Source organism: Genypterus blacodes, unplaced genomic scaffold (genome assembly GCF_046128005.1).
Source record: "Genypterus blacodes isolate CSIRO-AG114 ecotype Tasmania unplaced genomic scaffold, CSIRO-AGI_Gbla_v1 ptg000043l_1, whole genome shotgun sequence".
NCBI classification, from domain to species: Eukaryota; Metazoa; Chordata; class Actinopteri; order Ophidiiformes; family Ophidiidae; genus Genypterus; species Genypterus blacodes.
In genome coordinates this window covers 437227-508168 of record NW_027466856.1, presented here as the reverse complement: position 1 = coordinate 508168, position 70942 = coordinate 437227, and the positions used below count along the sequence as shown (strand labels likewise).

The 70942-nt window shown below is 47.3% G+C and overlaps 3 protein-coding genes across 6 annotated transcripts; 1 reads left to right on the top strand and 2 right to left on the bottom strand.

The window, feature by feature from the left end:
• Window positions 1-30403: 30403 nt before the first annotated feature.
• On the bottom strand, window positions 30404-36980 carry LOC142999289 (uncharacterized). 2 transcript variants are annotated; one of them, XM_076148765.1, is made up of 9 exons: window positions 36863-36980; window positions 35134-35267; window positions 34621-35048; window positions 34494-34535; window positions 34311-34402; window positions 34030-34224; window positions 33843-33942; window positions 31034-32257; window positions 30404-30936 (listed from the first exon to the last, which is right to left on the bottom strand). In XM_076148765.1, the coding sequence occupies exons 2-9, from the start codon at window positions 35202-35204 to the stop codon at window positions 30929-30931; spliced, it is 2160 nt and encodes a 719-aa protein (XP_076004880.1). In that variant the 5' UTR covers window positions 35205-35267; window positions 36863-36980; the 3' UTR covers window positions 30404-30928. The 2 variants fall into 2 exon arrangements, with proteins under 2 accessions (XP_076004880.1, XP_076004881.1); XM_076148766.1 differs by lacking the exon at window positions 36863-36980 and adding an exon at window positions 35737-35992.
• A 6576-nt stretch (window positions 36981-43556) lies between these two features.
• On the top strand, window positions 43557-62334 carry LOC142999307 (sodium channel protein type 2 subunit alpha-like). Of its 3 annotated transcripts, none has more exons than XM_076148794.1 (26): window positions 43557-43823; window positions 44478-44596; window positions 44761-44850; window positions 44933-45061; window positions 45808-45899; window positions 47038-47316; window positions 47954-48017; window positions 48225-48366; window positions 48808-49014; window positions 50735-51022; window positions 51218-51415; window positions 51707-51839; window positions 51935-52173; window positions 52257-52430; window positions 52513-52869; window positions 53044-53577; window positions 56567-56702; window positions 57135-57289; window positions 57397-57570; window positions 57693-57815; window positions 58701-58976; window positions 59384-59437; window positions 59523-59660; window positions 60582-60686; window positions 60779-61049; window positions 61142-62334. In XM_076148794.1, the coding sequence occupies exons 1-26, from the start codon at window positions 43557-43559 to the stop codon at window positions 62332-62334; spliced, it is 5937 nt and encodes a 1978-aa protein (XP_076004909.1). The 3 variants fall into 3 exon arrangements, with proteins under 3 accessions (XP_076004909.1, XP_076004907.1, XP_076004908.1); XM_076148792.1 differs by having other exon boundaries at window positions 51218-51559; XM_076148793.1 differs by lacking the exon at window positions 45808-45899 and adding an exon at window positions 45492-45583 and having other exon boundaries at window positions 51218-51559.
• A 4851-nt stretch (window positions 62335-67185) lies between these two features.
• LOC142999314 (uncharacterized) lies at window positions 67186-70526 on the bottom strand. The gene is made up of 5 exons (XM_076148806.1): window positions 70514-70526; window positions 69940-70101; window positions 69579-69850; window positions 68667-68978; window positions 67186-68238 (listed from the first exon to the last, which is right to left on the bottom strand). The coding sequence occupies exons 1-5, from the start codon at window positions 70524-70526 to the stop codon at window positions 67186-67188; spliced, it is 1812 nt and encodes a 603-aa protein (XP_076004921.1).
• Between the last annotated feature and the right edge of the window lie 416 nt (window positions 70527-70942).

Genomic DNA, 70942 nt, shown 5'->3' with positions numbered 1-70942 from the left:
AAACAGCTTTGAAACGCCGCCGCGCCTCCTCTAATCAATCATTTCAGCGAGCAGCCACAGCATCCTTTCCTTTCTCTCCCTTCCTTTTCTCTCACAATCAAAGACGAGCGAGTCGTTCCGCAGCGTCAAGCCAACGCCGCCGCCGCCACAGCCGCCGCCGCCATCCTCTGACCATGAAAATGTTCAGAGCCTGAATCTTAATATCACTTAAGCGATAATTATTCCCGCTCGCCACAAACCTGACTAACAAAATGGAATTCAATCAGAGCCCACGCATAATGACAGTCATTATGAAAATAATGAATAAAAAAGTATTAATGACATCCCTATCTGCATTCAGACCCCTTTCCCTCACACATCTCCATGGTGATCTGAATTATCCCCTCCCCTGCCACCCCCCCCCACCCCTCCATCTCCACATTCTGGCCAGGCCCAGCCCGCTTTTACCACATTGTTTATGGTAAACCAAGCGTTGTGTGCGCCCTGGACTCGTCTAATTAACCACTTGAGAGGTGTAGCCGAGCCTGCAGTAGTCCGGCGTTCCTGTCTCCCGCCGTGGCGAGCGCGGGGTTATTGTTGCTGACCGGTCCATCTCGCAGCAGCTCTTCCCCGCCGCATCCCGTGCCGGCTTGCTTCTTTTGAAATCAGACAAATGGCCCCTCCGAGCGGGAATTTTTGTGCCTTTTTTCTAAGGCTGAAACCAGTCAAAACAAAACGACAAAAAGAAGAAGAGGAGAGCGGCGTAATTGTGAGGAAAACATCTCGCTGGGTCGGTGGAGTGACAGATTACACATGCTGGGATTAAGTGATAAAACACAGTCTGCTCCACTCCATTACAGCGTCTGAAATGAATAAATGATGACTTTGTGTTGTACAGGGTTTACAGAAATGACTCTTCCGAATTTATTTCATCGCCAAAACGTTGTGTACAATCACGGCCTAGTATGTGTGTGTGTGTCAGGTGTGTGCCGGGAGCGTTTTCCTCCTTTTGTCTGAGCCTCCACGCCGTAGATGTGTGTGTGCTGGACCATGTCCTTGAGGTTTACTCTTTTGATTCAATAGCGCTCCACATGGATGGACTTAATCAGATACCTCAAACCCAGTGAAGGGTGATGCTCAACGGAGCCGAAGTTACGCCGCCGCAGCAGCAGCAGCAGCTCCTCAGAGCGACGGAGGGCCCCAACTCGGATGATGTTTACATGTTAAGACGCTTCATACTGTAAAAAACACACACACACACACACACACACACACACACACACACACACACACACAGACACACACAGAATCATGCACCAAGCGTGTTTCATTTCTAACGAGTAAACAAAACCGTTTTTGTCTCTTTGACACAACGCCACTTTGGTAAATTTCAAAATTATCGTAGCTGACAGGGAAAAAGAAAAAAAGATTTGTAACTTGACAGAACAAACAACTTATTTGTATGCATTTTCTCCTGCTCATTGGTCTCACGGTTCACTGATTGTGAGCGAATGTGGAAGTTTTCTCGCGTGTGAGATCCAAAAGCTGCGTCTGCAGACATCTAAGCGCGTTTTAAAGCAGAATATTCAAATGCGTGTTTAACACAGAGATCACATCCTCGTCGAAATGTGATTTAGAACAGATGTACAGCTGAAGGACGGCATTGAAGCTTCCACAACACTGTGATTTAGACAATGTATCATTTTACATTCTTTCAAACATCAGCACAATAAGGAAAATGGCTGAATCCTGTTTGAACAGGATGGTTTTATGTGGAGAGGTGCGGTTGTGTCTGGAAATTTGTCCGTTTCTCTCTCTCAAACACTCGCACCGTCGTTCCTGAACAATAACATGCAGTTGAAAACGGCCAATAGGTTTGCAGCCCGAGAAGCCATTTACTGTCCTTCTTGAATACCTGGAGGATAATGAAACTGGGCCGAAGGCGAGCGGAGATGGAAAACGGTGCTGTTGGTGTGCAGTCAGCCATCGCAAATTTCAGTTTGAACCCATAACACCACAGTCGTGTGACAAATGATCGCCAACCGCGAGTGATTGCAGGTGGCCGAATCGAAGCTGGAATGTTTTCCTGTGGAAGTCTGTTCATGATTGGGTCGTGATCATCAACAACATGTCAAAGTTAAGTTCCTCCACCTCATAATAAAATTGCATCGTACTTAGAGAATTAAAGATTCGGCTGCTCCTTCTGCTGCGAGTCACATAATGTAGCAGCTCCGTGTGAGAGATGAACGCTGGCTGGGAGCAGACTTCCTGATTGGTCATTTCCAAACAGAGGAGTCTGCGTGTCCTGACCTCTGCCCGTTGCTTCTTCATGCTCGACTGTATAACAAGACCATCACAAGGCACCGACGGGTAGAGACGAGGCCTCAGCTGCTCGCGGTCTTATCAGGAAACGGGCAGCGCGCGGAGTGAGACGCCTGGAGGAAGTATCAGTAAACAGCGCTATAGGGTTCCGGTTGCTATACGCTCAGGCGCTCATGCAAAATTCAGCAGTTGGGATGCAGACGGAGAGGCAGAGGTTACGCTTCAACTGGTGAACCCTCAGAACTCAACAGTTCCTTTTCTAATTCTCTCGGAAATGTGTTCAAATCTGACCCGCGAGTGTGAAACAGAAATGTTAATTGCCGCGCTCACGCATAAGGAAATTCAAGCGGTTGATGTTGCAGAGCTTTAACTCAAAACCAGTTATTCCTTCACTCTCTCTCTCCCAGTCTCTCTCTTTCTCCCTCTAATGGTGCGATCGGCCTTAACTCCACTGTAAATCTCTCCCAAACGGCTTATGGTTCAAATTAATGGCCCTGCCAGAAGTGTTTGAATTTCATGAATTGTAATAATACTTACATCACAAGACACATGAAGTCATGTCTCCTTCTCTACAGCGGAGATGTGATACATTTTAGAGGGATCCACAAAGTGCTCCCCTGGTACAGCAGTGATGTATTCTAATAGACTGAGCTGGCCAACCCCCGAGTGCATATATTCATGATTCATATTGAGAGCTGCGGAACATTTAAATGGGACATTAAGTGGCGAAGAAGATTAAAACACTGTGGGCTTTGCGGAATAACTGGGACGTCCACCGGAGGGAAAATACGCCTCTGTTGTTTTTGCCTCTCGCTCGTTCAGTTTGGCTCAACACAATGTTTTCACTCCTTTGGACAAGGCATTTAGTGAGTACAGTGATAAATGTGGATGACAAAAAAAGCTGCTCTATCCAAGTATGCCACAATGCAAACATACTTGAATACAACCCTCAAAACCAGAGTTTAGTTTCATAATCTGACTCCTCATTGTAACTTCAATTGTCTCTCTGTCTTTACTGGTTTCGAAGAAATTACTGGTAACCGATAATGGCTGAACAGTTATGAATGAAGCTCTGTAGCTTTTCAAGATACATTAAATCTGTTATGGCACTCGGCTGTACCGCGATACCATCTAGTGGTTGCCTAGTGTTAACACAGGAGAAGCCATTTAAACGGTTGTCTATGGCAGAAAGGTAATCCAAAAATTTTTTGTAACTTTAGAAATATTGTCTAGATCCGCCTCAAAATCGGCGTTCATGTTCTTTGGCCTGTGACAAATATGCACACAAAATATCTTTGAAATCTGTCAAAGAAATGTTTGGGTTATGCTCACACATGCAGCGGCACACACACAAACCATGGCAACAGTGTCAATTATCCAATAAATGCAATATTTCATGAGATTATTTTCAGTCTAAAGCATTCAGATAAATGTTTTGAGGTAAAAAGTAAGATATTCAGAATTATATACATATTATTATTATATAACTTAAATGTAGTCAAATAAAAGTCAAATAGTACAAAGAAAAAATAAAATACCTCCGGCAAATCTAGTGATTATTATTATAGGTGCATTGTGTGTATGTTTCTTGATGTATGCGCGCGTGTGTGTGTGGTTTCGGGGGAGCCGGGCGACAGACTTGATGATCCCCCCCGTCTCCTGGTGACTGTGCGCAGCCAGCCAGCCGTGGCGATGCTGCCATAACTACCAGTTGAGCTCTGTCAGGGAGATGACCCACTCTCCATTCAACAAGACCTGCCAGCCTGACAGACAGACGGACGGGCGGCTTGACAGACAGCGAGACGGCACGGCGGGGAGACAAAAGACAACACGGATGGTGAATATTCTAACCGGCGGATCTAAGACTAAGCAGAGAAAAGCTCTAGGTGTAATTGGACGGCAGCGGCAGGGGTCAGGAGTCAATGGTCCTATTTGAGGGCTAACACCATTTGAGACTAATTTGAGACTAAATGTTATTGTGCCTTTAACTAAGTTTCTAACCTGATCCGTACAGAGGTTCATTGTGCTTTTAAAAGAGACCCGGCGCCCCGCAAAAAGGCCATCTAATGGGTTTTCAAACCCACAGCGCCGCTTTAATGTACCGCAGATCAAAGGATCAAACAAGCACTTCTTCTTCAGATGAAAAACAGTTGAAGTGCAGGGTGGATTTCCTGTCGTTTCCATGAGAAATCTGTGTGTGGGCTCTCGCTCGAACACACGACCGCACACGCAAACAATTAAGACAATCACAGCTCATTTATTTCCTTTCTTTCTTTATCTAATTACAATGGAAAAACATTGCTAATATAAACAACGAAGAGAAAACGTTGATGTCTTGATTTTAGATGTGAAGATTATATCAAAGGGGAATTACATTAAGGGGAAAAATAGTATAGATTAAGAAATAAAAGCCTGAAATACAGTTAAGATATTTATTTTATATATTAAGTGTTCAGTTTCTGCATCAATCAGAGAAGATTGATCAAGTGATCCTCACACAGATTAACACACATACAGGCACTAACCATTGAATGCAGACTAATTAACACAACCTCATGCAGTATGTTTTCAAGTAATGTATCATTATCTGTTAATACTTGATTGATAGTGATTGATTCATTATGAAGGACCTGGCCTCATGTTTGATCATCTTATCTACGTACGTCATTTCTTGTTTACGAAGCAGCATCGACACACAAACTTTTATAATAAACCCAGCTTATATGTTGTATATACAGACTGTAGGTGTGTGTTTATGCGTGTTTAGCCACCGTGGCTGTGTGTGTGTGGCTGTGTGTGTGTGTGTGTGTGTGTGTGTGTGTGTGTGTGTGTGTGTGTGTGTGTGTGTATTGTCGTATATGCGCTGGGATGTGTGTGAGTAGCGAGGTCAGGACCTGGGCTGGAGGCCTGTCCCCGGAGACATAGCCTCCAGCGTGGCCAACAAACACTACAAACAATTAAAAACCACTGCTCTCCCTTAGACCCCCCCCCCCCCCCGCCTCCTCCGGGCGGTGTGGGCTCCTCTTCGGGCCTGAGAAAACGCCGGCGAGTCCAAACTGAGCCCGAGTTTGCGCGCCTTGTAATGATGCCGGGGAAAGAAGAAGAAGAAGACGGAGAGGCAGAATCGATACGGCTGCAGCCTGTGGAGCAGTTTGAGACGAGCGGCTATTATTAGGACGTCCTTTCTTTACCACCTGAGCCACTTACACACTTAGTATAGTCACACACACACACACACACATAAACTATTCCTCAGGTACGCCAACGCCAACGCTTCGCTTGGATTTCAGTTGAGATGTAGAGTGTTGAAAAATTTATCGCAACTTTGACAGCAAACAAATAATTCAGATGCGCCGTCCTGCCTGATGCAATGCAGAGTTCACAACATGAAGTACATAACTCAGGTACTGTGTCTGCTATCTTATTTACATTCATCCAATGGTTGTTAGTTACATTCCGAATTACGTTTACGATACAATTTGTGACTCACTATCGCCACCAACTGCCCCAATGTGGAGTTGTATGTAGATGCCGATTAGCCAGAGGTTAATTCCAGTTTCATGCCAGCAACTGATTGGACGATTCCTGTCACGAGTCTGAAGGTCATTGTTACTTAGTGTGCATGTTTGCCTTACAGCGCCACCAATGGTCAAAAACACCACATGATATTATTAGATACAATTGCAGTTAGAGTATTTTATGAAGTAAAATATTTATCCTTTTACTTAAAGAGAAACTAGAAGACATTCAACCACTGGAATGGACACGATTTGAACAACTGGTCAACCAACCAACCAGTCAGCCAACCAGTTAACTCCCTGGACATATGCTGCGTCCACTCCAGGGCGCCGCTGTCAAAGCCATTGTGAATCCTAATGATCACAGTGCATCCACAACGCTCCACACACACACACACACACACACACACACACACACACACACACACACACACACACACACACACACACACACACACACACACACTCCCCAGTCTTCGCTCCAGGGGTCCTGACAAAACAGGAGACGGCGGGGACTCGTCAGAAGACAGCGCTGCCGGTGCGCTCCACCTGCTCACTGATTCTTACGCCTGGAGGAGCCTGAAGGCACTGCCATCACACTCCCTCCCTGTCCATGGCATGCACACACACTCGCAGATACACAAATCGATACACACACTCACACAGATGCCCACATACTTGCCGAACCCTCTCAGACACACACAGGCGCGTCTACACAATCTACACAGAGCTCCCCTCCTCTCTTACTTACCTCCCACCTCTTTTCTTCCCAGCATTCTTTCCCTCGCGCCCTCTCCAGTGTTCGACCCTATCCATATCCTGTTGTTTGTCCTCCTCCTCCCTCTTCACCCTGCACCTCCCCAACCTCACTCACCCCCACACAACTGCAGAAGGCATGAAACAACACACACACACACACACACACACACACATACACACACACACACACACACACACACACACACACACACACACCTGTCAGGTAACATCAGAGATGGGAAGAATTGAAGAGACGTGACAGCGCGCTGAAGGAATGGTGTGCCAGGAACACAGACCTCTCTCCATTCACCTCTGCCGGAACACAACAAGATCCAACCCCTCGCCCTTTGTTACACAGCACAGACCTGCACAGAGCTGGAGAACCTCCAGCAGTCACAGGGGGTGTTGTGTATGTGTGTGTGTGTGGGGGGGGGGGGGGGGGGGGGGGTTGTACAGGTAAAACATATCAGAGGAAGTTTTGATAATCAATAGGTGTAGCGTATAAGTGATAGACAAAGAAACAAAGAGAGAAAAAGAAAGAGAGCTTGTAACACATGTAGCCCAGAGGCCTTTTCACTCTCCATCAGGTCCAACAAGCCGGCGTGAAAGCTTCCAGCTGACATCCGGGGCCCAGCATAAAGCTGGAATCCACTGAGCTTCATTCCACTTTGGGAATGAAGTTGGAGCTAAATCCATCTCCTAAGACAGAAGCACGTAGCTGAAAATGATAATGTGTGCTTGTAATATTCATATGAATATTGAAATGAAGACTTACTTTAATCTACACTATGTATATGTTTTTATTTTCATCACCATGACAGACAGCACTAAATACTCCAAATCCAGAGAGCAGAGACTCTATCATCAGCCTATCACAGGTCTAGTCTACACAACACAGTGAGCCGCCTGCTAGCTCAATAGCAGTGGCGCTTTGTGTGGCCTGTAGCCTGTAGCCTTTAGCCTGTAGCCTACCAGTGCTTACCCTGACTTCTTGTCCATATGCAGTCCACTCTAATGTGTAAGAGTGCTTGTCTATATGGAGTACACAGCTGTACTTTACAGACCAGTAGAAAAGACAAAGCAATAATAAGTTCTAACACGACCGGAGCTAAATCGCAAGCTAGGAAAAGTTGGAGAACGGCAGCCGGAGGAAGGAGAATTCAGCCACATGCCTTGTTCACATTTAGTGTCTTGAGATCACAGGTCAGACTTTTCAAAGGGGATATTCCAGCTTCTTCCACGTTAGCGGTGTCTCATTCAACAGGTTAGCATCCTTAACAGACAGGCTCTTGTTTCAGGAGGTGCAAGGCCTTATTCTCATTCAAGAGATGCCACGTTTATCTGCAGCTTCAGTCTCTTTAAATGGGAACTCTGGTCGTGTGACACCTTCAAAGATACACCATTGTCTCCTCGACATCGTGGGAGGGCATTGCGGAAAATGTAGGAAATCAAAAACGCACATGAGCATGCCTATGAATTCTCACAGTAAAAGCAGACACAAAGCCGTAAATAGCCGCGGGGTCGGCGAGGGTCGCGCTCGCTTCCTTTGACTCACGTCTCCTTTGTAATGAAGATGAATAGACTGTTGAAATTAATAGACTTTGATTGACCCCTCTGATGGACTGGCAACATCTTTCTGTTTGCCCAGGGCATGCTGGGAAAGGCCGCGGTACTGACGACCCCGGAGAGAAGACGATTACGTGTGGGAAGAAAACGAGCGAATAACCACAAATTGGAGGCTATTAATAACGGTGTTAATTACTCAGAGTTGATCATAATGAAACCGATCGTACTCGGAATTATCGGAAATAATCCGTGGTGTGATTCTACATACATTAGCTGTCACCCGCCATGGAAACCTCAACGTATTCATGATAGCCGTATGAATTAATAATGCGTCAGCCTTTGGGAAAACAGCTTCACTTTATAATTAAGCCATCGGCAGACCGGAGCGCAAACCCCAAACCCTACGCGTCCCCCTCCCCTCGACGGTTTGAATGTTAAAAGCGATCGCCAAACTAATTGGTTCCCCTGCCTCTCGTTTGTCACGGGGAGCGACGCGAGCCATCGACGTCCACCACTGCCAACGAGTCCCGTGGAAAGATCGGGGGAAGTTGAACATCGAACAAACGTGGCGGTTTGTCTCGTGTCGTGGCAAATAAGACGGAACTGTCAGCCGGATGTTAGGGGAGACTGATGTCGAGCGTCAGACGTCTGTTACCATGGCGAGGCACACTCGAGTGACGACCTCAAGTGACGTTGATCTCTTCCTCTTTCTTTTCCTTTCTTTACCTCTTATGCCCCATTCCCCTTCATCCATCCTTCCTCCTTTGTTTTCCTCTTCCCATCTTTCCATACTTGCTCCCTTCTTCCACCACCCTTCCTTTCTACCTACATCCTGCTCCTTTTCTCCATCATTCCTTTTTCCATCTCTCCTTCTCTCATTCCCTCTGACCGTCCTACTGAATTATTCTTCCTCCCTCCTTTCCTCTATTCAATCCCTGGTTCCATTCATCCTTCTGTCCTCACACCTTTCCTTGCACTCTTCCTTCCATCTTTCCACATCCTTTTCCTGAGGCATTTTGTCCTATCTCTATCCTTCTGTCTTTCCTCCAGACCTCCCTGCCAGTTTTGTAGTTAATTCTTTCATTCTCACTTCCTTCTTTTGTTCCCTCTCTCATTTCCTCCATCTGCGCCACCTTTGCGTCTTTGGTGTGATAATCAACAGAATGCTTTGGTCACTTTGGGTACTTTTTACTGCTAATATTAGATCTTTTTTACCTCACAGTGATTGCTACTTTTACTTTAATTGGAGTACTCCTTCAGCCTCTGTCTTTACCTCGACGCTCCTGTATTTATATTAACCGTAATACGCTCCTCCACGCCGATTCGAGGAGCCACGATGGCCATTTTCAAGTTAAAGAACGCCTCTTGAACGATAACGACCCATCTGTAGTGTTGGTTCTCCTCTGGATCCATGAGAGCCATTTCCATGAAGCAGGATGATTTGGCTTCATCAGGAAGAAGTGGATCTTCTAAAAACAGTCATTTTGTCTCCACATCTTCCCCTCCCTCCCTCCCCGTTACATCTCAAGAGACCCTCAACGCTCTCAAAACTTACATCATCCATTGTTTCGCCCGCAGGCATGTTTCGCAGGCTCTCGGCCCATTTGGGTGCCGGATTGAGTGTGTGTAGGTTAGCGGGTGGGCAGCAGAAGTGGGTTCTCTCCGAGGGGGCAGTGGATGCTGGAATTCCTAATAGATGGTAATTGAAAATGAGCACTTAGAAGCCGTTGGCTTGTGTTTTCCTCGCGCAAAATGAAGGGCCGCGGCAATCATGTGCTAGACTCTGTTGTGCTGCAGTGGAGGGGCTCATTAGCGGATTGTATGCATTATATAGGTGTTATACATTCTACACACACTTAAAGCCCCTTTCACACACGCACTCCAGTCAGGAAAAGTTTGTGCTATTGTTCTCTACAGCTGGACGTGAAAGACTCTGGTGAGAACGCTCGGGGCCGAGATGTTTGTGAGTGTGACAATGACGTACTTGTTCTGCGACTCGCTTGTGACAAAACCCTCCGTATGGAAACCTTACAAGAAGACATGTCCAGGAATGTGTCTTTAAGACTCTTTGTCGCCACCTACAAGTTTGGACAGAGAAGAACAGTGCCCTTGCGGTGATTGTGGTGGTGGTACGCATGTGTGGAAGGATCTCAGTGAGAGCGTGAAGCTACTCTGACCCCGCGGCTTTTTAGAGGAGCAGCCGTGAAAGTTTCCACAAAATGCTACGACACTCAACAGTCGATGGAAACAAACTTGAGCACAGTGCTTGAGGACGCAGGAGAGGATGCGAAGGAATTATTCCATCGACTCAAACTCTCTACTCAAACTCTCTACTGTGAGAGGTGAGAGCCTCTACTTTACCATTGTCTCTCTGTCTCTCTCTCTCTCTCTCTCTCTCTCTCTCTCTCTCTCTCTCTCTCTCTCTCTCTCTCTCTCCATCGTATTCTGCTGCTCGAGCTTTCAGGACAAACTGTGCTCTTAAGTTTGGAGTTTCCACTTTTAGAAGATGCTTCACGCTCCATTTTTTCCAAAATAAAGGCAAAAATGGATGTGTTAACTCAGAGGTGAGGTGAGCCCATAGTACCAGGAGGCAGGTGAGAGGGAGGAGGCAGGTGAGAGGAGGAGGCAGGTGAGAGGGAGGAGGCAGGTGAGAGGGAGGAGGCAGGTTAGAGGTCACTGGATCCTGTATCAGTTGGGGTAATCCACAGATTTAAACGCTTGGGCGGCGACGGGACTGAAGCTCTATGGCTCCACGTCACTTCGCTCAATCAGCCACAATATCTTGCTTCAGCAAACAGAAGCTGCTGCACGACCGCTTAGCGCCAGGATAATGATCAGATTAAAAGCTTTGACTGCCGAGACTTGGACTAATGCCAGGTGATGGGAGCAATTTGCCGCCCAATCAACGATGAAAAGGAGGGTGGGGAGGCTCGGGATTGGCCGCCAACGACAACGAGGAGGGGTTATGTGAGCGAGGTTTGGAAACATCCCAACCCCAGAACCAGCTGGTGATTCAACAGCTCTCATTGTCAGATCCCATTACATTCTTTCTCCCCCCCCTCTCTCTGTCTCTCTGTCTCTCTCTCTCTCTCTCTCTCTTTGTTCCTCGCTACCTCCCTCTCCCCTCTTCCCCTCATAATCAAGTTTTTCTTCTGTCTCTTTCTCTCTCGCTTTCACTCAAAATATGGACGGTCAGCACAAGGCCTTTTTCAGCAGAGAATATTTCTGTTTTACACACACAAGCACAAGCACAAGCACACACACACACACACACACACACACACACACACACACACACACACACACACACACACACACACACACCAAAGCCAAATCAGACCCCTCTCAGATAGAAAAGACACACACAGAGCGGGATGAAAGAAGAAATCAAGAGAAGGAAGTGGGGATGAAAAACAAACTGAGATGTCTTTGTCAGGGAGAGAAAGACACGAGTGGGCCGAGGCGCTAATCATCGATCAGGTGATTAAAGCAGATAAGGAGGGCCCCCCCCCCCCCACCCGCTGTAGGATCTGATTGGTGGTCTCCTCCCCCGCCCAGTGTCCCAGGAGCAAGCCGGCGGCGGCGGCAGCGTCGGCGGCTCAGGGATCGATACACTCAATCACGGCTGAGAGAGGCAGCGTCAGTCACGCTGTGCCAGACTATTAGAAGCAAGTAGGCAGACAGTGAATAACTCCATGCCTCCCTGGTCCCACCTCACACCACGGGGGGGAGGCAATGAACTGGCTGGCTGCTTGGCTGGAATGTGTGTGTGTGTGTGTGTGTGAATGTGTGTCTCGTTGTCACACCTGCACCAATGCCAGAACTCTTTAGATCTGTAATGGTTCTTCCAGATCCTTCACCAGGCCCCAAAAACAAAACATGTGCGCCTCCTATAGATGACATCGTCCGCACGTGGGCAGGCGAAAAAGACTTTTTAGCGGCGTGGAGAAGTGAGGGAAGGGAGGGTGGCGCGTTCCTCAAGACAGCTGTGTCCCTGACAGACAATGGATGGCCCGGGTCCATCTGGATGCAGCAGCCCTGGACCGACATGATGTATACGTCTTCACTAGCCAATGGGCGCCATCAATCGCTCCTTCACCATGGTGACCGGCGATGACAGCTGAGCCGAGGACCAAAGGCCTCATCTATCCATCTATCTATCTATCTAAATTCGATATCATCTTTGTAGCGCTTGCCGCTCGGCCGTTGAGTGTTCCTCTCTAATCTCTGCCTCGGATAAAAAATAGAAAATCACAGGCAACCTTGTCAGGCGAGCGGCGGAGATGCAAAGAGGAATTGGAGAAACGGCCTTGCTACAGGACCATTCTGAATATGTTAACAGCTCCCCGCTTCCCTTGAACTGTCACAACTCGAGAATCTGCCGCGCTAAGAGCCTCCGCATGAATATCCCAGACTTGGTTCTCAGAGAGGCACTTGTTGTAATACACGAGCAATTTCCCGGGGGGTAGCAAGTGCCGGGGGGGGGGGGTGGATGGCCAGGCGGGGGGGGGGTATTAACATGTCCTCAGCCTGGTTTCGAAGGGGTTTTAATGTGATGGAGACGTTATTAGAGCCATCACCCGTCCAAATGAATGGCCGGTGGAAGGCACCACAGCAGGAGAGGGAGAGGGGGGGGAAGGTAGGGGGACGCATCGACCTTCGCCTTACCAAGGACAAGGACACTCGTGCTCGTAAAAAGGGGTGGTCCGCCTTGTTCGTACCGCCACGGCCGCTGAACCGACGCTTTAAAGTCAAGACTTCATGTTCCTAACGTCTCCGACACTCCGACGCTTTACGTTTCAATCTCATCGTCCTTGTGCTCATTTGTCTCGTTTTCATATTTGACCCCGGTCATCGCCGCGCCACCTCTTTCCGTTTATAAATCAATGGCGAATATTCAGCAAATTCAAGGATGAAAACGTTTTCAGCTTGTACAAATCTGCGAGTGATTCATCTCCAGGAAGGACGTTTGTGTGCCAGTCATAAAAATCTTAATTTGTAGATAGTAATGTCAATTATAAGTACGAGTAGCAAGGGCTGTAAATTATTAAACCATTTGTGTCCATAAAAGTTAATTAATATGTTGTACATATGTGTAATTTTTTTTTACGATTTACCGTTTTAACTTTCATACTTGTGCAATCTGTTTGATTAATTTGGGCGTCCGGCATTGTTCCCAGCCACTAGAGCCGCTCTCCCTCTCGTCTTTGAGGGTCCGTCCCCGCCTCCCTCGTCCTTTGAAGTATAATTATTTCACTTTAATTAGAAGCGAATCATGCTTAGTAAACACAAAAACACGGTCTCTTCAGATTAATAAGCCGGGGTAATGCGTTAGGCACGGGGAATTGGTTTGAATGGGCTTTGGCTCCGCTCCAATTCCAGCGTGATTCTCATTGTGTAGCTTTCCACAGCCTTGACGAATAGACCGGCGACGAGCGGGTGCAGTAGAGAGAGAGGGAGAGAGGGAGAGAAAGAGAGAGAGAGAAGGGTGGGGGGGAGTGAAGATAGAGCAGAAATGCAGCTCAGGCTCATGTCCAACACGGAATTCTGCTATTGTTTCAACACAAAAAACATGTTGTTCTTTGTTGTGGCGTATTAATAATACATAAATCCAAAATCTGTAAGTCAAAATAGTGCAGAATTTGGAATGAGGCCCGAACCCGACGAACGCGCAACCTGCTGACACGCAGGAGGAGACGAAGGAGACGAAGGAGACGAAGGAGACGAAGGAGACGCATCCATGTCAGAAAAGCACTGATTTGAGATTGATTTGATAAGAGTTAAAATTAACAATTTATTTGCTGCATCTAGACTCTAACGCGCTAACACCAGGCCTAATTATGGACGATCGGGTGCCATAATTCCTGACAGAGCCACACAATCCACCCAATCTAAACATTATCATTACCGCCCAGCCAATGATCTTCATAAGAAAACTGAATCCCAAACCATCTTCCCCTACAAAAACGTTCAATTACACCATCAAACCGAGGGGATAGAAAGCATTAATACAGTATTTGCTTGGCAGTTTTTTGTAACTGCAATGAGGAGGGAGTGAGGGTTTTTGGGGGGGTGGAGGGTGTGTGTGCGGGGGGGTTGCGGATGTCGCTCTCCCAGCAACTAATTACTTAAGCAGTTGTCAAAGGTTTGAGGCTCGCTCTTGAATTCCAATGAACGGCGTCCATGGACAGCGGTGGTTTTGCATATATTATGAATATTTCAGCTTCTCCCAGTAACCTTGGTGTCGTTTGGCAGATAGGAGCTGGCACGGAGCCATTTAAAAGCTTCTCTATTGCAGGAGGGAGGAGACAGGGTATTAAGCTTTATCTATACTTGACATTTCGAAGCATTTGTAATTAATTCATATAGAAAATCCTCCCCCCCTTCTCTTTCTTTAAACGACTGGCCATGAACAGTCCTTGCGATTTAAAAATAAAAAGGTAGCGGCTATTGTCTCGGTGAAAAGGACGCCGGACACAAAACGTGCACAACACAAGCACATACAAGGAGAACGGTTGTGCTGCTTCTTTTTTTGGGGGGGAGCCGGCCTGAATTTCACTCAGGCTCAAGGTACGAGCACACAAACACACACACACACACACACACACACACACACACACACACACACACACACAGGCAACACACAGGCACACAAATGCACAAGTGAGTACAATAACGGTTTGAGGTTGGACATTCTGAGTGGTGAATAAAGACGCAAGTGTAAATGTTCAGCAAGCCCCAAAAGCCCAAACAGCCAGATGGTAAAAACTATAGTCCACCGTCTCTGTGTCACCAAGGCTGGCAGGGAGCCAAAGACACTGGTGTGTGTATTTGCTTGTGTGTGTGTGTGTGTGTGTGTGTGTGTGTGTGTTTGCAAATGCCGGGTTGATTTAGAACATCTGAAATTAATCATTTAATATGAAGATGATCAAGTGCTATTTGTGTAAACTCTGCACACAGTTCTCGGGATTAAACTGTCAGACACTCTTCAAATGAGCGTGTGAGTGTGTGAGTGAGTGAGTGGGTTAGATCACAGATGGATTTTGCTATTTTTCCCAATCTAGATGCCTTCACTGTTTTCTGCTAAAGTTATTTTATATTTCCCGTATCCTAAAAATACTCCCTGTCTCGTCTTTTCAAGTCCATTTTTACCGCGCAGGGTGAGTGATGAGTCACTGCATTTCTTTCGAACCCTTCTGTTCCAATATAGCACATATATTCCAATACATTTCTTTTTGCTAACCTTTTCCTTTTGCTGCTGCCGCCGCCGTAACCTGGCGGGTGAAGGAAGTTGGAGCTTTCGCAGGGGAAAATACAACACAATATCTTAACTAATAACTTTTATATGTAAGTAAAGACTGTGATGCTGCTGCTTTACAGTGGAAACGGAGCCAACTGTCCTTTTTCCTCAGGCCAGTTTCGGAGCCATTCGGTTATATTTCACATTTCATAAACATTCTCCATATATTCATGATGCATTGTGTAATTTTCGTTATGGAGGAAACGCATGCGGAGGTGGCATCCTCCAACTCTGACAGTTACACGCCTGGATAAATCAATAAATCAATAAAAAGACATCACGCTTGGATTTATGCTGATTTAGGCGCCATGGCGACGCCTGTTCATTCTTTTAATAAAGTCGATTTGTTACCTCAATCGGAGTATAAGTGAATGGTAAAAGTACTGAGCGACGAAGAGGGAAAATGCCCGACAGGTCTGGAGGAAGAAGCTCTCCATTGTTCATGTTCCTTCGTTACGTACGGAAGATATGGGTCCTCAGGATGGCTGTGATTTATGTGTCAGACCCTTACACTGCCCCCTAGTGGATATCGTCCTGAATCCTTTAGTATTTGTCCTCCAGATTGACGTAAACGCTTAAATGTATTCACTAAAATATTGCACATTTGAGCCTTTTTAATGAGGTTTGGCTTCATTTACTGCTTGATCTGTCAAATCTCAGCTCTTCTGTCAATCAATCTCAAATTTGTTGCGCATGTAGAAAACAAAGGGGGAGTTTGTACAATTCAGTGAATCGTGTTATCGCCCGCCATGTCCTCTTTATTTAACTGCATCATCCGTGTCTGTCTGACGTTCACATCTGAAGTTATTAAAGCTTAACGATGCCAAACGGTACAAACTATTTTAAGTGTCAGCGAATTGGTGGGATTCACTTATTCAGAATGTGAAGGTACCAACACTATGGAAAACTCTGCTTTGGGGAAATCAATACGGAGTGTATTGTGGGTTCTCCCGGATGCAGAGAGAGCCTGCAGATCTCCACAGTGGCCTCTATCCTGGAGGTGATGTCAATCCAGTGAGACGGCCGCGCCGCTGTAAAGACTTCAATCTGTGGCCTCGCCTCGTCTAAAGCCGGACCCATCCACGCTATTGTGTCCACTTTCTGAAAGAGCTAGTGAGTAAGAAGAAGAGAGCTCGGGGGTAGTGTGCGGGGCTGAGTGTGTGTGTGTTTGTGTGTGTGCGTTTGTGAGAGTGTGTGAGTAGTGAGAGTGCCTGTCCAAGAGGTTGCCAACTGGGATTAGGGGGAATGTGAATCAGTGAGGGACCACCGCGGTGGTATCCAGTAGTGCCTACCCCCCCCCCCCCCACTTACACACACACACACCCACACACAGCCCTCCACCGCCCCTTATGTTGTCTCTTTCAGGAGTCCCCACACCCCCGCCACCCCTTCCTCATCCCTTGTCTCTGCCCGCAGCTTTAGCACTTCCTTGTTTAGTTCTGCCTGAGCGCAGGGCGACTCTCTCTACAATTTAGTGAGCGCCGGCAAAGATGCAGACTGACACAGTACTGATTCAGTGTGTGTGTGTGTGTGTGTATGTGTGTGTGTGCGAGAGAGAGAGAGAAAGAGAGGGAGAGTGAGAGAGTGTGTGGGTGTGTATGCATGTGTGTGAGAATGTGAGGATTGACTGAAGACAGCAAAGTGTAAAGTAAGACAGATTACAAAGTTACAAAGCTAGGATCTGCGTGTTTCCATATCTGTTCACTACATTTGCATTAAACCTAATTAAACGCTTTAATGAGCAGAAACGGCCGACAAAGCTTCTCATCTTAATGATTTTGTCATTATTGTTGGCGCTTATGGGGATAAAAAAGACTTTTCTGCTTACATTTATTTATGGCTTAAGATACAAAAACAACAACCTTAATAATCTGATTTCACTTCACTGACTTCGATTTATGATCATTCTGAAAAGAAGAATCGATTTATTGCCTTCATTAAAGTGGAATCAAAGTTTTAGTGCACATATAAACATACTGATCTTAAATGAACCTTTTTGTCATGAATGATCTTTTTCTTAGCTAGCTAATCACCTGTTGCTGCGAAAAGCAACGAGGACCAAACCGCGTTTCCTCTCCTCTTATCCTATCCTATCTCTAAATCTCCTCTTTTCACAGCGACGCCAGGCTGCTGTTCACTCACATACACACCGGCCCGCCGCGTGCAGTGGAAGCTTCGGCGGGCGTGCGAGAAGGCCACGTCTCGGTCTTCAGGGTGCCATCCCGTGGCAACATCAGAAGAAATGTCAAAGATTTTGAAGGCTCGGTTAAATACGACTGGATTTCTTTGCCTTAAACCTTCAATGACATTTTTGGCTGTGGGAAAGGTCAGTGCGGCGCTCCTGTGAAATGCTAGCTCTTTTGGGGTGAACTTCAATGCAGGATAATAAATCCCTCTCTCCGCTCTGCCCTCCATACTTCCCGCGCTCGCCACAATAGCCCCGTCAACAAGTCGCAAAACAAACCAGAGGTGATGGATATTTTTCTACCTGCACTGTTGTACAGCCGAGTTATTAATAGATGTGTAACACTCATTAATACATGAGAGGAAAGCAGCGTTTTCACATCCAAACTGAGGTGAACAACACATCGTTCATTATTTCCTTCCAAAAATGTAAAGGGGACATTATCTGTCTTGATTTAATTCGAGGGAGTTTTTGGGGACATTTGCAAAGTTTTATCATGCAAGAAACCCTTCTGGCAGCACCACTGTGCACACTGATTAAACAGTTTTGCGCTGTCTCTTTAGGTACAAGCTTGATACTGATTGGTGGAAAGGGTGAGGGCGATAAAACCGAACACCAGCTGCATGTGCGATGGTCTCAGACTGATCCTGAGTGCAAACAGCCAATCGAATCCATCGATACATTCTGACCCATGTAAACAAAGGCTGCACTCGGCGTACACACAAACACGGTAACCGAGAAGGCAACCAAGGTCTTCCTCGCTTACCTATCCAGTCCACACTTTGACGGATGATGTCCTGCCAAAAGCACAAATCCGTGGACGACCTTGATATGAGTTTGTCTCCGAACGCCCAAAAAACGGTGTAATATCCACAACTCTGAATTTGTGGGCGTGTGTTACATGACATGGACATAAAGGAAGTAAACACAAAGCATTCAGGGCCTCTGGGTCTGCAGTAAAAACCTCCCCTCAGCTTCTCTTCCTCATTTACTTTCCACTCCTGTGTGAGGAGCCGTCGCTGCTGAAGGAGCAGCAGCACAAAGCTTTCCGCAAAGATGTAATTAAAATATTGATCATATAGCCAGGTATTGGTTTGCAGTCACTTCTCATTAGTTGCAGTTGTTTTCACTGCAGTGGCCGCCGTCCACGAGTCACTTCCAGTGAAAAGGTACATTAGAACGTATAGTCAGAATTCAGCCCAGGGGCGAAGACGCCCGCGTTTCCTCAGATACTGATTCACTTCATCTGGATGAGCTAATACTGAGGTGTCGGGCTGTAATTTTACCTCAGATTTTACCAGAGGATGTTGCTCTCTGCCGTCCACCCACAGCGATGCACAATTACTCCCCCCACACAATATGACGCCGCACAAAGACGATTTGAAGAGATGGAGTATCTGATGAAAAGCATTGAACAGGAATTAAATCATGTTTTCCACACCATAGGTTCAGAAAATGGTGCTTGAGACACTGGAGGGCCCAGCGGCAGATTCCAATCTGCGGGGCTGAAATTGGAAATGAACAGCGGCGCCGTCTCCATTCTGACAGCCGCGTGTCAATAAAAGTCAGTTTCCCTCCATTGCGTCCCATCGCTGACCACAAAGGGACTTTTGTCAGCCGCAGTCCGAGCGGCACGGGGCAGAAAATGGCGATTGTATACGTCTATAATAAGGAGAGATAATAAAAAAAAATACTCTTTAAATCCACCTGTGCCCATAAGTGCCAAATTGTGGCATTATGCGGCGCTGCAGCGGCGTGGTGTTTGCACGTGCAGCAGAGTGAACAGTGCACGTCAGCGTCTCTGAGCACAGATCATATAATGTGATTTATGGGTCCGGGGTGAATTATGGAAACACTGACCTTCCCTTTACATCCCATCAAACAGATAACTGGCCGGTAAGTCGCTGTTATGATAGGAGGAGGAGGGGGAGGAGGGTGTTAGGGGCGATGGGGGGGTTGGTGGAGCCACGTCACGGCTGTTTACATGCGTCCGACGCGGCCGGATGGCAAATGGGACTAGATTCATATCAGACGGCGCCTTTGATATATATACGAACGGGAGTCGCCTAGATTTCGTCCGCGCTCAGAGACTCACTGGGATCTGAGCGTCGACCCCCGAGTGCTTTGTGTCGCGCCCACACGCTCGCAGCTCAGCGGCGGCGACGGGCGGCCTTGGTCTCACAATGACGGCGTTAATGGTGGTATCTCGCGCTTTATCCCCCCCCCCCCCCCCCTCCTCCTCCCCCTCCCTCAGCCCGAACAAAAATGTCATGACAATACCGATTTCTGTATTTTATTTAGAAAGCAATAAAAAAAACAAAAAAACAAACCTTCATCTCTCTCTCCCCCCCGCCCACCTTTGTTTGCACTTTCGATTTGCATATCAAAGAAGTCCCACGGGGGCCTGCTTTGCATATTTACATCTGATTAGTAACTTTAAATGAACACGTCAAAAACGCTTCCAGTTCTCTCCCTCTCTCTCTCCTTTTTGGGCGGGCGAGCGAGGGCTACCTAGCTTGTATAATTAGCGGCAGCACGTGTAATGCGGCCCGGAAAAAAAACAAAACAAGTGGATTTCAAACAGATTTTCTATTGCCTTTCATTAGGCGCGCTCAAATACTCCTGTCTCACCTCTGCACCCCCCCGCGCTCGCTAAGTGATAACTCGCGTCCGACGATAAAGACAAAAAAACGCCTACTGTATATTTGCGGTAATATTTCTTTGCGATGACATCGGGTCTCGCAAATTCTATCAGTTTTCCCTCTGATGGGAATATTTTTAGATGTGCGGGAGAAGGAGTTTGAAAAGAGAGCGGCGGGGGTTCAAGGTCACTTAGTTCTGTGACAAAAACAATCTGTCTGCTTACCGTCATATAGTTCAAAGTCACAATAGGGTAAAGTGATATTCTGTCTTCTTACCTGACAGCCAAATGCGTCTCGGCGCTGACATGTTATTCCTCTAATTCCACAGACCACAAGCGAGATCTGAAACGGGATTTAAACATTTTATTTGGTGTGTTTTTGTCACATGTATGAAGTGAAGGGACGCACTCGAGGGTCCCGCGGCTTCTTTTCTCCCCCCGTCAAGTTGACATGTTTGACGCGCCGCATGTGTGTGTGTGTGTGTGTGTGTGTCTGTGTGTATGGAGGAATTTAAACAAGAGTCCAAACTTTATTTTTTTCCCGGAGCAGAAACTTCTGGCAAAGAAAAAAATAACTACGTGATTATTAATTGGAGTCCATTTTGATTCAGTATTCTGTGCTGCTAATCGTCGCAGGGCCCTCGGCGGGACTGCGTAGCGAGCAGCAGAGTGTTGGGGTGGGGAGTGTGTGTGTGTGTGTGGGGCGGGTGGCAGGGGGGGGGGGGATTCGGAGCGCGGCTCGCTAGCCGGCACATCGGCATACCAATGAGTGGGGTTAAGAAGGCACGGCTCCTTGCGGAGACGCCGCTCCTTCGCCAGACCCAATCCGCCAAGTCTCCACGGACCCATTTCCAAAAGCTGCTCCTAATGTGGGCCCGTGTCAATCACCCCCACAGACAGCTGCCCCCCTGCCCCCCCGCTCCTGTCCATATGAAATAGTCATACATTAGGAACCAGGGGAGAGCACCTCGCTGTCTAGGAGTCCTCATGTATTATAATGCGATTCAAAAAGCTGCGGCTAGTTAAGTGTGAGACGGTGGACGCTCTACTTTTGGGTTTCAAAGAGCTGAATCTCGACATGTAAAGGATCCGTCTGTCTTTTGTCTCTGTTTGTTTGTTTGCGGAGCGTCACACTGCGCGATTTAACGGAGGAAGCGTCTCTCTCTCTCTCTCTGTCAGCGAGCGAGCGGACGGGGGGAGATATTGGATCTCTCGCCGTGACATGTTTACGTTGTTTGACGGCTTTGACACTCGGTAGACAAACGCCTTCAGAGGAGCTGGCAGCAGATCGGCTCTGAAAAATATAGGGAAGTCTTTTTACTGCCAAATGTACACCAAGTTGACGGGCACTCGATTATTATTATTTTTTTATTGTTTTCATGTTTGGCAGGTGGCAGCCAGTCCAGGGGCGTCACAGTGGGGGGGCCCTGAAACATCCAGGTACCCTTAACAAACTAAACTGCTGTTACTTTTCAACAAATTGCGTTACACAATGTTGAATGAAAATACTTCACCACACCGATCATGTGATCCTAAACAATTCCAAGGTGCCCAGTGAGCCTGCACACGCCCTGGGCCCTGAATTTGCTGGTGACACCCCTGGAAGCAAAAGTCAATGAATTCATGGAGACGCGTGGGATTCAATTCATGTTGTTGTTACATTAACGTGAAAAGCAACTGAATCTCATCACGCTCAAACCAACGCATTGTCCCGCTGTAAGGAGTCGTACCGAGGTGTCCGCGGTTACGTCCGTCCGCCGGCGAGGATCCAATCTCCTCTAGGGTCAGGGTACGCATTGGCTTCCGCCGTGCGTCCAATAGCACCACGCTGGGCCGGAGGTGCAGCAGGTGGGGAGCTGGATGAGCAAACCGCGGGGATCTGAGTGGATTTACTCTCCCGCCGGCGTCCTTTTCGCTTACGAGTGGAGCTATTGTACAGAATCAATACAGTATAAACAACGAGGAGACAAAGAGGGACACGGGGGCGGAGACAAAGAAAAGGACAGCGTGGTGGAGGAGGAAACAGGAAGGCCGTTGTTTGCTTTGTAACTAGAGTGACATAGTTGGTTTGAAAATATGAGAAAACTAAAGAAACAGAAGAAAGAAGTGAAGGCCGTGGAGCTGAAATCATCAGCACCAAGTGTCCCTCGCCACTAATGCTCACTGCAGCACATTGTATCTCTGAAGAGACGCCGATAAACAAATTAAGGGAAAACCTGACTTGATTCAAATCTTTGAAGGCTGAGCGATGGAACACAGCGCAACTTTTTAAAGTGTCATATTTCGTTTAAGTAAGTGCTTTTAAGGTAATTATGAAGTACTCAAATACAATATGAATAGAGCGCAGAGTGTAAAGATAACAAAGGCTCATATTTGTGACATTAGTAATCTCCCTATAAGTGGTTCTCAAACTGTAGCTCATGTACCATCAGGGGGGCCTTGAAGTAAAACAAGCTTTTCAATGGAAACCCAGCTATTGTTCACTTCCAGGTATCACATAGAAGCTTTTAAAAGTGTGCATTCAATACTTTCAAGACTAACTAATGTAAAAAATTGAAAAATTTGCTTTGATTGTTTTGGGGAAACGTATTAAATCCTTTCAACTCACGAAGCTCTAATCAAAGACAAATCACAAGTTAAGGTTTCTGTTTCCATTAGTCGAGTCTGAAGTTTTCTGTTCTGTTTGCTGCTGATGTGTCACTCTAGACAAACATGACGTTTTTCAGCTGAAATAATAAACATCTTGAATCTTGAATAAACTCTCTTTAAATGGCATTAAATCTCAATCACTTTCACACAATTAACAAGCTTCTGTCTCTGTGCATTAGAAGCAAACGTCCTTTTCTTTTTCTGGTTGTATTTGGCGGAGTTACTGTCACACGTGAGGCCGGCAGAGGGTTTTATCATTACTGTGCAGAGCCCCATGGTGTGTGTGTGCTTTTAAAATTAATGACCAGAGCACTCTGACTTTTAGTCCATCTGAAATTTTCATTAAATTTCATTATTCAGTCGTCTCTGTGGCCCTGAATTAATAATCTCCAGGTATCATTCTGTGAATTCATATCACACTTCAGACGCCTCCTGCTGCACCTTTTCCCTCTTTAACAACCGGCTAAAACAACACGCATTAAAAATAAGTTCAAGGCGCCTTCATAAGGTGGAACTTTGGTTATTATTGGGCCTGAAAATAAGACTGCAGAGACAAAGTAGAGATGGAGGACAGAGCTCACTCTCTCTACCTATCCCTCTCTCTACCTCTCTCTCACTCTCTCACACACACATACACACAAACACAAACATATACACACCCACACACACACTCTGGCTCAGGTGCTATTTTTGTAAGAGCTGAAATCAATGACTCCAACATATATCACTCAATTGGCCAGGCGAGCGTCTCTGTCTGTCTGTCTGTCTGTGTCTGTCTGTCTGTCTGTGTCTGTCTGTCTGTCTGTGTCTGTCTGTCTGTCTGTGTCTCTCTCTCTCTCTCTCTCTCTCTCTCTCTCTCTCTCTCTCTCTCTCTCTCTCTCTCTCTCTCTCTCTCTCTCTCTCTCTCTCTCTCTCTCTCTCTCTCTCTCTCTCTCTCTCTCTCTCTCTCTCTCTCTCTTTGAGAGATTTTCACTCAGTTGCCAAAAAGAGAGTTCAGAGTAGTTCAGTCGTGTTTCCGTTTGCCAGATTAAGTTTCTACTTTACAGAGGATTCAACGTAAGGAAGCACGAGAGACGAGGAACAAACTGCTGACATTTGCAGCTAGCAGCTGCAGTTAGCAAATATGTTTGGTTAGGATGGGATTGTGTTTACAGTGTATTTCAGAGAGCGTCTGACAAATAAAGTAAAGTAACTAACCTACTAAAAAGGAATAAGTCTTACATTCAGAAACAGTTTGGACTCTTTCTACTCACCGCTTCATCGTTTTTTTGTCTCCATTTCTTTCATAGCAGAGAAGTCAAACAGCTAGCATAACTTCTCATCGGCAGCCATCTTTGTTTTCTCCCAAAGTCACATGTGCTCCAGGCTCCACACACACTCACTTGCACATACACACTCACATACAAAGCAATGACCCTTTAACTTAAATAAGCAGGAAAAATGTCCATTTTGTAGCATTTTATTTTCAAATTGAATCTTTTTGTGCTATTATCCGCTTTTTAATGGAACAGGAGCGAGCTTTTTCTCAGCTAAACAACCTTTCCAGTTATAATATCCTTCCAGAGCCTATGTGAGTGTCGTCACTTTAGAGAAGATTCCACAGAAAGTCGAGCAGGTTTTTTAAAAAGCCTTCACGGCTGAGACGGACATTTTCCACGAACAATAAGAGACTCAGAATGGGCCCGAGCCGCCTCCTGCTGTGTGTCGGGTTCATGTTTGTTTATGGTGAGTTGGATGGCGGCGAGGTTAAAGCTTCCTTTAGGCTCAATAAAGAGCCGGAGCTGGAAGGCGGCTGAGCACCTGATAATAGCGCTGCCCTGGACGTGTTTGCTTTACTTTTTTATTTCAACAAATCAACACATTCCTTCTCCCTAAAGAATGGCAGCAAGTTTAAAGCCGAGTCGTGTTTTTCTCTCTCACTTTATTCGCTCTCGGGCTCTGAACCCACCACCTCCAAACTCGGTCATGGCAGCGGAGAGACGGGCCCCAAACAAACACAACACGCCGGATAAGAAAAGGAGAGACGCATGTGTGTGTGAGACGCATTCCAGGAGGAAACCTTCACACATTCAAAACCCAGCGAGCGAGCAAGCGAGAACGAGGATGAAAAGATTATTTATGATGCGTGTCCAGTACAATGAGCTTTGAATAGATGTTGGACGAGATTCAGCTCGGGTTTGGAGACACGCAGAGACGTCCATTCAGGAAGACGTAAGGTGAGAGACGTCTTTAATTGTGCTCGGCTTTGATCGTTTCCCCTCTGGAATCGAACAGCGCCTGTGCTTCGATCCGGCCTGAAATGGATTCCTGCCAAATCTTTGTTTCCTGCGTCTCTCTCTCTCTCTCTCTCTCTCTCTCTCTCTCTCGCTCTCTGCTTTCCAACTGAGAAACAATACAGGCGGAGAAACTGCACATGTACAGAACTTTGACTGGTTACTGTATTTAATCTACGCTGTGCAGGTTTGATGGTGAGAAGTTTGTATTCATTTCTCGCAGCCCGGTTACAGCTCTACCTCCCTCGTCTCGCAGGCTGTGAAGCTCTATTTCAGTGTGTAGGTCATAACTTGAGGCATTAGGATGAGATTTAAAGGGAAAAGTGGGCTTCTTTTAGAGAGGAGACTGTCTGTTTTCACCGATGCTTCAGCAACAGACAGAAGTAGTGTTTCTGCTCATTAAAGAATTACACAGCTTTCAAAACGGAGCCCTAAATGACAAGAAAATCAACTGAGACATTAAACATTCAGCAAATATAAATATCATGCCTACTTTAACAACTCCAACAACAGTGAAGAAGAAGAAGACAAAGAGGAAGACATTGTACATTGACATTGAGAGACGTCACCCAGCTCGCTAATCACCAAAGCGGCCTCGCGACCCGTTTGTTTCCTGCCGCAGAGCTGAGATCATTCAGGGTGAAGCTTCTGCATCCTCAGCAAACCTTCCCCCCCGACAACAAAACGCCCAGGAACAAAAAGAGGAAGTATTGTTTGCGGGGCCCCAGGTTCCGCAGGTTCTGGCCTCCAGAGGGTTTGAGCAGTGCAGTGTGTGGACGGGGGCATTTTCTGGGCGGAGCTGGCAGCTTCGTCCAGTCTGTTTGACCGGAAACACCTTGAAAATGCGTTTTAAATGGCAGAAATACTTAGCTTCATTACAAATACTGGGAAAAGTGAAGCATCGGTGTGTAACAGGGGTTATGCATGATCCAGAGAAGAAGACAACCATAAAAATATTGCAGGCAAATGTAACTAATTGTCTGATAACCTCCAATCCAGGGGCGTAACAGACCCTTAATCATGGTGGCTCATTTGCCTTGTTATTGTGCTTTCTTCATGGGTTCAAACCGGATGAGTCAGGATCCGTTTGTGCCGTAATGCGAAAGCCGGGGCGCGGCGAGTTCACGCCGGAGACGCCTGAGGTCGGGCTACCTCCCGAAATCACAAGGGGCGAGACGGCGAGCGGCCTGGGAACGCAACCGCAACCGTGAACGCAACCCGTATATGTGTAACCTTGAATTATTGTCAGGGGAGGTGGAGGTTTTTTTTTGCAGCATTGAAAGCTTTTTCGCTCACCCTTCTCAAAAAATATGTCCTATTCTGTCACCCATTAATGGCACAATCAGCCTGAAAAAATTGCCGTCGCAAATTATTCATTGTAATCCTCCATTTGAGGACTCTAATGCCTCTAATTGGGCTTTTATGACTTACAAACTCGATCTTCCTCTCTCTCTTTTTCCACATTTTTTCCCCTCTGGCGTTTGTTTTTCTTCCTTCCCGCCACGCTGCAGAGTGACATTGAGCCTCTCCCTGTCGGGGTGCTCTCTTGTCTCACTCCAGTGCACATTTCACTGTCCCCTCTCCTCCTCCCCCCCAGACAATGAGCTTTTGACTGAATACATTATCCGAGCTGTTGTTCTGTTTGTTGTTGTTTTAGCATCGGAGAAAAGAGATGAATTATTAATGATGACAGACAAAAAGAAAAGAGGAAAATAAAACTCTTTTTTTTTTTTTTTTCTCTTCTTTTTTTTTTTGCTGAATGCTGCCCGGGTGCTGCAGCTCCATCAAGAGGCCTGGAAATAACACTGAGTTGAGCTGGAACAGGGAGGCGCCAGGGCCAAAGTCATACATTATTGATGAAGATTGATGAAGTTATATTGAATATTGATTGTGCACGTGTGTGTCTAAATGAGTCACAACTGAGTTTATCCTGCAAAAACTTAACATGTGGACGCCAGTATCAAAGCACAGCACATGGGCGCCTCAGTGATCTGGAATAGGGATTACTGTGCCCCCTGTTGGCTATAAACGAGCACTGCAGTCATTACAAGGATCACAGGAAATTAAGATTACAGTGTTGATCATTAGAGTGATTGAACGTGATGTGATGGAGTCAAAAGACGTGATGAGATGAAGCAGATGCGTTATTTTACATTAAAGCGCTCGTTTGTTCTTATCCTATAGAATCAGAGGGCAGGGGCGTTTGTTTTGATCAAAGGGAGCAGACCCGTCGCTGACAAATTAACTGCAGCATCAGTGTCAGTTTGTCACTGGATGGAGTCTGAGGCATCAGCCATTCATCACTGAGAGAAGCAGCTTTTTTTCCCCAGCCCCTCGCAGGGCCTTGGCGATAAGGCACCAATGAAGAAAAATGACAGAGAGACCAGGTTCGTCCGCCATCGTTCACAGAACAACAGGGGGGAACGTCTGTTGGAGCCTCTTCCTGTTGGTAAATGTGCTTAAAAAGCATCAGTTGACACCTTTATGCCTGAATTGCTACTTAAATACAGAGAAGAGACATATTTAGATACATAAAGTACAAATTCTAATATAGGGAAATTACACTAAAAGTCCTGAATTTGGAAGTCTATAAAAGTAAATGAGTATTTGCAGTAAAACGTATTTAAAAATGTACACAGAGGGCTGATATTTATGATATTTAGATATTTACTCAAATCCATGAAAGTTGTTTTTAAATGTAGTTGTTTTTAAATGTTGTTTTTAAATGTATTTCTTTAACATGAACATTTTAAACGGGTAAATGTGAGTACTTTCATCTGTAGATCCTTGTAAAAAGTAGAAAAGCCTGCATTCAAAATTCTACTCAAGTACAAAACAATTTGTCATTGAATAGTAATCAAATTTTAAAATAAAGTATTAAAAAAGGTGTTTGAGTTCAGATTAATGCATCAATATTTATTAGAAACAAAACTCAAGATTCAACATTTTTCACCAACTTTTGTGACTTAGTGTCAAGAAATAATGAACATTCTTGAATAAATTTAAAGAGAAATACAGTTTTCTTTTGTGTAACTTTGCGGATTCACTGTTCCACAACACCAGACTAACACATCAATGAATGAATACATGTATGTGAGCGTGTGTCAACCTCACGGCTCTATTGTGGGAGGAAACCAGGAGTTTTTAATAACATAACAATAATCATCCTGTCATATTTCCCTCTTGAGTTCACTACAGTAGAAGTAGAATAGTTGTATATTTGAGTAAATGTACCTCATTTCATATTTACATCTGAGTCTCTCTGAGCCTTTCAACTCTGGTCCAGGAGGGAAGAATGCTGAGCCGTCCGCCGCCTCCAGGATCAAGCAGGAGGTAAATATCATTTCCATAACATTTGAACCAGTTAACCAGCAGCACAACGCGGCCGGAACGCTACAGCGGGATCCTGACAACGCCAATGAGGCGGGAACCGGGTGATTTCCCGTTCCGCCAAAAGCAAAAGGGAGGCGAGCGCAAAACATTGGTGGGGGTTGGGGAGGATGGGGCGAGAGGTCAAACCGTGCTTCTCCCTGCATCACTTTACCAAGCAGGGCCCGGAGCGCCGTGGATGTTTTAGGCTCAGTTTGTGGAGGGGTGGGGAAGAGGGGGGGAGGAGGCCTTATGGATGCCGTTCCCAAGGTGAATGGAGAGAATAGCATTACGCTGCAGCACTCTGCCCGCGGAGAAGCACACAGCCCTGGGTGATTCATCTATTGATTATTTCTATCCTAGCATGTTGGCGCCATGTAAACACACATATATTAGCAGGCGAACAACACACACGGAAGCCCCACTGTACGCGGCCGCGGCAGCCTCAGGCCTGCTCGCCGCGCTCTAATCACATTCCGGCTCGGGAAGCAGCCGACGGGCATCTTCAAGCATATCTGATGGATAAATAAATAGAGATGAATGAAGAGATGAAGGAATAAATAAATGATAAACGCACATTACCGCTCGTTTGTGTGGGCCGAGATCTGCGTTATTGATCCGAGGTGTGTGTGCGCGTGCGTGTGCGTGTGTGTTTGTCCGCGCAGCAGGCCGCTCACATTTGATCCACTCTGCATAGATGTGTAGGTTTAGAAGAGGTATAGTGATCAACCGGGCGATCTCCGTCTGCGACTGAAGCGTCCTCGTGGATTCGCTCCTCTAATAATCAACAAAAAGGTCAATCGGCGCTGATGGCATCTGGTGTCAAGCGGCGGATGATAAACCTGGGCGACAGAGTAGCATTTCATGTTGTACCATGGACTCAAACGAGGCTTCGTCTGTGCATAATCATGAGATGGAGCCGCACGCTGCCGCTCAGGTTGAAACTCAACCTTTCACTGCAGAGAGGAGAATGCCAGAGTTGTCACTAACGTTGGATATCATCGCTCCGGGCAGGAAAAGAGCGTCTCTCCTCCGCATGTGTGTGTTTCTCTCTCTCTCTCTCGCTTTTTTTTTTTTTTAGGCGTCAGACGTTGCTCTTCCTTCGGGGCGGTAATGGCATTCTCCATGACAACGGCGGTGTGACATGGCTGTGCCCTTGAGGGCCGGGCGCCCCCTCTGGGGAGGAGCGCTGTGGAAACACGACAGGGTCAAAGGTCGCCTCCCATCATCCACCAGCAGAAGCCCCAGCCAACTCTCTCTCCCCCCCCCCCCCCACCCCCTTCTTTCTCTCACTCTTCAGGTGGAGCGAGAGAGAGTGAGAGAGAGTCTTGAAGGGAGCCCACTCAGTCCAGGCCTGGCAACCAAGGCTCCGTAGCCACGGGCAGTTCTGGCTGGGTCTCTACCTCGCACAGCTCCTCGCCGTTCCTCCAAGACCGCGGCTGGATCGATACGTATAGTAGTGTGGTTTCTTTTGGCACCCAAGTATAGCTGTGCAGCATCGCCCCAGGGTGCCGCTCCGTTAAAGACATAACAGCGAGCACATGTGAGCAAAGTGGACTCGGGTTTACTCGGGAAGGTGTTGAGATGTTTGGCATACAACTCATGAAGCTTCCGACTGGGTTTTTCTTTCCCGTTTTGTTTGCTGAAAATTCTCGTCATGTCCGTGTTAAATATTGCATGGAGGCTTTTTTTAACGCGGTGAAAAGAATCCTTGAAATGCGACGGAGATCCCCAGACAGATACTGCAGCCTTCAGCGAACGTCTGACAAAACTTAACATCCGTTTAATATCATGCTTCACATTGTTTAAAACAAATTTCATCACAGGGAGGCTGAGTGCATTAAAATGTTTTTATTAGTGCAGCTTTTACAATTATGAGTCATTTGTTACTTTGATAACTCACAGCGAGAGAAATGTTCTTCTCTTTTCAGATAACAGCGCTCTGCTGCCACCTGCTGACCACACGGCAAATCACTCTGACACAGAGCTGGAGGAATGTGACATCTGCTGTCTTTTGCGTTGGATGAACTCTCATCTCGACATCGCTTCCATCTTGGCACAACTTCACATAACTTTAAAAGCAAATAAGGAAAAGAGGAACGCTCATCCTGTACATTTGGCCTTCTCACAAACAAAATATTTATATTAAATCTTTGAAAATTAAGCAAATAATGAAATTAGACATCAAGAGTTTATAAACCCAGAGTCCACTTGAAAAACATTCAGTATCAAATGCGTCCAGCTTGTCAACATCTCCAGTAAAAGCAAAGCAGCTGCTCCCTCTCCTCGGGAATCAAACCCCTGACCTTTAGGTTCAAGTCCTCTGGGCCTCCTCGCCCCAACTCAGAAGGTGTGTGAGGAAGCTCTTCAGGCACCTGAGGAAGAGGAGGAGAGCATGTGTGTGTGTTTACATCAAATCCCTCTTGAGAACGGGCGAGGAGCAGCTCGGGCGAGGAAGACAAGCTCACTCACCGTACTGGTATGTGGACCTGGGGGCCTGAGGACCCGCTTGCTTCTGGACACGGGACCTCTGGACGGCCAGCGCCACCGCCTGAGCGAAACGGGACGCCAGCGCGTTGGGCTTTTCTCTCGGCTTTGTGAAGGTGGAGCACTGTGGAGCGGGCGAGGCCAGGTCGCTCTGTCCAGTTGATGTAGGACTTTGTGAAGAAGAAGAAGAAGAAGAAGAAGTGGTAGGACTATCTCTGTCCACTTCCGAACCCATGTCTTCATTAAAACTGATGGGTGGAGGAGGAGGAGGGAAACTGTCCTCTTCTTCTTCTTCCACCGTTTTCTCATTTGTGGATGAACCAGTTTGGTCCAGCTCCTCTGTGTTGGACTCTTCATCGCCGGCAGGTTCTTCATCACTGCAGTCTGAAAGTAGCAACTTGTCTTCAACCTCAGCTTCCTCCTCTTCTTCAGGTGTTTCGAGGCCGACATCGACTCCAGAGAGATGTGAGTGTTGTCTGTCTGGACTGTCCGGGGCGGGAGGAGGCGAAGGAGAAGTGGGGCCGTAGGAGTCTGGAATCCCTGGAGAACCATGCAGAGGAATATCAGTCTGTGATTCGTCTGGGGAATGCCGAACCTCTTGAAGATCCATTTCAGGGTTCCTGGCTTCGGAATTCTCTGCCTCTGCTTTCCCGGTCATGGCTTCAGCTCCATCAGTCGGGTCATTTGCCACCGATATCAGCTGTCGCCCTGCAAGAGCCATCTCGACTTCTTCCTGGTGGGAATTCCGTTTCTTCGAAGGAACCACAGTGAAGGTGGTCAGCCCCTCCCGCTGCACAGGCTCCTCCCTCTCTTCCTCAGCAGAGGGGTGACACTCCAGCACCGAGTCAAACTGTGCACATAAACCGCCGTCATCCTGACACTTCTGAGCCGGCAGGTCTGGGTTAGACTTCGGGAAGGCGGCCGAGCACTTCAAACGCTTGACCGAGGTACCTTGGGACAGGGAGGAGGTCAGGATCCTGGCCAGGGCCAGGCGGGCGTCCGACGAAGCTTCGTCTTCATCGTCGGGCAGACGCGGGGCCGTCGCCTCACGCAGACGAGCCACAAGCGACACTGAGGAAGAGGAGGGTGAATGAGGCTCTGATGGCTGCGGTGAAGAAGTTGATGGTGATGAAGACGACGATGATGAAGATGAATGAGTCCGCCTCTGTAAAACTTTTGCTCTCAGATCCTCCTGACCAGAGAAGCAGTCTACAGAGAATCAAATGAGTCACGTGCAAAGATTATTTATTAATTCATTATTATTTCATGCAGCAAAACAAAATAAATAAAAAAGTGTGGATAACCTAAAAATATTGATCATTTATCTTCTTTACAATATTCAAACTCCCACAATAAAATATTTAAGTTAAATGAAGTATTTGTAATTTATTTTGAGAAAACACTGATTAATAAAACCACACACACACACACACACACACACACACACACACACACACACACACACACACACACACACACACACACACACACACACACACACACACACACACACACACACACACACACACACACACACACACACACACACACACACACACACACACACACACACACACACACACACACACACACACACACACACACACCAAACAAAAAGGGACAAAATGTCACAGATTTATAAAATAGAGTGAATCCGTCAAATAGACAGAGTGAGAGAACAGGAGAGACAGAAGGGGCATCCGCAAGAAACGGGGAGGAGGAAGAGGAGGCCGCCGCAGGAGGAAGAGGAGGGGCCGTGAAGAGGAGGAGTGGGGGGGTGGAGAGGAGAGTAAACCCAGAGACCCAGAGACCCCCGTCATGTCACACAGAGTCTGGAAGCAGGGAGAGAAAGCTGGGATTTAACCCCACGGAGCCGGAAGATCTTTAGCATTTTTATATAAATAACAAAAAAGAAAAAAAAGAATATTCATGCCTTTTCTTTATCTATGAAGGAAGTGAAATAAAGGCCAAAAATTGTAATTATCAAACTGCTAAATACTGGAAAATGGAACAATACAAGAAAAACACAAGTAAAAATGGGAAATCTTGTTATTTGTGCTTTAAAGTAGATGTGTTTAGGTGACAAATTAAACTTAATTCCATAAGAAATTAAAATCCCGAAAAATTTCTTTAGTGTCTTAAAATCTAAAAATGACGCCAAATCCAATCTGAGCAGCCCTCTGTCCAATCTAATGCCTGTGGAGGAGGACAGACAAGCTGCTGCAGAGCTCAGCAACTCCTGAGCGGGAGTTTGTTTTTGCGGCCAAGGACTGAGCCTAGACGCCGCCGCCGTGCTGAAGAAAGTGATGAGCTTCCTCCTTATGTTCTAATGAAAGCATTGCGGCCTGGGCTGGGGGAAGCAGATCAGCCCGCTCATACTGGGAATGAACGCTCAGACAATGGAGGGATTTGACTGGTTTGTCCTCTGGGTCACTTTAATTGCTGTGAACACGGCTAAATTGTTCGGGATGATAAAGGCGCTGTGTTCCCGGTAGATTTCCCTGAAGGTTTCTCTGCTAAATCGCCGATTTGATGGGATTTGCTTTGACATTTAAATCTCGATGTGTCTCAATCTCTCTCGGCCTTCCACAAGCGACTGACGTGCCACGGATTTGGCAGACACCTCACTTTGATTCGCGCTCAAATACTGTAAAAGGTCAATTGGGATTAAACCGGCACCATCGCGCTCGATGCCATACAGTCTACGACCCGTACGGCCAAACAAAGGTGCAGTGTTTGTATCCAGGTAATCTGCCATCACGGAGGTCAGGCTTGTGATCAGTGAGGGTTTTACCTTGGACCTCTGCAAGCGGCAACGGCTCCTGGTGTGCGTTTGCGGAGGGCGGGAGCGGGGCCTTCCTCTTGGTCCTCTTCAGGGTCGATTCTGCAGAACTCTGTGGAGTGCGTAGACGGGACAACGTCATCATCTGGACATGTCATGACCCAACCAAGCTCACAAACTGTCCCACCCGTCTACCTACCTGTGGTCCCTGTAGATGGAAGCTGCCGAGGTGGTTGGGAAGGCTCTGGGCCGACCCCATAGGTGGCAGGGGAGCTCGCCTCTTCTTGGGCCCGTCTACGCCCGGGGAGTTGGGCGACTGGACGCCCAGAGGGTCCACGCCGCTGGCCGTTTGGTCGACGAGGCCTGGAGAAGACGGGGGGCTCTTTGCCACATCCTTCAGAGACAGAAATGGTAATGAGGTTAAGTGTCTTTTGATGGGGCTATGAAACTCGCTAGCTTCTCTGTTACACGGCGACTCACCATTTCCTGTTTCTGCTTCTTTCGCCTGAACAAACTGAGGAATCCCACGTTCTCCTTCTGTTTCTTCTCTTTCTTTGGCAGGTCGACGAATTCTACCAAGACATAGATCATAACCAGTATGGGAAAAGTATGTGAAGAAAGAAGCTGTGCGTGTGTGTGTGCGCGTGTGTGTCTGTGTGTTACCTTGTAGTGGCGGTGGGGGAATGAGCTCCACCGGTGCGTCGGCTGTTGGAGGCACAAAACAATGGCGTCATTTCGTTTACCAGTACCGATGAAGCAGACATCTTTGTTGACCTCAGCTGGTTCTTACCCGTTGCTTCTTTGGCAAACACTTCCCTCAGCCCGAGGTCATTCAGCGTCTTGGTCACGTCGAGCGGCTCTCTGGACTGCAAATCTCTCAGCAGCACCGTGGCCTCCAAGTTGAACTCGCACTTGTCGCACACGACGGGCAGCAGCGTGTGGAGGGGCACCCTGGGGTTCACCCGCACCACCGTCTTGTGCGACTTGTTGTAGTTGACCAGTAGCCGCACGGTGGCCTCGGGCATGTAGGGCCTCCTCACCTTCTCCTCCACTACTCGGGGCTTCAGCACCATCTTCTGGGCCTCAAGCGAGCCGACGGGAGAGTTGGGTTTAAAGCTGATGTTGTTCTTGTTGTGCGAGAGGAACTCCACCGTGTAGTCTGAGGGATTCAGGTGGTAACTGGCACACAGTGTCACCAGTAAGTCCATCACTGGTTTACTAAAGAGAGGAGGAGAAGGAATCAAACCTGGGACACACACCCGTCCACTTGTTACCTTGGTGAAAAAACAGCCCTAGCTCTCACCTTCCGGGCACTGTGGTGTTCTTCTCTAGACCCCCAGGAAGCACCACAGACAGGGTGTGGTCCCTCTCCATCGGGTTCTGCTGCTGCTCCTCCTCTATCGGATCTGTGGCGGCGACCGGCGTCAGGTGAGACTCCTGAGGGACGGAAACAGAGCTGGACATTATTAAAGTCCTGCAGCTTCTCGTCAGGACGTGAGAGAGAGTCAGGACGTGTGGAATGTCTCAGCGCTGCTCTACAACAGTTCAAGAATGAAGTCTGAAGGTCTGAAAGATGATTAAAGATTATATAAGACAATCTGGCTTTACAACTAAGGCATCAGAAATGGAACTCAGCCATCCTGATGCTTTGTTTGCTGTTTGTTGAGCAGAATTTCAGGATATTTTCTGTTGTCTTCTGGATTCTAGATCATCTCTAGCTTTAAGTGCCTGAATTCAAAGGAAGTCAAACTGCAAACATAACCCCCAGGGGGTTGAGTCCTGATCCAAGTTCGATTTAACGAGTTAATTAATGTCGTCTGTTGTTGGACTGACAGCGGTCCTGTCTAGTCTGTCCCCGGAGGACATGTAGGAAAGATAAAAGGCTTTCAAAAGAGCTCGTGGTTACCTAGGAACAAGTCTCCTCCTCACGCGCCACGAGCGATCAGCGGCGCGAGCGAAACGTCTCTGAGATTTACGCTCAAAAGCCCCAAATGTTACGCACACAGGCGAAGTTTACGCATTACGCAGACCTGCGACAAAGACACTTTGGTCCTCGCGGCTCTGTCCTCTCTCCGCTTCTCTGTCCTATGTCCTCTCCGTGTCTCCACCTCTCGCGTGTGTTAAGTTACTGAAGTTGACAGAAACTCTCTCGAGTTTGATTCAGGTCGACGCCCCTGTGTGTTTAAAGGCTACAGCTCAGCGGAGCCAATCACGCAGCTGTGCGTAACTGTCTATCACACACACACACACACGCATGCACACACACACACGCACGCACGCGCACACACAGGAACAAGCGAAACTACATTTCGTTAAAGCTAATGTAGTAGCTCAATGCTCTCTTAAGACAGATGTAAACAAAGTCTGAATTTACATTAAAAGTATTAATAACTTCAATTCCTCCAATTCCTTTTTGGTGTATTTCAAGAAAAAATCACTTCAAATACATCTTTTTCGTGTTGCTGACTTTAATTGATGTTATTGGAATGCACAAGTTCATGTATTTAAAGTAATTGACAGCATTGTCATACACACGCACACACACACACACACACACACACACACACACACACACACACACACACACACACACACACACACACACCACAGCAGATAGATAGATAAATAACAGTCACTAAGTCACAAAGGCTAAAAAGGGCGTCGGGTCCCTCTGCACATTTGACACCCAGCACGAAATGTACACACATGAAAATCAAACATGAACGTTAATCTAATCTTCACGCAGACACATATTCCATGAAGTAAACACACAGGCAGTAACCAGGCAGTAAGCTGAAGCCTGTTTCAGCCACGCTTCAGGCACTGAGGCCCTGTTCTAAATAAGCTTACAGCGTCTCTTTGAGTAAGAGGGATTAGAGCTTTTAAAGGGCCGACGCTCTAAATTCTCCCATGACTCCGCTTTATGAAAACACTCCAGGCTCAGCAGGTGTGTTTGTGTGTGTGTGTGTGTGTGTGAGTGTGTGTGTGTGTGTGCGTGCGTGTGTGTGTGTGTGTTGCAGTTTCACGCTTACCTGCAGCCACGACTTCGTCCCATTCTCATGCAACTCTCACCCTGTTGTTTAAAAGTGGCAGGAGGAGAGAATGAAGACACAGACAGGTTCTTTCTCATGTAATCCCCGTTTAACAGACAGACGGCCACACCCTCAGGCCCTGCCCAGTCCTGTGACGTCACTCAGTCTGTGTGTGTTTGTGTGTGTGTGTGTGTGTGTGTGTGTGAGAAAGAGTGTGTGTTAATGCCTGGAGGGGTATGTGTACAGACATGCTCTTCCATAACCACATTATGTCAAAATGCTTTATGATTCAATTTGTAGCCCATGTAAGCCGGTCCCTTTAGGATCTGATGACATTATAGCTGATCATTATAGATGCTCTATAGCTCTGCTGCTCTGTGCTGCCATACAAAACCAGAGGTAGAGCACACAATAATGTATTTATGCTCTCTACTTCCTCATGAGACAGGTGAGTGGATCAACTTCCTGTATTCCCCCTGAAGGATTCTGGGAAATGTAGTCAATCACAGGCGCTCAGAGAAGCTACAAGATATGTTTACATTTAATATTTAACCTGCAATGGAAATCACAGGCTGATCAATGAGATGTCTTTAAGGTCATTTACTTTAGTTTATTCTGGGTTTATTTCTATTTTTCTGGCTATCCGGTTCCAGAACATGTGGATGAATTGGCACTGATGCTTCCCCAGTCCTCTCCTCTCTGTGATTAAATGAAAATCCATACATTCCTCCTATCTTGGAGTCACACCGCCTTTTCACAGATTACGCGTTATCACACAGTAATGGGATGCAGGGGGAGATTGAGTGCACAGATCAGGACTCACATAAACGTCCGGCTCATCTGCATACAGGCAGAGAGCAGCTTCGAGCCGTTAATCAAACGCAGCGCACGGAGCTCATGTCTACGCCGGCTGTTATCTTGTAATCTCATTGTGAATGTCTGTCAATGGGTTTGACAGACATTCAGTAAACAGATCACCTTGTGTCTCTCTAAGTTAACGAACTTCTTTTGATGACTAGCGGATGAACAGAGGGCTTGTTAGTCACACCATCCAGCTTGTCGCTCTGTATCAACGCTTATCATGTTGTGTCCTCAGAGAATCTTTGTTTTGTGTGATTATCTGTGTTTACCTGTTTATCTCCAGTGTGTGATTTCTATCTGATACCCTTCCTGAATACAGGAAGGGGAAGTTAGCACGTTTTTTCCACCATAAGTGGCGTGATAGCTTTATTTTCCCTGTCAAGGAAATCAATCTGGCAACAATATGAGCTCATTTCCTCCTGTTATTGTCTCCACTGTGCAGTATTCACCGTTCTGTGAACACATTCATCCGCCGACTGTGTAAACTCAGCCTTTGAATAGATCATTGTAAAGTCAGGAAGTTTTTGTTCAGCAGTGTGCGTGTGTGTGTGTGTGCGTGTATGTGTGTGTGTGTGCGTGTGTTATACAAGGCAACCTTACATAAATTAGTCAAACACTTCAGCCGTACGAGAGGTTGTTTGTGTTGCAGCCTAATTCTGACTTCCCACTGTTTGAGTACAGCTCCCAGATTCATCACTGCACCGCTAATGAAAGAGGCAGGAAAGTCACGGGTGGCTGCCAAAGGGGGAAACTATGAAGTCAGCCATAGAAACATAGATGGAGGAAACACTGAACGTGATTTTTTTTTGTTTTATTTTATTTTGTTTTGTTTTGTTTTGTTTTGTTTTGTTTTATTTTATTTTATTTTATTTTATTTTATTTTATTTTATTTTATTTTATTTTATTTTATTTTATTTTATTTTATTTTCCTCATTACAATGTTTTAGATTGGCTTTTTTCAATTAATTAATTGTCATGTTTTATCTCATTACAGTTTTTTCATTTAAGTTTAAGTAAATTACACCGGCCTGGGTAAATTGCAGTCACTATGGTAACCGAGCTACCTGACTGAGACTAAACAGGAAATATCTATCATGATCTTTATTGTATAACCATGGCAGCTGAGGATGAAAAGCCATTTAGTTTGTGACTTGAATGAATGACGGGGTTATTTTCACACACACAGCGTTTCCTTCTGTGCTCGGCGGTAATGAATGAGACATTTACTCAAAGAAACAATCATATTTATCACATCCATTTCAGCAGAACTGACAGTGCTTATATTGACCTTTTATTGACAAACATCTCAAAGCTGTCAGCATCTTGAATAACATGACACATTCAGTGGACAATGACTAAATTATGTAAACAGCAATAAATCAGCTCATTGTAAACAGATCCACCACATTAATAGAGCGTTTTTATAGGAGTCATTTAACGCCCATGTCAGATGTGTTCACACAGTGAAGTGAAACTCGCGTGCACTCATTGAGAGTGACATGCAAAGTGAAGCTCCTGGGTGTGTCTGTGGAAAGTTTACACTTCCTCAATGACATTCTCGTGCAACAAATCCACAACATACTTCTGTCATTAAATCCCATCATTAACTATAAACAAAAGCATAAAACATCATCGCTGTCTTTAATTCTACACGTATAGAACTCAAAAGAACAAACGTTCTCATGCATTTCACACATGCAGGCGAACAAACTTCCTTTCATACAGTGCAATGTTAACAACTGTCCAGCAGATGGCAGGGATTGACCAGAGTAATCCTGCACCGGTTTGGTGTCTGCACGTCAATGTGGCTCCACGTCAGCTCATTGAAACCTGAAGCTACAAAAAAAACCCTTCTATTAATAATTTATGAATCAACAAGTACATTTCAAAATAATTTGCGCGACGGAATGAGCAGCCAATCAGCACTTTAGTTCAAATGAATAGAGATTCTTGTGTGTGAACTTTTACTGTTTTATCCAACCTTCTATGGCTGAATTAAAATATTTAATTACACTTTATAATATATTTATTAAATGATCTATTAGATTTTTCGAAAACAAACTACTTTAATTATTTTGTGAAATATTTACCCCATGATTGATCCTTTTTGTTTTGCCACTATTTATGAAAGTGAAATAACGGCAGCACATATCTGTACTACAGGACTGGGAATACGTAGAAATGCCTCAACTATCTCCAAAAAATAACTAATAAAAACTATACATGGCCTTTATGCATGTAGCTGAGGAGGTAAATAAATAAATAGGCTGGGTAATTTGATGAATTCTGCCTCTTATTTCACCACACAAAGACCAATCAGGTGAATAAACAGTCGTCGGTTCCATTCTCTCCACCTCTTTCGCGCATTTGTGACTTTGATGTTCTACAAGTGTACATCCAGGCCATCTTGCGACAGTCTGAGGTATAAGGACCAACCGTTCCCTGCTCGCGTGCCTAACCAACCGGAAGCACGGATCGATTCCGTGACACGCAGGGGCGGCGGAGGAAATCAAAGGAGCGCTTATTATTAAACGATAATCCAACAATCCTCCCTCAGTATTTGGCCAAAGGTGACGAGTTGACGCCTGGATCTGCCTGTGTATCCGTTTAAAGAACAGGATTAGTCTTTTACGAGATGGGCTCTACCTTCAGGGTCCCCACCTGCTGGGCACCGTAATGGTGGTGAGTAACCGGAGATTTGGAGAAAAAAGCTCTCAGTCCATTTTTATCACCGTGTTGACCTTCAATCGAGGGTTTCTATCTGTTTATAGCTTATGTTTGCTCGCGCGTCTGGATGATGACTCTTCTTCACCCGGTGTTGCATTTTTAGATCGGCCACATTCGACATAAACGTCCACATAGGGAGGATCAATCAAATCAGTTCACCTATTTCTCGATTATACGCAGATAAGTGATCAGTTTGGACTCATGTCATGATGTCATTTGTGTGTTGTATAGTGAGACAATAACATTCTGTAGATTTTGGTTAATCCTCACGCAAATATCGACAATATTTGCCACAATAAGATGATTTCAGTATACATATGAATCCTCGGTGTTCTGGGAGGGGAAAGCTCTTCCAACCGGAGGCCCTTTGATGTTAATTTGTTTGTTTTTGTTTTATTCATAGTGTCTTAAGTTAAAATGACCAGCAGCAGCATGAGGTTTTATTATTAAACGATCAGCTGGAGGCTGATGAGGCGGTGAGGCTCCCTGATCGATTTGAAGCAACAGATACACATCTGGGAAGGACACGCCCAGACCCATTCAGACACACACACACGCACATACGACCCAAAGACACCTGGTTCTGGCTCGGTTCTGACCCAGGCTCGCACATATTAGGAAATTCGTATGAGCGACTGTAGTTGCTGGTTCCGTGTCCCGAGCAATATACGTGACGTGATGAGATGACGAGATAAGAGACGGATCACATCACATCAGCTGTTGTATTATCAATGAAGCCAAATAAGATTTTGGACGAAGCTATCTGGACCCTGTAGCTCGAGGTACCCTGGTGGCCCTCGGACCCCAGCTTGGGAACCACCGGTTGCGAGGGGCTGGCGATGGGTGGCTGATTCCGAAGCGATTGAAAAAAAGAAGGAAGAAGGAGGAGGAGGAAGAGGCTCAAACCTCGGTCGCTCTCTCGCCGCCGTGTGTGCGCTTTTTGTGTTTTTCCTGTTCGCGGCGGTGCCGGTGCCGGAGTCGAACCACGGAGAACAGAGGCAGGACGCGGTGCGAGGATATGAATATGATGTGAAGAGGTGTGGATCTAACAGCGCGGAGGCACCGTCAACATGGCGACAGCTGCTGCGGCCCCTTCGACTCAAAGCGTGACAGTGAAGGTATCACCTCTACCTCATCCTCCTTCTACATGTCTGACACGCGTAATCGATACACTGATCAGGTTTTAAAAAGTCCCGATTGCGTCCATCACAGTGTGGATTGGAGGATAAAAACACTCCAAACTGTAACAAGGTCACGGAAACTCGCTGTAGAACGCAACGTACACAATGTATAGGAGCACCGTGTCAACATCAGCGCGCGTGTGTCTGTGTGTGCGCGCGCCTCCTGTCCACTCTGCTGGATTTCTGCTTCTCATATCTAGTTTCCAGTTTTCAGAACCACGGACAGCGACGCTCCTTCACTTCTGTGACGTCTGTGTCTCGAAATTTTCCCAATTTCTTTAGAAATAGGGAATCTATTCTGTGACATCTGAGCTCCACCTTAGACATCCTGCTGTGTCCTCTTAATGTGATCAGACTCGCTGAATCCACCTTTCATGGTCATAAGTCGGTTCTTTGAAGGATTGAGGCAAATCTGTTACCTTTGATTCCTTTGCTATGACTTCAAAAGCCTCTAAATTGTCTACAACGTGTGAGCCAAACTGTTTGTGACGTCATGGCGACCGCAATGTTCTCCCAGATGCCTCATGCTCCAGCTTGTTGCGACACGTCCTGACTCGGCAGTGGTGGTAGCTGAGCTCAGAGGTGGGCGACCTATACTCACTACCCCACCCCTCACCCTCACCCTCAGCCTCAGCCCCCCTCACCCTCCCTCCCACCCGTGACCCTGAAGCTCACGATTGACGAGCTGTCACATCACAAAGTCGACTCTATGGCGACGGTTCCTCTGCTTGGCCGACCAGAAAATATCCACAGCTAATAACAGGATGGTGATGATGTCTTGTCCTGTGTGTTGCTGCGTTGCCATTTTGGGATGTTGGTCTTAATATATCGCTGTCTGGTGTTAATTACAGTTTACTTTTCAGTAGCAAGCGTTGACTGGTGTTCAGTTGCTGGTGTTCTAATATCCATGTGCTTTTAATCCAAAACACAGGACTTTTATTCATTTCAAGTAAAGGTTTCATGAAGTTTTGGTCTCTTTTGATTTCCTGGGCTGCATCCTTCAGATTAATTTATACTAAAACCAACGGTGGATTCATACCGAAGTTCACCCTCAGTGTTGTGAATTGGTTGAAGAAGCAGTGTGACAATAGCAGACGCCACACTGCCAAGGTAGAAGTGTGGATCGAGTGTTGCTGCACTTTAATGGCTGAATGGCACGCAGGCAAGAGTTGAATGTCAAAACCACTCGAAGGCTTTCTCTTGCTCTCTCGCTGCCTTTTAAGACACAGGAGAAAGGCGCTTGTAGTAGGGTTGAGCAGTCTCCGATCCTCCATTATCCACTTTAAAAGGAATATCAAGGAGACGTTGCTTTTGAGATTCAGCCGGAGGGGAGATTTGTGTTTTCTGGGCCAGCGCCGCATCCCGAGAGGAGCCAGACTCACCTGAGAGCGCACAGAGATCAGGAGGCCCCTGATGGAGGCCTGCTGGGGTTTAGTTTTTGGGATGATCTGATTTGTTTGCCTCCCACTGTTTCCTAAGGGAACGGGATGGGCTGCTGCTGCTGCTGCTGCACACACCAGACAGAATCGATGGGTAAATTTGTAAGTTACGCAAAGCTACTGAGGAAAGAGCTTCATTCACATTTTGTACTCATTTGAGGCAATCCGCCAATTAATTATGGATTAAGCCTCAGTTTATGTAAAAGCTTCCGCTGCCTCTTCTCCGTCCAGCAGACCAGCGTCTCGCTGCAAATAGATTGTGATAGAGCAGTGAAGTCTGAGGCAGTCTCTTTGTCTCACTCTGTCCACCTCATCTGGGCCGCCTGTGGATCAGTTTAAGGCCCGTCAACATCAGCTCATACGTAACGTTGGACTTTGTAGTGTCTTTGTCCGAAACCCGTCATAACCCATTTCCCTCCCCCCCTGTTGCAGCTCCCTGCCACAAGCTGAGCCCCTGGTTGCCGTCTGAAGGAGCAGGATGACAAGATGGCACAGCTGCTTGTACCGCCCGGACCTGACAGCTTCTGTCCCTTCGTCCCCGAGTCTCTGGCCGCCATCGAGAGGCTCATCGCCGAGGAGGAGGCCCGGAGACCACGGGCGGAGCGCCGCAGTGATGACGACGACGAGAATGGGCCCCGGCCCAACAGCGACCTGGAGGCAGGGAAGTCCCTCCCCTTTATCTATGGGGACATCCCGCCTCGCCTGGTGTCCACTCCTTTGGAGGACTTGGACACATTCTACTGCAATCAGAAGGTCTGTCTCTAAAAGTATAACTCCCCCTTTGGCCCAGATAATTACAATATATTGGCTTTGCTTTGGTCTTTATTTCCTGGCACCAAGCTTTTTAGACGTTGGAAGCTTGAAGTTAATTGCCCAGAGCTGTCAAACTATTTTAAGGAAACGCACAGAGAAATGCAGCAATTTCCTCCCAAAAAGGCAAATGTCTAAGATAAGAACAGAGGACCATCAAAATGTCAAAGAGTGTGTGGTGATGTGTCTGATGTGTGTTCACACGCACTCTTGACCAAAAAAGAAGCAGGTTTTTATCAGAAGAACAGGAAAACGTCTTCACCTTCCTCCATAATACATTCTGCCTCTCCGTCCTGGAAACAAAATCATGCGTCATTTGCAACATTTTGGCCGTGGAGTGACTCATGTCTCCATCAAGCGGCTGCCTCAACTCCAGCTGCTCTTCACTGGAGTAGCTCAGCTCAAAACAACGTTTGGCGTTTCAAGTGAGCAAAACTGCAAAAATAAACATTTGGACCGTAACGTGCTAAGCTAAGTCAACACCTTTAGGAAGCGTTGGCCAGCGCAGGTGCTTGGTGCTAGATTGTGGTGCGATCTTCGGAGACGCCATAGATCCTAACGTGTTCCTTATGTAACCCTGATCTCTTTCTCTTTCAGACCTTCATAGTATTGAATCGTGGGAAGGCAATCTTCCGTTTCAACGCCACTCCTGCCTTGTACATCCTGAGCCCCTTCAACCCCCTAAGGAGGATAGCTATAAGAGTTTTAGTGCACTCATATCCTTTTTCAACGCTTGCCACAGCCGCGGCGTGATTTGGATTAAGGGGTATTGTCAGACTAAAGTGTGATTTGGAACGTGCGGATGATGGAGATTGAATTGGCTCTGGTTTTGAAAAATCTTCAATTACGTTCCTTGACCTTGGCGCGTCTGGTGTCGTACGATGTTCAGCATGCTTATCATGTTCACCATCCTGACCAACTGTGCTTTCATGACCCTCAGTAATCCGCCGGATTGGGCCAAGAATGTAGAGTAAGTCCTCAGCCGCCTCCTTTTCCGTCTCCTTTTGGCCTCTTCCCCGGATCGAGTCTCTCACCCTCTGCTGGTTTCTCAGGTACACATTCACAGGGATCTACACCTTCGAGTCTCTCATAAAGATCCTGGCCAGGGGCTTCTGCTTGGGGAAGTTCACGTTTCTCCGGGACCCTTGGAACTGGCTGGATTTCAGTGTTATCCTCATGGCGTAAGTGTTGTGACAGCCGTTGTTAGTGTCGTGATAATGTGATCTGGCATAGATGAAGAAGTCCTAGGCCACATTTGTCCCAAAGCCTGTCTGACTTGATCTCGTATTGAAAGCGCCTTTAGCATTATGTTATACGGTCTGTGGAGACGTTTACATGCACACAGTAGTCCCTCCTTTTATAATCACGTTTGACATATACTACTTAAACATTTCTAAGAGGGATTGATTTTGGGATTGTTTTTTTCTGCTGACTCAAGGTCTCATGTCGGACTGTCCCTGTGCATGTAAACATACAGGAGCTTGTGTTAACGTTTGATTCTGATACTAAGGCACATGATGACAGATTGCCATACTTAACCATGTTTTATTGGGAGCCGTTGTGTGTTTTGGGCTGTTTGCTGTGCAGTAACCTGTGCATTTGATCCCGCAGGTATATAACAGAGTTTATAAACCTAGGCAATGTTTCCGCTCTGCGCACGTTCAGAGTTTTGCGAGCTTTGAAAACTATCTCAGTGATCCCAGGTAAGGCCGGCCGCGCCTGCCGCCAGCACTCCTGCCATTTGTCCTCTGTGTGTGACCGTTTTGCCGTTCCCCCCCCCCCCCCTCCACTTCCTCCCTCCCCCCTCCCCCCTCCCTTCCTCCTGTCTCGTCTTGCCAATGTGTGCGGTTTGCGTGCGTGTGTGGGCGCCCCCCCCCCCCCCCCCCCCCCCTCTACCAAACCCTTCCCCCCCTCCCTTCCCTTACAGATATGTCACAGAGTTTGTGGACCTGGGCAATGTCTCAGCACTGCGAACCTTCAGGGTTCTGCGAGCCCTGAAAACTATATCGGTCATCCCAGGTGAGAACGCTATCAAGGCCCATATGGTCAAAAAACAAGCTGAATGAAATGCTAAAGGCTAAAAGCTGGCGTTTCGCTAACATCCCCCCTTCCCCCGCTACCTCCCTGAGCTCATCTTCACTCGTAGCTAAGCCTTGACGACGCCTGTCGCCGTCACCTCATGCTGCCTTTGCCCAAAGGCCGGTAAAAGCTGGAATCTGGCTCCAATCTGCAGCGATGGAGCGGATTTGCAGCTTTGCCACACATCCTTTAAGGCAGAATTCTTTTTATTGGTTGGACTTTATTCTTGCCTTGGGAACTTTTAACGCATAGATTTTGTGCACTATTTTGTTTTTTTTACATTCTTTTGTTTTTTGCATGAGACATTGCAAAAGCCGATTTTCTGGTGGCAGAGCACTTTGTGTGTGTAGGGCTCCTCCTCTCCTGGTCTTCCTGTGCATGTCTCGTTCCATGTTGTGTGTTTTCTTTGTGCTATGGTGCGTGGTGGTCGGGTTAATGTCATTATGAACACTGGCGCCACAGTCACCACGCACACACACGCACACACATAAACAAGTCACACTGATGCTGAGATCCAGGCAACTGGGAACTTTCCAACCTATTATAAAGTAGAATTACAAGGAAATCCAGCTACACACACAAACACGAACATGTGCTTGTACCTGCACTGTTTGATTGTGGCTTTCTGGCATTCTGACTTCAGACCATCCAGGAACACTTAGATCTCCACATACATGTTTATTTCTCCTAAAACAAATGCATGCACACACACACACACACACACACACACTCACACACACTCAGAAGCTTTAAGTAATGATCATTTCCCCAGTGACCAATACCATAACACTTTAACAATGGGCATGAGGAACACCACTTCTTTTCGTGGTTTATCCATGACTGGCGGTGATCTGCCACAGTCTGGTTCCTGTATGACTGCAAACCGACACGTTGGCTCACTCATACAGGAACCTCTGCTGCAGATCCCAGCGGCTGCTTGCTCCTTGCAGCTCACATTATCAGCTTCTTCTTCTCTAGACAAGCTCGCGGCTATAATTAGCAGGCAGTAATCAGTCTACGATGTCCCCCACCCCCCCCCTGCTCCTTGCTCTGTCCTCTCCCCCTCCCCCCGGTTCAGGCCTGAAGACCATCGTCGGCGCGCTGATCCAGTCGGTGAAGAAACTGTCAGACGTGATGATCCTCACCGTGTTCTGCCTCAGCGTCTTCGCCCTCATCGGCCTGCAGCTCTTCATGGGCAACCTGAGGCAGAAGTGTGTGCGAATGCCGGTCAACGGCACCAACATCACCTCGGTGGACGAGGCTCTGTTCAACGACACGCTGCTGGACGCCAACACCACCTTCACGCAGAACCCCACGGAGGTGCCCTTCGTCTGGTTGGAATACATCAACGACACCCGTAAGTGCAAACGCCCACCGCTGCTGCGGCTTTGCTGTCTGCCGGGCACACAGGGGTTAACAGGGATCAAGCTAGCATCCGTCGCACACTGGCCTGAGTCGCACACTGGCCAGTGCATATGCAGAGATACGCGGGGACACTGGCCTTTCACTATGATCGAGAGTGACAGGAAATGCCTTTGAGTGGTGGCAGGGAGGTGTGGGGGGGTCACCCCTCTCACGCCCTTGCTGCTCCTCGTCACTCTCCCTCGTCGCCCCTGTGTGATGCGAGTCGCTGAAAGTGCTACAACAGGGTGAGTCACTCAGATCGCCAGAGGGACACAGAGAGGGAGCGGCACTGGCTACGTGACTGGCCAGTGTCAGAGAGAGATAGAGAGAGAGAGAGAGAGAGAGAGAGAGAGAGAGAGAGAGAGAGAGAGAGAGAGGTTATATGTTCGTGCAGAGGTATGGCACTAAGCGGATGTGTTGCATAATCCTTTGCCAGACTAAACAATGACTAATGTTCAGAGATGTCTAAATTTCCTTTTGTCCGTCTCCGAGCTCTCCCTGGACATTGTCGTGTCTCCCACTTCACACACACACACTGCTTGTCTGACCGTCCCTCTGTCTCTCACCCCTTTCTCTCTCTTTCCCTCTAGGTAATTACTATTACCTCCCCGGGCGCAGGGACGCTCTGCTCTGCGGGAACGGCAGCGGCGCCGGGTAAGACTTGACATGTTTTATTTATATGGCCAATTAGACACACCACAAAAACGAGCATACACAATTAGTGCCTCTCGCTCGCGCCACCGCAGCGAGGCGTTACAACAATCTCGACAGCGTGTTAACTATAGACATCGCCGCTGTATTATTTCAATGTAACGTCTCCTCTGGAATGAAAATGACTGGAGTCCCCTGGTGTGGTGGCAGGATGTGTCCAGAGGGGTTCTCGTGCATCAAAGCGGGACGGAATCCGGACTACGGCTATACCAGCTTCGACACCTTCAGCTGGGCCTTCCTCTCGCTGTTCCGACTCATGACGCAGGACTTCTGGGAGAACCTCTACCAGCAGGTTGGTGGGACAACAAAGGGTTCTGGAATCTTGTAGATACAACCCAGCCAAACATGAAAAACAAGGTTGTCAGGGATCTCTCAGACCGGTAATGTCCAACTGAGATCAAATTACTAGTACAGTGCATTTCATCAGTATTCCTCCAGTTAAGTCCTTTCTTTGTCCCCATAACCACAGATAACCACAGATAACCACAGATAACCACAGATATTCGCGTGGTCCCCATTCCTGTGCAGCTCTCTACTGTGAATGAAAGCACTTATAGGTGATTTAGCTCATAAACGGAGCACTGATGTGTTGTTAAAAGAGAATAAAAGCAATGGACGCTGCTGAGATCAAACGTTTTGAGTTTCCTTTGTTACAAAGTCTACAAACACTAGGCTGAGCTCAGAAGTTGACCTCTTCTTCTCTCTGATCTTTTCCCCGGCGGGCTGCGTCTAGACGTTGCGTGCGGCGGGGAAGCCCTACATGATCTTCTTTGTGCTGGTCATCTTCCTGGGCTCCTTCTACCTGGTCAACCTCATCCTGGCCGTGGTTGCCATGGCGTACGACGAGCAGAACCAGGCCACCATCGAGGAGGCGCAGCAGAAGGAGGAGGAGTTCCAGGCCATGCTGGAGCAGCTGAAGAGGCAGCAGGAGGAGGCGCAGGCAAGACACCTTCTACTTTACGCTCTGTCTGTCTGTCTGACTCTGTGTGTGTGTGTGTGTGTGTGTGTGTGTGTGTGTGTGTGTGTGTGTGCGTGTGTGTGTGTGTGTCTGGGTGTGTGTGTGTGGTTGTGTGTGTGCTGTGAGACATTAATCATCTTTCTTTTTGCTTTTGAAGAATGCGTCCACAGGGTCATCTCATTGCTTTGGCTGAGCAAAATGTTTAGTTTCTCACCACAGCAGATGGTTCATGAAGGAGGAAGCAGCAGAGCTCATGGGAAACTAGATCAGATAGTAATTTGAATGTCACTTTGCTTACTTTTGCCGTGTTTTTTTTCTCCGCAAGTTCGTTTTTACACTAGCGCACAGAGTAGAGTGTGGGAGGAGCTGTTTGGAATGAAACCGGGTGACGCTCTGTTGATTCTCAGGCTCAGAACAGAGACAGCTGCCGGGGAAGCTGAGGGAAGCTCCCAGAGAACGGACTGCTGAGAGATATTAATCAGCTATAGGAAATTGATTAGGATGACTCAAACCTAATCAACGCGATTCTGTTGAATTTCATGATTTTCAGTTGAAATTGCAGCAGTCTGGGGAGATTTGGCGCTCGTTCACCAAGTGTGGTTAAAGGTCAAAGGCTTAAGGTTTCATGCAGAGACGGGGGTCCATTGAAAGACCTATGGACCTCCAGATTGCTATAACTTACACCAAAAATTATGTAGTTTGAACGTAGGAATCACACATCACCCATGCGTTGTGTGCCAGATTTCGCCATTTTTAATCGCATCAAAAGAGAAATACATAACCTAAGAGGCAGACGTGCCAGCCGACGCTGCAGAAAACAGCCCGGGGTGGATGTGAATGGCGTGCCAGATGTGTGTCCTCAATAAGAGGTGTGACTCACTTTCACTGTGTCTATTGCTCCCTCCTCCTCCTCCTCCTTCAGTGCATTACAACAAAAGCACAATACGCTGGTGCAAAACGGCACATGAAAAGCACAAACTGTGAACTTAGATTTTGTCATTAAACGCAACAAAAGCAAATTCAAGCCTGGGTTATTTTTCAGAAACTAAAAGTCGCTCTGGTAGCTGTTGTGTAAAGTGGCGCAAACTAACTCATCTCCTTCATCCTAATGCTGACTTTGTCTTTGAATGGCTGCTCTGCTGCACTCCACACAAACACACACACACACACTCTTATCAGGCCTGTGCATGTTCAGAACGCTGTTGGCGATTGTTCTGTCGTTGCCATGGCAGATTAATTGATGATTTGGTGTGTGGTTGCCCTCTTAAACCTTCTGTTGAGCTGCTGGTGCTATTGTTTGGCTGGAGGACTGTGGGGGACACGTGTCTATATTTAGGCTGTGGTATTTATGTGACGTAGGCACAGTTCTAAAAAAAGGATTCCTCAGAAAACATGTAAATTAAGAAATATGCTGTATCTAAAAGCCAATCATGAAGTCTTATGATATCTTAAGATGATGCAGGCAATAGGCTGTTACAGAGTTGAAGAAATATCAGACATCCAAATGATCAGAATTGTTTTGATGGGTTTATACGAAAACATTCTAGCCTCCATTTTTAGAAGGCGTCTGAGTCTGATTTGGCTCTTCATGCTGCTGCTGCTCTCAGCTGCCAGGCTCTCTCCTCCGCTCCAGTCGGCGAGAGCCTCTGAGACGGGCGCTGGTTGCCATGACAACTGTCCCTGTGCTCTGATTGGCTGACAGGTTGCCGCGGCAGCAGCCCCTGAGAGTGGAGAGTACAGCGGGAGAGGGGGCCCCTCCTCCGAGTCCTCCTCGGGGACGTCGAAGCTCAGCTCCAAGAGCGCCAAGGAGCGACGCAACAGGCGGAAGAAGAGGAAGCAGAGGGAGGAGGAGGAGGAGAGGGGGGGCAGGGACAAGTTCCACAAGTTCCACAAGTCCGAGTCCGAGGACAGCATCAAGAGGTCCAGCTTCCGCTTCTCCATCGACGCCAACCGACTCTCTTATGAGAAAAGATGCTCCTCACCCAATCAGGTCCATAAACAATCATTGATAAAAGTAATTGATGAAGACCATATTGGATATGTCCCTTAATGTCCCTCAGCATAGCTACTTTAAAAATCACATTTTTGACTATGCATATTCCTGTCTCTGGGTCTTCCATCATACTTCCTGTTTCCTCTTCCCCACCATTTCCTGTTTCTACTTCCATCCCTCTTTCCATCTTAGTCTCTGCTCAGCATCCGAGGGTCCCTGTTTTCCCCGCGGAGAAACAGCCGTGCCAGCCTCTTCAGCTTCCGCGGCCGGGCGCGCGACATGGGCTCGGAAAACGACTTTGCCGACGACGAGCACAGCACCTTCGAGGAGAGCGATAGCCGGCGTGGCTCGCTGTTCGTGCCACGGCCTCTCGTGCGGCGCTGCAGCGCCGTCAGCCAGATGAGCCTCGGGGCACCGCGGGTTGTGCTGCCCGCCAACGGGAAGATGCACTGCACCGTGGACTGCAACGGCGTGGTCTCCCTGGTCGGGGGAACTTCTGTAACAACCTCTCCTGTAGGTCTCCTGCTGCCAGAGGTGACTTCACTGTTTTATAGACCTGTAGTCCCTAGAATGGACCCATGTTAAAGCCTCTAAAAGCTCCTGAAGTTATACATTTAGTTGGAAAAAATAAAATCACTGTTGCCATAACAAACTTAATTGTGTATCTTTACCCTTTCCTAGGGGACGACTACGGACACGGAGCTGAAGCGACGCCGCTCGGGTTACCACCACCCTCTCATGGATTACTTAGATGAACCGGGAGGCCGGCAAAGAGCTATGAGTGTGGCCAGCATCCTCACCAACACCATGGAAGGTCAGGGTCAGGTTATATTGTATATAACGAATGAATAGACAGATCACTTCCAACACCATCATCATGAAGTGTCCCTTGTTATTCCTGTTTTCCAGAGCTTGAAGAGTCTCGACAGAAGTGCCCTCCCTGCTGGTATCGGTTTGCCAACACCTGTCTGATCTGGGATTGCTCTCCCGCCTGGCTGAAGATCAAGGACGTCGTCAGAACGATCGTCATGGACCCGTTTGTAGATCTGGCCATCACAATTTGCATCGTTCTCAACACTCTTTTCATGGCCATGGAGCATTACCCCATGACCAAAGAGTTTGATAACGTCCTCAGTGTCGGAAACCTGGCAAGTATCGCTTAATATGACCAGAGATATGGATTTAAAAGTATCTCTTATGATGTAACGCTTTGCTTCCTTTTTGTCATTAGGTGTTTACAGGCATTTTCACGGCAGAGATGTGCTTCAAGATCATCGCCCTGGATCCATATTACTACTTCCAAGAGGGCTGGAATATCTTTGACGGCATCATTGTCAGTCTGAGTCTGATGGAGCTCGGCCTGGCCAATGTAGAAGGCCTGTCTGTGCTCAGATCATTTAGATTGGTAAGTAACATGATGCTAAAATACCTGGGATACCATTTGTTCCCCTGTACCTCTCACGTCACAAGCCTTTCTCTTCAAACAGCTGAGGGTTTTCAAACTGGCCAAATCATGGCCCACGTTGAACATGCTGATCAAGATCATCGGGAACTCGGTGGGCGCTCTGGGGAACTTGACTCTCGTGTTGGCCATCATCGTCTTCATCTTCGCCGTGGTGGGAATGCAGCTGTTTGGCAAAAGTTACAAGGAATTTGTTTGTAAGATTTCCAAAGAGTGCGAGTTGCCACGCTGGCACATGCACGACTTCTTCCACTCCTTCCTCATCGTGTTCCGGGTTCTGTGCGGAGAGTGGATCGAGACCATGTGGGACTGCATGGAGGTCGCGGGACAGTCCATGTGCCTCATTGTCTTCATGATGGTCATGGTCATTGGAAACCTGGTGGTATGGCTTTGCTTCTTTATTTCCTTTGATAAATATGGAGTTCTGTTTCATTCTAGCCTCCAAACAGGAACTTATCTTGGGTTTGAAGTTTGGTTTGGCTGTATTTACTTGAAATTTCTGAATGGAGTCTACTGGTGAACTCAGTTGTGCTCCTTGATTTTCACATCTTCTCAGGTTCTGAACCTGTTCCTGGCTCTCCTCCTGAGCTCCTTCAGTGCCGACAACCTGGCAGCAACCGACGATGACAATGAGATGAACAACTTGCAGATCGCTGTAGGCCGGATCCACCGGGGCATCTCCTTTGTTAAGTCCACGGTGCGGCAGTTCTTTCAGAGCCTCTGCTTTGGCAAAGGCGGTAAGGGCGTTGGTCTGGCTGGGGAGATCAAACCACTGGATGAGCTGCACAGTAACGGCAAGGGTAACTGCATCTCTAACCACACCTCAGTGGAGATCACCAAAGATCCAAGCGGGGTGTACCTGACGGAGGGCAACGGCCGGCCAGGGGGAGGGCTGGTGGTTGGGGTCGGGGTCGGGGTTGGTGGGGACACTACGACAAACTACCCCATGGAGGAATGTGACTACATGTCGTTTATTCATAACCCCAGCCTGACAGTAACAGTGCCCATCGCGGTGGGCGAGTCAGACTTTGAGAACCTTAACACAGAAGATTTCAGCAGTGACTCATCGGATGTTGAAGGTAGCAAAGAGGTAAGACTCTCATAGCGTATCTATTTGCACTACAGCTAGGTGTTATCGTCGGTGTCAAGAACATTTAACGTATACGTTCAACCCGGTTGCAGACTTATTTCTACACCAATGAATCACACTGTTCTACTAAGGGGATCAAACTGTAGCTGAATCTGTTTGTAGACGTACATATTAGGGTGTATATTTGTCAGTATGTCAGTTTGTTTGTGAGTCTGTGTGCAGTGTCTAAACATTCAGCATTCAGTAGTTTTGAGTAGTAGTCACAAACTTATGGACCTGGGATACTTCACCCCTGGCATCATATCAAAGAACAGATATAATTATAGCACAGTATTTCTTGCCTATTCTTTGAGAGTAAATGGCAGGTTTGCCGTTTAGCGTTGCCAGGCTGACAGCGCATTGGAAACGCTGCTCCCCGGTGATGTCAGCCTGCCACTGTGGGCGTGGTGCCAGTCCCCTCTGATTCAAAACAACCTCAGATGCTATTTCAAGCTGTAGCACCACATGCTCCAAATACTGATCGGCCAGTGCCTTTTCACCTTACCGCTGATCTTTTCACCCTCTAGGCAGGGGGCAGATCGTTTCTGACAATTAAGGAGATTAAGATGATCCTTAAAAACGTTTTGTCTCATTGTCACATATTGTGTCGCGTCACGTCAGGAGATCTGTGTGTGTCTAACTTGGAAGTTTCTGTTTCTCTGTGCCACCACGGTGGCTTGGAGCTGAACGCAGACATTAGGCTGTATGCTGGCTTGTAGTGTGTTTGACTTACTTTTGTTTAACCCCCCATTTGTTATTGCAGCTGTGTCACAGACGCTCTCAAGGTTTTCAGTGAGAGGAGAATCGTAAGACCACTTTATTGTACCATAGCACTAACCATGAGGACTGCCTATGCCATTTACAGACAAACAACATGTTTCTCTCATACCTTCAATGGATTGCCCATTTTTGTTCTTTGCCTGATCTGCCCTCCGTCCCCACCCCCACCCCACCCTCTTTGCTTTACCCCCCTACAGCAGCACACTCAATGCTGTAATCTTTGAGTTTTCCCCTTACCCCTCCCTCCCCCTTCATATTTTATCTTGAAACATCAGGCTGTATTGCAGTGACAAACCATTAGGAATGAGCGACACCACCCTTTCCATTAATAGATGAACTCATCCAACATGTCCTTTGCTTTTTGATTTCATTGCTTGGTTTTTGGATTGGTTTTTGGGACTTGATTGGCATCCAACACTCAAAGAGCTTGAGAATGAAGGAAGAGAGGAGGAGGTGGAAGAGAATGAGGATAAAGAGAGATGGAATGAAGGAATGAATTTTGCTGTAGTTTGACAAAATTCATTTGTCTTGCTCACAGCCCATGCATACACGCATCGAATACTTGTACATAAATTGTTTTCTGTGATAATCCAATGATAATAGAATGAGAATCTCTTACAGAATTTTACAACGCAAATGAATCAGAGCTGATTTTTGCAGGGTGGCAAATAGATTACACATGGCAACGTATATGAAGCTGAACTGATTAATCAGGATGCACTAAATTAGGGTAATTTCTCATGATTCCAAGATACCATACGTGTCGGCCCTTGCAATATTCTTAAATGCCTGTGTTATCCACCTGTGTTCCACTGCAACTATCTTGTCTGACAGTTAATGATAAACGCTGTAAGGACCGGGCCTCACATGGTCCTGATTGATACAAGGTAAAATGGGGCTCATGCTGAGGGCGAAAAAGACAGCAGGAGAGAGTCAAACTACCAGAAAATGATGCACTTGTGAGCAGCATGCTTCCATCATTCCCATGCCGTATTAGCTGGGTCCCACGGCAATCAGGGCTGCTGCACTGTCTAGGATGACATGTTCCTGCACTCCGCACTCCAGGCACAACAGACATAAGGCCACATAACACCATGTTTGCCCAATAAAAACAGACAGGAAGCCTCACAACATGAAATCGTCCGATTGTATGCAGATGATGTTATCATATACGCAACAAAAAATTTAGGATTTTTTTGTCGGATTTCTGAGTTATAAGTGTTGCCAGGGTGCAAAATTCAGACTTATCAGCTAGCCAGGGTAACATAAACTCAATCACAAGCAACACCAATGTGTTCTGTGAATGGCTGAGAAGATCGATGAGGACCATTGAGTACCACACCAAGGCCTGTATGTTTTCTGGGTACGCATGAGTGCTAATTCGACATGTTTCACACATGTAAACAAAACCGCCCGACCACATGCTGTCTTATAAACAGTGCAAAGTACTGGTTTTTGCTGGTAAGCTAATGTGGTTTTCCCGTCTACTTCAACACAAACAGAAGAAGCTTGTACACTGCTTTCAAGGAATGGAAATAATGTGTTTTCATGTCATTGAGGAAAATGTTCAGCACCTTTTTGGGGGGGGTGGATGCAATGTTTTAGGGCGGGGAAATTGTTGTTTCTAAAAAAAATAATAATTTGAAAATGGGATAAATTCTAGAGCAATTTTTGGTCATTTTTCTGCGGACATGAAAATACTTCAGCACACGTTCTGCTCGATACGATTTCAGGCTTGGATTGATAATGCACTGGAATACTGCATGCACTCTTCCTCGAACTGAGGTCACATCAAATGTACCCACAGCGTATTTCTGTAATCAACAACCTCCCCGTGCCACCTTTGCCACATCATCTAATTTGATCCACAAACTTAACAACAAAGCCTGTAGGTACATTTGATCGATGCTGCATGTGATGATGATAATGATGATGATGATGATGATTATAATGATGATTTCAAAGAGCCCAACTCTGTGAGCTATTACAGTGCCCAGTCTCCAGACTAAGGTATTTACAGCCGTGGCACTGAAGTACATGTGAATGGAGAATCGCAATCGCAGCTCAGACGGTTGGCTCCTGTGATTGACTCCATGTTGAGTTTTCTGGCATTCAAGGGTAACTTTGTACTTCTTTCATCTTTCTTCTTCTTCGTCTTCCCTCCACGCAGAAGCTCCACATAGAGCCTCGGCACCCCAGCTCCTCGGAGGGAAGCACAGTAGATATTCGCCCCCCAGGAGACGGGGGAGAATCTGAGGAGATGGAGCCAGAGGAGTCGCTGGACCCTGAGGGCTGCTTCACTGAGGGTAAAAGGGGGGAGGGATGGATGTGAGGGTGATAGGCAGGAAAAATAATGCAAAGGAAAAGTGGGGCAGAGTGAGGAAGGTGCGAGATGAAAATGTTTCAGAAGCGCAAATCGTATCGTCGGTGATACTCAACCCTGAATGACAATGAATAGAACTGCTCAGCCAGACAGAAATAACAGTCTGAGGGATTTGATCAGTTCAGATAGAAGATGAGACAAAAATGAAGACTTGTCTCTGTCTAAATTATAGTGGTGTGAAGTTTTATGTTTTTTTATTCAACGATGACTAAGATAAGGGTCGCTAGAATGCTGTAAAGAGGGTTGTCCAGTCCTCCAGGAAACATTTTCTTTATATACGTATACATATATTCTATACATTCATTCCTATCTGCATTTGGCCTTCCCCTCCCCTCATATTTCTTGGTGCCTTCAGGCTGTGTGAGCAGGTTCAAGTGCTGCCAGGTGAACGAGGAAGATGTTGTGTACAAGAGCTGGTGGTCACTCCGGAAAACTTGCTTTATCATTGTCGAACACAACTGGTTTGAATCCTTCATCATATTCATGATCCTCCTCAGCAGCGGAGCATTGGTGAGTGTGTGTGTATGTGTGCGCCTGAATCTCTCACTTTGTTGCAGTTTCAATTTCACAATCCCCACCAGCAGACTATTTATTTGCCTTTGTGGCATTTTGCGCAGGCATTCGAGGACATTTACATAGAGCAGAGGAGAACCATCAAGACCATGCTCGAGTACGCCGACAAGGTCTTCACCTACATCTTCATCCTGGAAATGCTGTTGAAGTGGGTTGCATACGGGTTTGTCAAGTACTTCACCAACGCCTGGTGCTGGCTCGACTTTCTCATTGTAGATGTATGTATCAAACTCATACATCAGTACTAACAAACACAGATCTCCTGGTTCAGGATCAGTCAGGTCAAAGTGGAGCACAGTGATCTTTAACCCTCCTTGTCTGGATCATTGTCTTCTCACAGGTGTCCTTGGTCAGCCTTGTAGCCAATGCTCTGGGCTACTCAGAACTCACAGCTATCAAATCCCTGAGGACACTGCGAGCCCTGCGGCCCCTGAGGGCGCTGTCACGGTTTGAGGGCATGAGGGTAAGGAAATGCGGAGAAACGGCTACGCAAAGTGTTCAAATCAACCACGCCCAATCATAGTTAGCATAGTCAGACTATAATGTGCTTTTATATGCTTTAAAATCTGAGTAAAGGTGCTCCCAGCTGGTCCCGGCATGCCCTTGGATTCTCTTGTGCCATTATTTTGAATTACGTGTAAAGAGAGACAGACAGTTTATCAGTGTCCTCTTGTCCTCTGCTGGAGGCGTAATGCAACGATGTAATTCATTTAAAGAACATTGAATTCTTCTCGGGTAACTTTTGAAGTCTCAGATCTAATTTCAGGATGGTTGTGTAGTACAGATTGTTCTTTTCTTCCTCTATCTGCATGCCTTTCTTTACATCGTGGGTGACGTTTGTGGGTATATTGCTGTTTTCAGGCGTCGTTTTCTGACGTTCTCTGTACCTTTGACCTGTAATTCTTTTCCTTGTTGTGTGTCTTTTTTCATTTACAGTCAATCAAAATGTTGTGACTTCATCCCGCCTCTCTAAGGTTTTTTTCTGTTTTGCTTTTTTACCTATCTAATGTTCAAACTTCTTCACTTTTTCCACTTTCTTCCTTCCAACTCTCATCTTATTAAATACTCTGTAGATGTCGATGGTCTTAAGAGCTTCACATATATAAGAAATTAAATACAGTTTGTTTTTAAATGATGTATAATAATTATCACTTTTGGCTCTTGTCCTGTAACCTTTTACTGAAACAGCTCAATCAAATCTGGGGCCCTATGTCCTAATAAAGAACAGCTAAGTGATTAGATGATTGTAATGGCCACTTATCCAACAAACAGCCATTCTAATTAGGAGAGCAGAGATCTTTGGACGACAAACGGCACGCTGACTTCCTCTCTGTGGTTGAACCTGTAGGTGGTGGTCAACGCTCTGCTGGGGGCCATCCCCTCCATCATGAACGTGCTGCTGGTCTGCCTCATCTTCTGGCTCATCTTCAGCATCATGGGCGTCAACCTATTCGCCGGGAAGTACTACCACTGCGTCAACACCACCTCGGACGAGATCTTCCTCATCGACGTGGTCAACAACAGGAGCGAGTGTCTGGCGATGGTCAACGACAGCGCTCGCTGGAAGAACGTCAAGATCAACTTCGACAACGTCGGCGCCGGATACCTGGCGTTGTTACAAGTGGTGAGTTAAGTTACAAGTGTGTATGATAATATACGTGTGAGAGCGTGGAGAAACTGTGTGTGTTTGGGGCTCAGAGGTCATGAAGTATGTATCGTTTATGTTGGTATTAAATTAGATGTCAAATGGTCTTTGATAAACGTACAGATTGGTTTCATCAGAGAAGCGGCGTTAATGCAATACAGGGCTTTAGTCACGAAGAGAACGTGAAGGAAACATTCCCATCTGATGTGTACATTGCTCATGGTGTGTGTTTATGAGTCATTAAGGGAATCTGTCAAAGCTGGACGGCACAATCAGCGGCGCTCCAGTGCTGAGGAAATCAAATGAAGGCTGTCATTTGAGCTAAGCCCCCAACCTCCCCCACCGTCTCTGTGGACTGAATCAGTCTTCTCTCATCTGCTCCCTAGGCAACGTTCAAGGGCTGGATGGACATCATGTACGCCGCGGTGGACTCTCGCAACGTAAGTCTCTCGCTCTGTCCCCATCTCCTTCCGTCTTATAGCCACCCATGCTCAGAGTCTGTCCTTCCCCGTGTGTTTGTCTCAGGTGGAGGAACAGCCGCAGTATGAAGTCAACTTGTACATGTACCTCTATTTCGTCATCTTCATCATCTTCGGCTCCTTCTTCACCCTCAACCTGTTCATTGGCGTCATCATCGACAACTTCAACCAGCAGAAGAAAAAGATGAGTATCGTCGCCACAGACCAACGCCGAGTCAGACAGCAGCTCGTCCGAGCCGGTTTGACTACAGCGCGTCTCTAAAGACCACTCGGGGTTAATTAATGCAACAACAACAGCGTTCATCAAGCGGTCATCCCACCAGCTGTGCCTTCTCCCCCGACAGAACCCCCTCTGACACAAACACCAACTCAGATCTTGGAAACAAGGCAACCAGCGCGTAAAGAAACACACTGATTTAGTCCATAGGTGTGTGTGTTAGAGAGGGAGAGAGAGAGAAGGAGAGAGAGAGAGAGAGAGAGAGAGTAATCATTATCTGAGGATTTACTGCGAACACTGAGGGCGCATGAGTCACCACACACACTCACACACACGGTGTCACAGGGAATGTAATCTGCCCTGCATTCAACCGGGTGCTAATGAGCAGGGAGTGGCAACGCCCAGAGAGAGAGAGAGAGAGAGAAAGAGGTGAGTTGCACCCTGGCAGTTCTGACTCGACTGACTCAGTCTGGTGTTCCTGTCTGTGTGGCTTCATCGAGCCCCGCGGCCAAACTGCTCCATGCAAATGGTTTCTCAGTGTCAACACCAGTCCCTCCAGACACGCATCACACACACACCCGCGCGACAAATACTCGCTGACTCAGCTGAACTCAGCACATTTTCAAAGTCCAGCAGCTTGGACTCGTGACCAATGACATCGATCGCCTCACTGTGTCCAGATTTAAGGCTTATTCAAGGTTTAACCGCAATTTAACTTCACATCAGGGAGTCAGGATGTGTTATTTTTGAGGTACAGCATCAAATATCATTAGAGTGACTAATAGGTTTTGGCTTGGTTGCAAACATGAACCTGAATCTGATGAAAGTAGAAGTAGATTGTGAGTTTATAGTTTGTGGTTGTAACCAGAGTTTGTCTGGCCTCTTTACTTTGGAGGTCAGGACATCTTCATGACAGAGGAGCAGAAGAAGTACTACAACGCCATGAAGAAGTTGGGCTCCAAGAAGCCACAGAAGCCTATACCTCGCCCGACGGTGAGAGGCTGTTTTTACTCATAAGGCTGGGTTGGGCCACAGGTGGAGGTGTGAAACCACTAATATATTTATTTTCTTCCCTTGGCCCTCAGAATGCGTTCCAAGGATGCGTGTTCGACTGCATCACCAAGCAGGCGTTTGACATCGTGATCATGATCCTCATCTGCCTCAACATGGTGACCATGATGGTGGAGACGGACGAGCAGACGGTGGACATGGACAACATCCTCTACTGGATCAACATGGTGTTCATCGTGCTCTTCACTGGCGAGTGCACGCTGAAGATGATCTCCCTGCGTCACTACTACTTCACCATCGGCTGGAACATTTTCGACTTTGTGGTTGTGATCCTCTCAATTGTCGGTAAGGAGAACGTTGGCGTGCGCGTTGGCTTTCCGCTCCATTGTGGTTGAAAAGGCGTCTGACTCATTTTGATGTTTTTTTGGCCTCTGCAGGTATGTTCTTATCCGAAGTTATCGAGAAGTACTTTGTGTCCCCCACGTTGTTCCGAGTTATCCGCCTGGCCAGGATCGGCCGTATCCTCCGCCTCATCAAAGGCGCCAAGGGCATCCGGACGCTCCTCTTCGCCTTGATGATGTCACTTCCTGCCCTCTTCAACATTGGCCTCCTCCTCTTCCTGGTGATGTTCATCTACGCCATCTTCGCCATGTCCAACTTCGCCTACGTCAAGCAAGAGGCCGGGATCGACGACATGTTCAATTTCGAGACGTTTGGAAACAGCATGATCTGTTTGTTCCAGATCACCACCTCGGCCGGGTGGGACAGCCTGATGGCACCCATCCTGAACAAGAGGGAGCCCGACTGTGACAGCCAGATGGAGCACCCGGGAAACTCCTACAAAGGAAACTGTGGCAACCCGTCCGTGGCCATCTTCTTCTTCGTCAGCTACATTATCATCTGCTTCCTCATCGTGGTCAACATGTACATCGCAGTCATCCTGGAGAACTTCAGCGTGGCCACGGAGGAGAGCGCCGAGCCGCTGAGCGAGGACGACTTTGAGATGTTTTACGAGGTGTGGGAGCGCTTCGACCCGGACGCCACGCAGTTCATGGAGTACAAGAAGCTCTCCGACTTCGCGGACGCCCTCGACCCGCCACTGCGAATTCCCAAGCCCAACAAGATCCAGCTCATATCCATGGACCTGCCCATGGTCAGTGGCGAACGCATCCACTGCCTGGACATCCTGTTTGCCTTCACCAAGCGAGTTCTGGGCGAGAGCGGAGAGATGGACGTGCTACGCGGCCAGATGGAGGAACGCTTCATGGCCTCCAACCCCTCTAAGGTGTCCTACGAGCCCATCACCACCACCCTTCGCCGCAAGCAGGAGGACATGTCTGCCGTGATCATCCAGAGGGCCTTCCGCCGCCACATGATCCGCCGCGTCATGAAGAGAGCCTCTGCCCTGTACAAGGAGCAGCTGCGGGATGGCATCCGCGACCCCGACAAGGACGTGATGGTCATCTGCAAGTTCACAGAGAACTCCACGTCGGAAAAGACGGACATGACGCCGTCCACGGCCTCGCCGCCGTCGTATAACAGCGTGACAAAGTCAGACAAGGACAAATACGAGAAGGAGGTCAGAGAAAAGGAAAACAAAGCTAAAGACTTGAAAGAGCAAAAGAAATAAACCGAACAAAATGCATCGCGGAGGCTATTGGCGAGGGGATTTTGTTTACAGCTTCTGAGGGGTAGGGCGATGTACATGTGTGTGTTGGTTGCTAAGCGATGACTCGTGCCACGCCAGACTCACGCTGTCTGTACTTGCGCATGATTCAAGACGTATACGGAAATCTGCGATCGTTCTGGAGGAATCTCGCTCACACAGAAGTCGGGGTGTGTGTGTGTGTGTGTGTGTATGTGTGTGTGACACTGCCAGAGAGCGAGCGGAAACTACGGTAACACAGAGAGGCCTCTCTGCAAAACGCTTGTGATTTTCATATTGGTTGTTGTTCTCCGATACCGTACAGTTGTCCGTAGCTTAGTGCTGCTGCTACTATAAATCCAGTGTCTTGAATTTAACAATCGCTGTCTCACTTAACAAACTACTCTGCATCTCTTAATCTGTTTTCGGTATCCAAGTTTTTTCGAAAGAATGTTTTCTACTCGTTTGCGTCGTGGCGAGAGTGCGTCCGCTGCTTTCACTGTTGTAAACAAAAAAAAACGTCAATAAGGGCAAAGATGAAGTCTGTTACTCTGTTACTGTTACTTAAGTCAAAGGCAGGCGGAAAACTGTGAGTCCAGCGCGCCAACGACCCTCAGAGCCTAAACGCCGGGTTTGCTGATCCTACCCAAACGTCTTTGAATCTCAGCCGCTCTTGGGAAGCTACAGCCAGATGATGACGGAACCTCGGCTCACAAAGCGCACACAGCGGAAAGAGAAACGTCCCGTATGCAGCGACAGATGCGCCGTGGTAGTCAGCTGTGTGTCGTTCATGATTGATCAATTGATTGATCTCTCCCCCCCACCACCCGTCACGGCAGAACACACACACACACACACACACGAACTCCGCACACAGAGAAGCTGAATGTACGCCGACTGGTGGAATGCGACGCGTTCAAGGGCGACGCGGTCTCCTGGACGTAGCGTTTGTACGTTGACCCTCCCCTCCCCTCCGCTCCACCCACTCCCTCACACACTTCACACACCCTAGAGCTCCTGTAGTAAAATATCTGAAAATAACAAAAGTATAACGATAACAAGAACGGTATATAACGCATTTAAAGGTCACGAGGATATGGCAGATGTTGGTTTTAAAGTAGAGTTGGGTTTGTATATAATAAAGCTGTTTGGGCCCTCGGTATGCATCACACTTACACATGATGTAAGAGCACTTTTTGTATCCCCACTGCTATGTAATACACACGTGTGTGGCGGTAACACATGTAAGTGCGCGTGTTTGTGTGTGTGTGTGTGTATGTGTGAGTGAGGAAGAGAGAGAGACGGTGTGTGTACAGGTATGTGTCTACGTGCGAGACTGTGCGAATGTAAGCCAGCATATCTATCTCTTAATGTGTGTCGTTTGTGGGTCTGCGTGTTTGCTCGCGTTCTATCGATTCTTAACGTTTCTACTGTAGATACGAGTGCATTTTACAGTCTGCGGCTTTTTCATTTCCCTGTTTTTTTTCCTTCTTCCTTTTTTCCGGTGAAACACACTTGTCTGTACATACAAAAAACCATGAAGCAACCAGTAGCCATCTCTCATTGCGCTTGTAGTGTTTTAGTGAACTGCATGCAGGAAGTGACTACTGTCCGCTCATATGGTGACATCATCATTTTAAAGCCAAAAGAATAAAGGACATATTTTTTACGTAAACGCTCGTTTTTCTTTTCTCCTCCAGCCTCCTTTTGTCTCGTCACTTCCCTTTGGTTTGGACAAGATGGTTCATGTTTAACCTCCGCCGGCTGTGTATCCAGTTGCAAAATGTGACAAAGTGACTTCTTTTCCATTTGTTATGACCAAAGATATGGCAAGAAAAGGCAAAAAAAAAATAATCAAGATTTTCAAAATAAAACTGATTTTGGGAAGTGTGATTTGCATGCGGGATGCGTTCATTCTGAGGTGGGAGTTGACGATGCAGGTGAGACGATGACACATACACACACCTAATACACACACCTACACACTGACGACGCAAGGAGAGCAAGGTACAGCTGATAACACTACTCATATTCATTTTGTCCACGGGATTAAAACAGAACCTCATTCAGGCCTTGGCTGAGTCTGATTGCGATCCTGCCGCCGCCAAACGCAGACAGACCTCAGACACTGTGACCTCTGTGGTGATTCAGTCTTCTAGAAGCTTCCCTGCGCTGACGTCAGACATCTGTACACATCACAACGTTCCAGCTGAGTCCATCTTCACACAGGTGCTCTCAGTGCTGCCCCCGGGCTTTGATCCCTCTCTGTGGTCACGAGTGGGCACTCTGGTGTTGATCCCAGCGAGCGATATCTGTGGGTCCATTCATGTTGGAGTTTATTTTGAAGTATCTTGTGACAAGTTGTTGCTCAGCTTATACTTTCTGTTTGTGTGGTCGGTGAAGGGAATTGCATGGAAACAGCTCTGTGTGTTGTTGAGTTGATGGGTGCAGGCTGGACAGGTGAGATGAATGAGTGGTAGTCAGGAGGGAGCCACGCCCACACCACCTACACACACACACACACAGATGGAGACAGACAGGGAGGGAAACAGGAGAAACAACTATCAGCAAAAACCTCAATATTCTGTATGTTTAAATATCTTTTCTTTTCAAATATAGCAACAAATGCAACAAATGCTACAAGTTCTAAGTGACGTTTTGAAATGTAGGATGTTTCAGCGTCCAACTGAAAAATGACCTTTGCCTGCATTGCTCCGCTGGGAATGAAGATCAGAAGATGTTTGGGTGAGGAGAGGATGTGATGTGATCTCATCATTGTACTTAAAAGTTATCAGGCTCCAAAGTCACATCTTTGTTTTCCTCTCAGCTGGGTGGGTGGGGTGTGTGTGCGTGTGTGTGGGCGGGCGGGTGGGTAAGCAAAGGTGATGGAGGTGAAAAGCCGTGACCACCCCCACCCAACAGAAGCCACCCAACGCTCTGCCGAGCCTGCTCCTGGTTCTCCCTTGCTGTTGCCTGGCAACCTAACATCACAGCTCCCCCGCCTGTGATTGATCAGCAGTGTCTCTGAGCTGCTTACCCATAATACCTTGCTGGCAAAAGCAAGCAGGCAGGCAGGCAGGCAGGCAGGCCGGCCTTCCCTCCATCCTCCTGCACGCTGCAGCCGTGACACGGTGGAACATTATGTAAGGGAGTGGTCCAGTTGTGACCTTGTGTTTCTCATCACATCCAACACACAACCAACCTATACACTCGGCCCCATTGTCGTGCAATAAAGGATCAAAAGGCAGGAGTGTGTGTACGTTGGCTGTGTGTTGTGGTCAGTAGCTGCCGTGGAGTCTGGCTGCTCTGTGGCCCGCCAATGAGCCGTGACCATGTTTCTATACATGAATAGATGTGGGAACACAAGGCTCCTGCATGGCCCCGTCTGATCTCTGCCTCACCCTGCACCGCTCGGCTCACTCCACAGTGCCCCCTAGAGGCCAGACAGGGATATACAGTATGTTACAGTATATCCAGTGTGTACATTGTATGGAGTGACTGATTGTGAGAGTATTGATGAGAGAGGAAAGCAGTTATAAGATCCTATTCTTGGAAACGTTCAGGTAATGAGTCAGGATGTCTGAAGTGCTGAAATCAGGCTGGTGGGCAATTTTCTTTCAACCTCAGAAATAAACGTGTGACAAATTTTTCTCTGCTGACATTATGAGTGAAGTGGTGCCACAATTAGTCCCAAAGGCCGGAGACATATAGTCAACACACTTACTGACGTCAGAAGAAATGATTTAACCCCCTCTGGTTGGACGTCAGTGGCTGTATTTATTAATACAGTGGACTGGTGCAGTAGTGACATCTACTGGTGGCACAACAGTACTGCAGGTGTTGGCTCCATATTGCCATTTGTTTAGTTTAATCGCTATTCTGTTTTCAGTCTATCAAAGTCAGTTTCTTTGATTGTAAAGTTAAAGTTGAATCAAAATCTTTCACATTTTTCCATCCATTGTCACAAATAAGCACTTTCACACCAAAATGGGTCTTAAAAAATGTCCATTTTAATCAGACTCACATAGAAATGCACAGTCTATTTAAAAAGAACAAAACAAACATTGAGTACATTTGGCCCCCAGTTGTTGGCAGTATCGAGTGACAAAAGTTGCTTCACACTGATCACTCAACTGTAAAATGATAAATAAATGTCACTGAATGATTTTGGCACATTGATTTATAAATGAAAGTTGAAACGTTTTGAAATGTGCGACCAGATCAGAGAAGGTTTGATCATTTCTAACAGCTATTCATTCAAAGTATACACCGCTAATTGTTTCTTAATATGTCATTGAATCCCTCAGAGCTTGACCTTTTATCCTAAATTGACTGCGGGAAGGTTGTGTGTTGTTATTTCCCCCTCTGAAGTCAGCGACATCATTTATTTATCATGTTACTTATGCAAACTGAACACATGCTACACACACAGGCATTTAAGAACGAGAAGCAGCAATAATGCGACACCAGCACAATGGAAAATAGTGAAACAACACAAGCATGTTGCCAAAACCTCCAAATCTTGTCGATTTGTCATAGATGCAACCAGAACACATGCGTCTGTAATGATCAAACACTTTAGAACAGAAACTAGACTCTATATCGTCACAGGTCACTTACAGAAACATCGTCTCCACTCCATTCCGTTTACGTTTGATAGTTTTCATTCGTCGAAAGCGTCACTGAGCTAAAACCAGATCAACTCTTAGAGCCGCTCGCTCGGGAATGGCTTTCTCTTTGGAAGTGCACTTATCAAGAATAAATCAAACTCTGAAGATCAAAGGTCACAATTCTTGACTGAAGTATTCCAAACATCTCCTGATCCCTCTGAGAGCCCTACAGGTCTCCCCTTTGATCTTCTGAGGAGCTGCCGGGCTCCTTCATCTCCTCCCCTCCTCCAGCCTCAGTTTGTGAGTCACGGTGGTCCAGATTGTTCTGGAGCTCTGTGGAGAGCAGCAGTTCATCAGACATGCCAGCAGGGGTGCTGTTATTCTCTATGGGAGGACAAGTCTGGGCTGCCAGGGACTGGGAGGTGATGGGGAGAAGATGGGAGGGGCTTTGTTGCTCTGTTTGGCAGTGGAGTTCTGTGTTTAGGGGCTCGGTGGTGATTTTGGACACTAGTGTGGTGTCCACTGGAGGGAGCGAGGGAGCTGCCGGGACGTTTTCACTCGGGAAAGCTGCAGTCTGATTGGCTGAGCTGTCCATTTGATAGTGCTGCACGGCGGTGCTGCTGTGGAAGGCGTTACTGAGGCTCATGTGTGTGTTGTTAGAGTAACTTAACACAGAGGGAAGTGGCACCGAGTAGGGGGGCGGAGTCGCTTCGTGCATGGAGCACTCCCAGTCCTCCTCCTCCTCTTCCTCTTCTTCCTCCTCATCTTCGTCCTCTTCGTCCTCCTCATCCTCCTCACCCTCCTCCGGGTCCAGCGTCTCTAAGCTGTGCGTGCTGCAGTCCGAGAGCCCGCTACATACGCTGCTGCCATCCTCGTCCTCGTCTTCCTCATAGGCTTCATCATCCTCCTCCTCCTCCTCTTCTTCATCCTCTTCCTCCTCCTCTTCCTCTTCATCATCCAGCTGCGAATCTGCATCGCCTGTGCTCTGGAGGTGCATGATGGGAATGTGCGACGTGCCGCTCATCAGAGGAAACTGCAGGTTCGGTTGCTGCCGGACCAAGGGGGAGTCTCCATGGTAACCGTTGCCATTGGTTACAAGCTGCTGCTCGGGCGGCTGCTGCTGCTGCTGCTGCTGCTCCTCGCGGCTCTTCTCCAGCTCCAGCTTCATGATGGTGTGCAGGAAGTGGGTGCGCACCCGGACGGGGTTGAACTCCAGGCGTCCGGTTGTGTTGCTGCATCCTTCCTTAGCGCAGCCGCACGGGAAAGACATGCGGTCCACCTGGAGACACACAGACACACTGTCCCTCAAATCCTTTGCTATGGAAATACTGCACTACAACAAGTACATAGTATCCAACCCAGGAGTACAAGCTGAGAAGAAGGCTTATTCATACATTTTGGAGATTTTAAAGCTTTTAGCTCCTCAATATTAAAGTGAAACGCAGACGAATGCAAGAAACTTCATTTACACCCAAACTCTGTCACTGTTGTTGTTTATGTCAGTGACCCAGTTCAGATGTAAACAAATAAATCCTCTTGCAGAACCAAACATGAAAAACGTGTATTTTTGAAGTGTTTTGCGGGGTAAGGGTTGCGTTCAGGCACTGCTGCAGGGGCGCACACAGACATTTTCCGTTCCGGAGGGGGCCGAGGGTTGGGGGGGTCAGACACATGTAAACACACTGTAGTATTATAGATGGGCCTCACCACAGTTCCATTTACCTGGCACTTAATGCCGGCCAGGCTGCAAGCGCACGTCTCCGGGTCACATATTCCCCGGCAGCGGCACCCGCACTCCTCCCTGGACATCCGCAGGGCGCGCAGCTCGTGCTTCTCGTCCACGTCGATGCGCCGCACCCCAGACGCCCGGAGGAGGGCGCGGCGCCGCCTGGTGGTCAGGGGCTGGAGGAAGAAGTAGTCGTCCACCTCGGTGTTGTCCAGGTCCAGGTCGTCCTCTGAGATGTCGTCCAGCGTGAGAGTGTCGGCCTCCACAGACGACACCGTGCCGTTCTTGGTCAGCTGCAGGAAAACGGGGGGGGAAATGATTTTTACAATAATTTGTCTTTCTAACTTTCTCATCATCTCTTCATCTTGCATTTGTTTGTTGTCAGCAGATTCCAGCCCATCAGAGGCTTTTATGTTAATGCACTGAGGGGAGGAAATGGATCACAGAGCTAATGTGAAAGATTTACAGGAAAGTGAAACAAGAGAGCAGCTCTTTAAGCCAAACACAAACACAACATACACATTTAGGTTGCATTTAGATTTGAGGCTAAAGAGGTTTTTCCCAAATCAGATTCCACCAGTAGGCGGTGCTGCAAAGACATTCACTACCAGGGTGTCGCAGCGATTTAAGAATATTGTTACATCCTGCACCTTAAAGACAGGACATCATGAATTAACTGAATTTATTTGTAAGATTTTCTTGTTTTGAGGCCAATCAGACTGGAATAAGGAAGTAAAATCTCCCATATTTCTTGTTCTATTTCAGTAAATATGATCATAGTTTATTTATTTCACAGCCAAACCACCTTCAGATTCTATTCCAATTAAATTGACTTGAATATTAAACCTCTATCATATTAAAAGTGTGTTAAATGAGCGTCTGTGCTGACTGACTTTGAGCTTGATGGCGTTGAGCTTCTCCTCCTTCAGGTGAGCCCTCAGCATGTTCCTGTGGCTCCGCTTCTGCTCCACCGCAAACTCACGCAGGGTGAAGCGTTTCACCCAGCTATGTCGCGGCGACATGCCCAGGGTGCTGCCGCCCTGCGTGGGCACGCTGGTGAAGCCCTGCCGCCGGCTGAAGTAGTAGACGGTCACGCTCTCAAAGTGCACATTGCGTCCGCGCAGACGCTTGGGCTGCTGCTGCTGCTGCTGCTGGAGGGACGAGGCTGGAAAAAGGTTCAGGTAAAGAGATGACGGTGAAGTACAAACTGTTACAGAGACACAAAATGGCCGCCGGCCGGTCTGAGGGTCTTACACTCCAGCAGGCCGGAGGGGACGGGGTGGTTGAGGCTGTCACTGCTGTTGCCGCTGTCGCTGCAGGACACCTCGTCGTAGTCGGACAGGTAGGGGGAGGGGCCCTCCTCCAGCTTCCTCTTCAGGATCCCGCTCATTCTGTGGCTCCGCCCACTGCTCACACCTGGACACAAGCACACAAACACACACACACACACACAGAGGTAAAGTGACCTCGTCAGTGTTAGTTGTTTTGTTGTTCCGATGTGACCTTGCAGACGTGGAGCTCGTTATGATGGCGATGAACCGACGTTTGTTCTCTTTTTACACATCTGTCTCAAGTTCTCTCTCTCTCTCTCACACACACACACATGCACACACACACACTTCAAAGGCTCTGCTGGTAATGAGGAGTGTGTTGCAGCGAGCCCTCGGCACTTTTCTCCATCCTAAAAATTGTTTCTTCCGTGCTGATAATGAACTGTTGAGCTCTCCTCGTCTGAACCGGACTGCTGGAGGATTACATCATATGCAGCAGCAGAGACGAGCGCCGGGCCGAGCTTCCTCAAAGGCTTTGTCTTCCTCGCCTCCCTCACCCTCACTTGCCATCCCTGTTTCCTCCTCCTCCTCCTCATCCCTGTCTTCCTCCTCATTATTGTCCCTCTGTCCTCCGCTGCCTCGTCTGTCCTCACGCCCACAGTCTGCCTGAGGAAAGTGAGAGGGAAACATCCTCCTGCATGTCCTCGCTGCCCTGCTGCAGTCATGAATGCAGGATGTGTTGCAGCCTCTAGCAGCTAAATAAGCTTGCATGATCATTTGGAGCACACACACACACACACACACACACACACACACACATACACACGTGTCTACATGCACAGCCTCCCACTCCCCCCCACCCCCCTGTGCACACACACACACTATACACAAAGTCTACCGTAGGGATTCTGCCTGACATGCGTGAATACAGATGCAGCCACATCCTCTGATGAGCCGGAGCTCTGGTCTGCCTCCTCATCTTCATC

Coding starts and splice junctions, on each gene's coding strand:
- LOC142999289 (XM_076148765.1), bottom strand. CDS start 35,204: ATGGAGAGGGACCACACCCTGTCTGTGGTGCTTCCTGGGGGTCTAGAG. Junction 34,536..34,620: donor GTTTGCCAAAGAAGCAACGG/GTAAGAACCAGC, acceptor TGCCTCCAACAG/CCGACGCACCGGTGGAGCTC. Junction 34,225..34,310: donor AGAAGCAGAAACAGGAAATG/GTGAGTCGCCGT, acceptor CTGTCTCTGAAG/GATGTGGCAAAGAGCCCCCC.
- LOC142999307 (XM_076148792.1), top strand. CDS start 43,557: ATGGCACAGCTGCTTGTACCGCCCGGACCTGACAGCTTCTGTCCCTTC. Junction 49,015..50,734: donor GGCAGCAGGAGGAGGCGCAG/GCAAGACACCTT, acceptor ATTGGCTGACAG/GTTGCCGCGGCAGCAGCCCC. Junction 51,560..51,706: donor TAGGTCTCCTGCTGCCAGAG/GTGACTTCACTG, acceptor ACCCTTTCCTAG/GGGACGACTACGGACACGGA.
- LOC142999314 (XM_076148806.1), bottom strand. Junction 69,851..69,939: donor CCCCTCCGGCCTGCTGGAGT/GTAAGACCCTCA, acceptor ACCTTTTTCCAG/CCTCGTCCCTCCAGCAGCAG. Junction 68,979..69,578: donor TCAACGCCATCAAGCTCAAA/GTCAGTCAGCAC, acceptor GTTTTCCTGCAG/CTGACCAAGAACGGCACGGT.